This window comes from Mercurialis annua, linkage group LG1-X, assembly GCF_937616625.2.
Source record: "Mercurialis annua linkage group LG1-X, ddMerAnnu1.2, whole genome shotgun sequence".
Taxonomy (NCBI): domain Eukaryota; kingdom Viridiplantae; phylum Streptophyta; class Magnoliopsida; order Malpighiales; family Euphorbiaceae; genus Mercurialis; species Mercurialis annua.
Window position 1 is genome coordinate 53555633 of NC_065570.1, and position 72089 is coordinate 53627721.

The 72089-nt window shown below is 29.7% G+C and overlaps 6 protein-coding genes and 1 pseudogene across 6 annotated transcripts; 3 read left to right on the forward strand and 4 right to left on the reverse strand.

Annotated features, from left to right (window-relative positions):
• The first annotated feature begins 2580 nt into the window (after window positions 1–2580).
• On the forward strand, window positions 2581–6227 carry LOC126665343 (uncharacterized; annotated as a pseudogene).
• A 6753-nt stretch (window positions 6228–12980) lies between these two features.
• On the reverse strand, window positions 12981–15499 carry LOC126665471 (uncharacterized). Its single transcript, XM_050358289.1, has 7 exons — window positions 14770–15499; window positions 14607–14645; window positions 14427–14497; window positions 14253–14317; window positions 13995–14084; window positions 13818–13910; window positions 12981–13576 (listed from the first exon to the last, which is right to left on the reverse strand). Exons 1-7 carry the CDS (start codon window positions 15141–15143, stop codon window positions 13151–13153), a joined length of 1158 nt encoding a protein of 385 aa, XP_050214246.1. The 5' UTR covers window positions 15144–15499; the 3' UTR covers window positions 12981–13150.
• Window positions 15500–30710: 15211 nt separating this feature from the next.
• On the forward strand, window positions 30711–31609 carry LOC126664788 (uncharacterized). Its single transcript, XM_050357339.2, has one exon. The coding sequence runs from the start codon at window positions 30853–30855 to the stop codon at window positions 31471–31473; it is 621 nt and encodes a 206-aa protein (XP_050213296.1). The 5' UTR covers window positions 30711–30852; the 3' UTR covers window positions 31474–31609.
• Window positions 31610–34315: 2706 nt separating this feature from the next.
• Window positions 34316–35683, reverse strand: LOC126677115 (protein PHOSPHATE-INDUCED 1-like). The gene has a single exon (XM_050371576.2). The coding sequence runs from the start codon at window positions 35440–35442 to the stop codon at window positions 34483–34485; it is 960 nt and encodes a 319-aa protein (XP_050227533.1). The 5' UTR covers window positions 35443–35683; the 3' UTR covers window positions 34316–34482.
• A 2081-nt stretch (window positions 35684–37764) lies between these two features.
• Window positions 37765–38960, reverse strand: LOC126668391 (protein PHOSPHATE-INDUCED 1-like). Its single transcript, XM_050361620.2, has one exon. It carries the CDS (start codon window positions 38854–38856, stop codon window positions 37903–37905), a length of 954 nt encoding a protein of 317 aa, XP_050217577.1. The 5' UTR covers window positions 38857–38960; the 3' UTR covers window positions 37765–37902.
• A 3265-nt stretch (window positions 38961–42225) lies between these two features.
• Window positions 42226–43533, forward strand: LOC126673095 (uncharacterized). Its single transcript, XM_050367078.1, has 3 exons — window positions 42226–42875; window positions 42929–42992; window positions 43132–43533. Exons 1-3 carry the CDS (start codon window positions 42226–42228, stop codon window positions 43531–43533), a joined length of 1116 nt encoding a protein of 371 aa, XP_050223035.1.
• A 1855-nt stretch (window positions 43534–45388) lies between these two features.
• Window positions 45389–46626, reverse strand: LOC126666023 (protein PHOSPHATE-INDUCED 1). Its single transcript, XM_050358966.2, has one exon. The coding sequence runs from the start codon at window positions 46523–46525 to the stop codon at window positions 45575–45577; it is 951 nt and encodes a 316-aa protein (XP_050214923.1). The 5' UTR covers window positions 46526–46626; the 3' UTR covers window positions 45389–45574.
• Window positions 46627–72089: the final 25463 nt, after the last annotated feature.

Consider the following 72089-nt stretch of genomic DNA (forward strand, 5'->3'; position numbering starts at 1 on the left):
TGCACCCATACGACCTATCACTTAGTTTAATTGTTTTAATATCTGTTATTATTAAATGATATTTGATAGTACAATTAAAATCTAATTTAATTATTAAACTAAGCCAAACTCACTGAAAATATTAAGTACCAAACTTTAACATGAAACTTCAACTTAAAATATTAAATTGCTAATTTTTTTCAACTCTTTGTACTGAAGAGACTTTTATATTCTCAGTTTATCATTAATATTATCAAAAATAAATTACATATTTATAGTGTCTTTATTATCTGTATGTATTTTCATAGACATATTCAACAAATTTTTAGTTATCATTATAATTTTTATTATATATATTTAATGAGTATGATTTAAAAATTAAAATACATATAATACAATATTTTCATTGACTAAATTTATTAAATAAATTATTAAATATAACCGTTTTTCTGATAATTGGAAAGGAGGAGTGTTTGTGGCAAGAGTTGGACCCATCATTTAGCATTTGCTGCGCGCTTATACCATTTAAACTACAACTCACACTTAAATTTTAAATTTAAATTACATTGATCAGATCTTAAAAATAACCACTTAATTTTAGTTTTATTAAATACTATCAAGGTTTGAGTTTAATATATTTATTAAAAAAATATTTTTATTGTTTTGGATTTGATCAAATAATAATTAGTAAGCAATTCGACTTCTCACTATTTTATACACGGTCCATCCTGATGAAATACATTGTAAAACTCACATCGCCAAGGAAAGAAGAATCTCGTTAGATTACCTATAAAAAGATAACAATATCATTTAATTCCACATGTTATGCTATAATCTTTATTTTTACTTGTTTAATTATGTTATTACTCTTACTAATTTAAGCATCTGAGTGGACTTTTAACCTAAAAACTCAAGCCTATAAATTTGTTGTTATTGCAGATCTGCACTCGTCTCTTGGACTAACAGCATCTGTAGTTCAACATTCACCAGACTACCCACCTCGTATCGAGATCCATCTTAGATTTTTCTTATTTACACATACTAGGAATACACAAAATTGTAAAAATCTACTTCATTTCATGAAATTAGCCAAAAATATCAAAAAATATATTCATAAAATTTTGTTAGCATTTATATCAACCTAACCATCCATAAAAGTATAAATTGAAAGATATTAGTGGAATGTAGAAAATTTAATTAATTTATTTTCCCAATAGATATAAAATATTTTTCTTTTTAGCTTTTGTTGTCATTGATCAGTTCCCTAGCTTCTTCAACAATTTATTTATGGAAGGCAATATCTGAAAGTACTATAGTTTGGGCTAGGCCTTCTTTGTCACATTACGGGCAGTTGTTAGTGCAAGTTTTCGAATCACCTTCACCCTTCAGACCCACTTTACAAAGCCCATCATTTAAAACCCACTATATCGTACTCTTTCCATTTTTATCAATACTAGTTTCGCATTACGTGCTATGCACGTGACTCGTAACGTAATTTCTCAATGAACATATTAATAAATTTATTATAATTATATCAAATTTTTATTTATAATTAATAGTAAATATAATATAATATATTCGATTATTAATTTTTTTTCCATACTGAATTTATTCTTCTTTTGATTTTATAATAACCAAAATTAAATAATTAACTTAATTTATTAATAATATCTTTAAAAATATAAGATAGAAATTTAAATAATAATATATTGACCAAATACAGTATTTTAATTTTGTAGTTCAATCAAACTGAAAGATAGATATTCCTACTAATTTGGAGACAATTTAGTTATTATTTACATATTAAAAACTAAATTGGAGATAATTTAACTACCTATTCTAATTAGGACTTTAATTACAATAGTGATTAATTAAATAACTAATTAGTTAATAACTATAAAACCTTTATTTAGTAGTAAACTGAAAAGGATTGTTCAGTAAATTTGCCTGTCCCCCCCTCCCCCATCCGTACTTTTATATATAGTATAGATAGATATGTCATTTTAGAAGTCATTCAAATAAGAAGGTTAATTTGGAATATAATTGTAAAAACTACATACAAATAAAATGACATGTTGATAGATAAGTATATTTGCCTAAAGCGACAACTAAAGAAATAGAGGGAGTATCTCTTACAGCATATAGCTAAAAAAGTTATTAAAAAAAATTAAAAACAATAACATAGTTGATCTTTTTAAAAATGCCAAGTCTCTAAAATCTTTACAATCACTATCTTTTTTCCTTTATATTTTCTACCCTTCCAAAAGAAAAAATAGCATGCATCACATTAGTGTTAAACACGCTAGCAAGTCACCGAGTCAAAATGCATTAGTGTCAATGCCTATGAGATACATTTCAAATATATAATTAATACATATTAGAAACAATTCAAATATAATAATTTTTTTAAATATATATTAATTTTTATGAGACATATATGAGATGTTTTTGATAGATACATTTTTAATATATAATTTGTGATAGATATTTTCTTAATATATATTACATGATAGATACGTTAGTGATACATATTTTTAGAGCATGTTGCGCATATGTTTTTTTGATATGAGATAATGTTCTTTTTTTATTATTATTAATTAAAAAAAGATAGTATTGTTCTGTTACCAAAAAAGCAAAAACAAACATAGAGCAGCAAGCTGTAATTAATATTCGATCACTCAAAAAAACATATCCTATGGCTATCACTGAAACTTCAATGCACCAACAATGGCGAATAAAAGCCAGAGCAACATCAACAAAAGCCAAGCCGCACCAGCTATGGCCTCTTTTCACCGACTTTTTTAACCTCAACAAATGGCTCCCTACTTTACCCACCTGTTACGGCGTCCACGGCATCAACGGCGAGCCCGGTTGCATACGCTACTGCTCCGGCTCCTCCACGTTGAGCCGTGTTTCTGATGTTAGCTGGTCCAAGGAGAGATTAACAGCCGTCGATCATGTCCAACGATGTCACTTATGAGATTCTTGATTGTAATATCGGGTTTAAGTCGTATGTTTCGACGGTCAAGATTGATCCTGTCGAACAAAGTGGGTCTTTGATTGAATGGTCAGTTTTGGTGGACCCTGTTGATGGGTGGATCATAGGTGATTTGGCTGATAAGTATGAGGTGGCTTTACAGGTTATTGCTAAGACTATGGAGGATTTTATTGCTGCTAATAAGACAGGTTAGTGACACTGAATCTGCAATTTGTTTTTATTTTATTTTATTTAAGATTTCTCTAAATTTAATAAATATTTTAGAAATCTTCCTAAATAAGAAATATATCCGCTAAATAGGAAACAAATCCTCATCTAAATGCATGTTTTTATTATTGGTAATTTTTTATAGTATAAAAAGGTTATCTATAATTTTTTTTTATAAAATAAATTGATTATTATAATGAATGTACATTTTTTTTATTTAATTGGGTTATAATGGTCAATGTGAGTCTAATTTGGATAGATAATACACCTCTAAATGCATTAAGAGGTTGTGATTTCAGACTCTAAAAAATCAATTACTATCTTTGATTATAAAAATAAAATAATGAATATACAAATTTAATTTTTCTAAATTATTATAAGTCTAATCAACTTTTTTAAATTTGGATAATTTTATTTTAGTTTTAAAGTTATCAATAATTTATCCTAAATTTTATTTTTTAAAAAAAAATTGGTATGTATATAAGTTAATATTAGTGTTAATTTTTTAAACTGGATTACAATATTCAAAATTAAATTTTTTAATTGAGATTTAAAAAATAGTTAAATTCAGTGACGGATTCAGGAGTCTGGTATGGTGGTGTCCTTTTATATATTAAAAATTTTAAATATTTTAACAAAATAATGAAACATTTTTTGTATATTATTTTCGACATTTTTCAATTTCTATTTTTTTTGAATAATTAGTCATACTATTAAAAATATTAGTTTTCTTTTTCAAAATAAACTTCTTAATAATATCTCATCCACTCATTATTTATTTATTTTTTATTAATCTTGTTGCATGCTGTAATTTGTTCAAATGTGGAGCCAGATAATTAAAAAATATGTATTTTAATAATTTATTTTATTAATTTGAAACTATTATTTTGCATGATTTCATTTTTAAAATTAAAATTTATAAAGTATATTATTGATGTATAATACACATTCGTTTTGAGAACACGCGGCACTTTAGAATTTTAAGAGATTTTTCTTTGTTTGAACTAAAAAATAGGTATATTGGAATTTTTTATTGAATAAATAGAATTAATAATACTCCCTCCGTTTCAATAGAGTTGTCCACTTTGAGAAATTTTTGTCCCAAAACTCTTGTTCACTTTCAAAAAATAACTAATTTTTACATTTAATTGTCCTATATTATCCTTATTTAAAATACACTAATGAATAAATTAAAAGTAAATTGCAAGTGGATCCTATATTAAATAGGGGTATGACAAAAAAAGTAAGAAAAATTTTACAAAACCCAAAAACAATAATTGTTTTTTTTAAACTGTATAATAAAGGCAAAATGGACAACTGGACAGAGAGAGTAATATTTTTATTAATTAAATGTGATAAAAGAATTTATAAAACTTGTATAATTAATATTTATGAACAATTAATAGGCCTATGTAATTTGCTGGTTTGGAAGACTTATATATATAAAAATAGATTTCTATTTTTTTTGAAAAGGGTGGGGTCCCTTCTACACCTACATTTAAGATAGGCAAAAAAACCGGTTAAACTGATTAACCGAACCGAAATCATAAAATTAAACTGAAAAATATAGTTAATCGATCCAAAAGTTTAAATTCAGATTTTAAATTTAATTTTTATGATTAATGGTTAAAGTTTAGGTTTTGGAGTTTTAAAAACCGCGGTTAACCAGTTAACCGCTTTATAAATAATTTATAGTATTATAATTATAATTATATATATATTCTTTTAAAATAAAAATATATTTTTAAATAAAATATTTTTTAAATATTTTTTTGTGTTTAGAATTTTTATGTGTCTAGATTATAAAATGTATTTTATTTTAATCATTGAAAACGTATGTGTGTGTGTGTGTGTATATATATAAAAGAATTTTTTTTAATAAAATATTTATCTAATTGATTTAAAAATATATAAAATTAGTATTTTTATAATTAAATAGAATAAAAATTAAAGTTTAATTATTAAACTATATTTAAAACTTTATCTATTAATTTTATTTTTTTATATCTAATTGTTTAATGGTTACATGATTAAAAACCGCAAAACCGAAAAATCAAACTGTTTCAAATAATTAACTGATTTAATGGTTAACTATTTAAAATTTTAAGTTTATATTTTTAATTTTAAAAATTATACTACTATATTCCAATTTACAAATTACTTTATTGAACCTGTTAACCGGTCGGTGCCTACCTCTACCTACATCCGCCTCTGGTTAAATTAGACTTTTAATTGTATGTGCGCACTAAGCATTTTTGTTTGACCTTAAGTAGTTCAAAAGATTACGCAAACTGTAGTATTTAACACAATCCACACTTACGCAAACAGACCACCCAAAAAATCTCTAATGACTCACGTGGCAGAAAAATCGGAGCCGAAATGGGAGGGCAAGGCCACCGTGGAGCTCAAAAGCCTCACCGCCGACCAAGTGTGGCCTGCGATAGCTGACTTCTGCAATTTACAAAAGTGGTTTCCGAATCTCGAAACTTGTCGCCAAGTCGACGGTGAACTCGGCAAGCCTGGCCTGGTCCGCTACTGCGCTTCCATGCCTTTACCATCTGCTGACGGGTCCGGCGACACCGTGGTCAACTGGGCGAAAGAGAAGGTTGTGATGATGGATCCTGTTGAACGGTGTTTGAGGTATGAAGTTGCTGAAAATAATATGGGATTGAAGTCTTATTTGGCTACTTTTAGGGTTTGTGAACTTGGGGAAGGAGGGTGTAAGATTGAATGGTCGTTTATTTGTGATCCGGTTGACGGAACAAGATTAGAAGATTTTCAGGCTTATCTTCAGTCTGTTCTCCACTTCATGGCTAACAGAATTGAACAACATCACTCTGTCTGAAGCTCGAGGATTGTGTCCGCTACAAATTTACCGAAGCTATTCTGTATGCCAGGGCTATACTATCATTTATAGACCCAATCAATTAGAAAATGAAATAAAAGAATAAAGACGCTTTTATTTTGAGATAAAAATGATCGAGACACTTGTCTTTTAAACTTGTTTTGAATGTCTAATATAAACTTCAAATTTCTACCCAAATTAACTTTTTATTTTTACATTTGGATCTTCACCTCCTTCAAGCATCTCCTGTGACTTCTGCCAACGTAGGCCCATATCTGACTACATTTTCATGTGCCTTATTTCTTTTAAGTAAATTTAGTTTTGCTAAACATGCCCTGTGTTAGCAGAAGTCCTTGTGAAAAAAAATCAGAAAATTAAGCTTAATTGATTGCAGACAAAGCTTAAAATTTGAGATCTGATATGAGCAAAACTTTTATTGAGTTTTTTTTAATTAAAAACCTAAATGCTTGATCATTTGACAGATTGACCTTCAATGTACATATTACTTCCCAAACACATTTTGGATTACAAGTACAGATAAGACATAATCTTAGACTCATCAACTCATTCCAAAGGATTTTTAAATGTGTAAATACTTAGTATAAATTTTATGTCGAAGAGAGTAAATTTTCTCTTGTATCACCAATTTTATAACTGTCACCTTGAGAAATTCTATCTTTTAAATCATTCAAAATATTTAAAGTATTATCTAAACATGAAATACTTTCAACAATAATAGGTGTAACAAATCTATAGATTCAAGACTTTATCACAATGTTGCACTTATCCCATATTTCAAACGATCCTTTGCTAAAGCTGGAGCTGATCCATTCACGAACCTGTACTTATTCTTTAATAACAAAGCCATCTTTATTGATTGATAATTTCCTCTATTAAGAAGAACAAATACTAACACTAGTGAAGGATATTCTCTTGGATGTAAAAAGGAGGGACTTGGCATAGGTTCATCACCTTTATAAATAGAAAAAGAAACTAACAATAAGAAGATGGTTCAATCAATTACTGATTATTTGTTAAGAAGAATATTGATCTTTCATCATAAACAAATACTGTTTGATAGCTGACAAAAGAAAGTGAGCAAAATAACCGTTCTGATTGAAAAAAAAAAACAGAGAGAATTTTCTGATACCATAAAAGAAACCATAAAATTAAGCTTTATTGATATTGGAAAAAAAAACATGTTACAAGAGTCTCTCACTTTCTATTTAGTGAAAACTTAGCTAGAAATTAATCACCTATTTCTAACTAACTATTCTAACAAACTAAGATTTCAAATAGCTGCTCCGTCACATAAAGCTTGAGACCTCGCTGGTGGCGAACACGAGAAAAACATGAGTTGAGCCAAACCTTTGCGACTGGGCTGAGAAGCAAGAAACTCTAGGAGCTAGCAATTGCATAATGTTGCAAATGCACAATGTTGCATATACAAGACAATAATAAAAGCAAGTCAAAACAATCTAGCAACATTTGTTAAAATGTTATATATTGTGAGACCTGGAATCAGTTATCAATTATTAAAATTAAGGGAAAAAGTGAAAAAATAACTTGTGTATATTTGTATATCTTGCTAACAGTTTTAATAATTTTCAGATTTTAAAAGTAATCCTAACAGATTCAAAAACTATTAAATAAATTCAATCTCTCAAATTCTCTTTTTCTCTTCCTCTCTCTTTTAAAGAAACCTTAAACGCACTCCTATGTTGGGGGATGGTTTTAGGCCAATCGTACTCGTTGTTTGGAGGTGCTTTGTTTGGCTATTTTAAAAATTACCTACCCACCTCTAATTTTTTTTATTTTTACAATAAATTAATATTTCTCACCTTATATTATTAATTTTTGTGTCATTTTCCTATTGATTTTTTAGTTTATCTCAAATATGTGTTATGTTTTTTCTCTAAATATGAAGCTTTTACAAGATATTCTGTGTTGTAGATCACTTGATGATGTCCGCAACAAGTGGATCGTCCATTTCAGATTTCCTGTTTTTGCATTTTTGTATACAAAATTAATTTACTAATTTTGTTGCAATTTTTTTTGGACTTGCAAAGTTGTATACCCATTGGACTAGATCCGTATATGGCTTTAGTTTGTTTTTTTGGATTAATGTAGTAGATCGTATTTTTGTTATATGTTATTTGCTAGAAACCCCCAAAATTAGGTAATTGTCTAAACTTACATGTTTTGTACTTGTCATGATCAATCAGATAGAGTTATATTTCAGTCAATATATTATAACATTTATATTATTTCAAGTTATTTTTATCATATTTCCAGTTTTGCCATTGTTTTCCAATTTTGATATACTAGTTTCGCATTACGTGCTATGCACGTGGCTCGTAACGTAACTCGTCAATGTACATATTTGTAAATTTATTATAATTATATTAATATTTTATTTATAATTAATATTAAATTAGTTAAAAAAATTTGTAAAAGTAAATATAATATATCCGGTTATTAATTTTTTTTTCCATACTGAATTTATTCTTCTTTTGGTTTTATAATAAGCATAATTAAATAATTAACTTAATTTTATTAATAATATCTTTAAAAATAATAAGATTGAAATTTAAATATAATATATTGACCAAATACAGTGTTTTAATTTTGTAGTTCAATTAAACTAAAAGATAGATATTCCTACTAATTTGGAGACAATTTAGTTATTTTTTACATACTAAAAATTAAATTGGAGATAATTTAGCTACCTATTCTAATTAGGACTTTAATTATAATAGTGATTAATTAAATAACTAATTAGTTAATGACTATAAAACCTTTATTTAGTAATAAACTGAAAAGGATTATTCAGTAAATTTGCCTGTCCCCCCTCCCCCCCATCCGTGCTTTTATATATAGTATAGATGTATGGGAGCGGACAATTATATCTGTTATTATATGCATAACTTGATATATCAGGCTAAACCCATACTAAGACCCATGTACTATACGACTTTTATTCAGGAGGCCCTTATTTCGAAAAACTTATTTCCCCGATCCTTGTACTTGTCATTTTCGAAATTTTGATGCCCTTTTCTGGACATAACTCGGCAAGTGTATCTCACTTGCCGTTAACTAATAAAAATTGCCGTTGACTAATAAAAATCACCGTTAACTATAACTTTTTCATATATAATTTTACATATGCCACTTCACGGTTTTATTTAAAAGTTTGAGGGAGCAAACTTGCCATTTTACCATCTTCTCCAAAACTTCATTATTTTCTCCGAAACTCAATTTTGAACGGCACCACTGCCCCTCATGCCTCAGCTCCCAATCTCCATTTACTATTCCCTGTCATAACTATGATCTTCCTTTTCTTCTTCGTTAACTTCTTTACCGACCCTGATTCTCATCACAACAACAACAATAGCAACTCTGATCATCGCCGCTGCCGGTAAAGAATACTTGGCCGGAATCTCTCATTCTTGTATTGTTTGCTATCCTCTGTGGGATATTTGCTAAAAGAAACACCAACGATTCTACAACTTCCAACGACGACTGTATCACATGCGCTGCAACTCTTCCAATTCTAACTCATGCAGGACTCTTTTTCATCCATTGAAAAAGTTATTGTTAGTAACTGACAATAAATTCACTCACTCGTTATCACAAACCACGCATTCCTCGCTACAGTTCTCATAGAAAAATCTTAATTTGTCTTTAATCGATTATGCTCGCCAAGTGTTTGATTAAATTCCTCAACCAGGTCAAGTTCTTTATAACTCTCTTATTTCTAAATACTTTAAACTTTCTTTATATAAGGGAGTACTAAAATTATTTTGTTCAACCAATGCATCATAGTTATACTTCAGATTTGTTTTACGGCTCCGCTTGTTATCAAAGCTTGCTCTTCACCCCTTGCTATTGATGTAGGAAAACATGTTTATTCTTTGGCTGTAACTTATGGTGTCGATTGCAATGTTTATGTTCCAACTTTTTTCATGGAATTTTATGCAAAAATTGGTGAGTTGGGTTATGCAAAACAAGTTTCTGATGGAATTTTGGTTAAGGATCTTATTAGTTATAACTATTTGATTACTCGGTATTCAAAAGGTGAGACGTTGTGACTGCGGGGAAGTTTACCCGAGTCTAAGTTTTTATCAAACCTTTTACGTTTAATGCATAGTTCATATAGAAAAACAATTAAAGGCGATGAACATAGGCTAGTGACTTCCATGGAACTTTTTTTTAACCATGCTAATTGTCTTCCTCTAATGTTTGATGTGGAAATTGTGTTAATAAAAAATAAATTGACTCACATGTAGGAAAAACTATTTATAAGCATGAATTCCCTTTTTGCTTATAGTTCATCCATGAATGCATTGATGTTATTACTGGAAAAATCAAAGAGTTATAATTTTTGTTAAAGGGCTTAAAAGACCACTTTAATTTTACTAATCCAGTTTGTTTTTACCTTTTTAAACATTAAGGGCTAGTTTATTCCCCCTGTATACATTAAGGGCATATCTGCCCTTTTTTCCTTGATTAACAACTTCATGACACGTGGATTTAAAATTTTCATGTGATACTCGTTTGCTTTCCCACTCTCGCTAACGGCAAGTGAGATACACTTGCCGAGTTCTGTCCAGAAAAGGGCATCAAAATTTCGAAAATGACAAGTACAAGGATCGGGGAAATAAGTTTTTCGAGATAAGGGCCTCCTGAACAAAAATCATATTGTATAGGGGCCTCAGTATGGGTTTGGCCTATATTTAAATAGGATAATAACAATAAATTGAAGAAATTAATAAAATGGAAATTCTCTCGAGTTGGTTGTGCTACAAACCCTTATTTTTCATCCAAATTCAATCAATTACTGATTATTTTCGTCCCAGTATACTAAAAGATCTTGCAACAAGGCAGCTCATTGTTTGGCTCAACAAGTTAAATTTTTCTCTAGTCTTCCTATGGTTTAGCTGGTTTTGTCTATTTTATTGTAATTCTTTTACACTTAACATTAGTCTACCTGTTAAACAAATGTTTTTTTTTTGAAATCACCTGTTAAACAAATGTTAAACTTGCCATATTAATATTTATTTTCTAGTATATTTGTTTAATGAAATATATTTATATATATAGATAGATAGATAGATAGATAGATAGATAAATAGATAGATAATACTCTAATAGATGTTGGATATTAACAAATAGAAATCTTTCTCGTACCTTATTAAAAAATTAGATATCAACTCCCTAAATGCTAACATGGTCGATTAAATTATTAAAACAAATTTTCAATAGGTAAAATGCATTTTTTAGAAATTGTATTGAAAGAGTCTTTAAACATTAAAAAATAGGGTTAATGTCATAAAAATTCACCAACTTTACACGTTTTCTCATTTTAATCATGTAGTTTAAATTTTCTCATTTTTATACACGAACTAACACTTTTTCTCAAATTCATGCATGTTGCTGAGCTGTTATGATTCTATTGGTGCAATTCAGTGAGGTAGAGAGCATTATACACTAATGAATGAGTGTCACCTCAGCACCGTGCATGAATTTGAAAAAAAGTGGTAGTTCGTGTATGAAAATGAGAAAATTTAAACTGCGTGATTAAAATGAGAAAACATGTAAAGTTCATGATTTCTTTTGACATTAACCCTAAAAAATAAGATGGACCAATGAATTATAACTCAAATGATATAAGCATTCTCTAAAAATCGGAAATTCAATTTCTCCTACGTGCATTTTTCCTTCCTAATGATAAAAAAAATACGGTACGATTGAGAATGTCATATCCATTTTATATACAAAGAGCTATTATTGTTATATCAATGGACTTGCAAAATTATATTCCAAAGAAAACTTTGGAGGATTCAACAATCTCACATCTAGATCAAAATCCTAATTTATACTTCAAAGTGCTCATAATTTATTGAGCAGTAAGTGATTTATAAGCTAACTAATAATTAATTTTTGAATATCTAATAATTTTAATGAAACTTTTTAAATGTAAATATCCATTGATAAATATTTTACTACTTTGATTATATATTGATTAATTTATCTCATAATTTTTTTATATATAAAAAGAATAAGTAACAATTATATATAAAAATTATATATATATTAGTCATTTTACTAACAAATAACAACAATTCCATTAAAGAGAATAACCGAATCAAACAACGCCAATTTAGTTTTTTGAATTTTTTTTATCTCATATTTATTAATTAGGGTAATATCATAAAAATTCACTAATTCTCAATTTAATCACGTCTTTTAAATCATGTCATAAAAATATATCAATTTCAGTTTTTTCTCAAATTCATATATAATTTTGACATGTTACTCATTCAATGGTTAAAAATGACATTCACCTCCATTTTTTTTTTCAAATTCATACATATGGCGTTGACGTGCCACGCATTTATTGGTTAAAAATGACCTCCACCTCAGCAAATTACACCAATGAATGAGTGTCAACTCAGCATCATGTATAGATTTGAAAAAAAATAAAAATTAATATATTTTTATAATAATTTTTAAAAAGCATGATTAAATTGAGAAAACGTGTAAAGTTAGTGAACTTTTATTACATTAACCCATATTAATTATAGGAAACAACCGCTCTTTTTGTCTTAAATCTGTTTGTAAATTATAAAATGAATCCATATAATCATAAACCCTTAACTATTTTTCATAAAAAAAAAACATGAAGATAGATAAAATGATCATATTCCTTTTAAAATTACTATTTATCTAATTTTTTTTATTTTAATTCATATAACTTTTTTTTGAGAATATTTTAATTCATATAACTGAACCCTAACAAAATCAGATATTTAATATTTAAATATCTACAGAAATAATAAGTTTTTGCAAGGATCACAACATAAGTAGCAGTCGTAATTCTCACGCCTCAATTCTATGCATTCTTAGGCTCATTTTTGTGATGCATTCAATAAATACGAACCAAACGTTTCAAAAGGAAAACCTGTAGTATAAGCAAAGCATATAGCATAATTACAAGTTCCATATATGCAATGCCGAATTTGGGCGAAAAATTGAACCCTTGAAATTTCTTTATAATCTACCTGTAGCTATCAACATTTCAAACTTGGGACTAATCACCTCCAGATCAAGCAGATAATCTACCAAGCAATTTCAGATTTGGTTCCCAGTTTCTTCTCCATCCAGCTCACGATTTCCTGCCCAATCTCCTCGCGTTCGGGCTCAAAGAGGAGATCATGCAAGAATCCGTCGTAAAGCCTTATGTCTTTGAACTTAGAGGCTGCCTGATTGTATAAATCCTGAGATGCTAGTGGATCTGTCACTTTATCAGCCGTTCCATGGAGAACAAAGAACGGTACTGTAACTGACTTGAAGTTACGCAACAAGTAAGCGGATATACGCAGTATCTCATGGCCAGTTCGAACCCTAATAGGCCCTGTATAAACCAATGGATCAGAGTATTTGGCCAGAAGTGCGGCCGGATCTCTGGAAACTGGAATGCCCCTTTTGTTGGCTCCTTTAAATTGGAACCTTGGAGCAAGCAGAGAAAAAATAGGAGCCACAGCCTGCAATATGAAACCAGCATATTAGTTTCGTAAATAGCACTAGAACCACATCAATAGTGAATACAAAATTACCATTAAAAGATGCTAAACATGAGCTTTTATATATATATATATATATATATATATATATATATATATATATATATATATATATATGTTCAGATTTCAATAAAGAACAGGGACGGCTAATTTGACTAAGAAGTAGGAATACATTGTGCCAGATCGATGAGAGAACACTTACCCCAACAATAGGATGTGCTGGCTTAACACGTAAAGCTGGTGAGGTCAGTACAATTCCCTCCAGCATGTCCTCTATGCGAGGATATGTTGCAGCCTACATCAGCATTTCAGAATCTCAATTTATATAAAACACCAAACAACCAAAACAACCTATCATTTGCATCTAGGTGTATCTCACCTTTAGAACCACAGCTCCTCCGGTTGAGTGACCGAAAAGGAAGCAGGGTACCTCAGGGTGCTCTGACTTTATCTTTTCCAAGAATGCCCCCTGTTTAAACAGAGACAAATCATCAGAATACTATACACAATAAACAAACTACATATTCAACACTGAAATAAAATGGTGTATTGGTTTACAAGAGCAAGACATGCCTAAACGAAATCAACACATTGTAATTAAGTGGCAAGGCAAATGATGAAAAAGGCGAATACTTACAGTGTCTGCAACAACATGGTCTAGAGAAGGAACATATCCATGCAACCCATCACTCCCACCATGACCTATGTCAATCCCATATAGATCAAACAATCAAGCTCATCAACAAGAATAAAACAATCAATAAGTAAAGAGGACATGCAAAACTACAAATCTTCCCCATTCTTTAGGTACCTATCCAATCCATTGCATAGACTCCAAAGTTGCAAGATGTTAGTTGCTTAGCAAACTGAGCATATCTTCCACTTCAAAATCAACACAACAAACGAAGGGAATGTCAAAAACACTTCTCAAACAATAAATTAAGATAGACTTACATAAATACAAAAGAAATGAAAGTATTGATTTTATTACCTGTGTTCATTCAGCCCATGAATAATTATCAAAATGCCCCTGTAATCGCAAAGAAAACATTCTCAACGTTTCAATCTTAAACAAATGTCGTCACAGAACGGGACATGATTTTGCAATAATTCAATTCAATTGTTCAACTTATGCACATAATTAAAAAGCTTACTTCAAATGACCGTTGACGGGCAACCATGACCTGCAAAAGAGAGAATTCCGTCTAACACCGAAAAAGAAAAAAGTATTCCATTCGCACCGGTAGTCCAAGTCACCGGTCAACATATCAATATCCTCAGCAAGTGCTCTTCTTCTCAAAGTATCCTCCTCTTCAAGCCTCCACAACGACCGCCGCTTCATCGAAGATGAACCCGCCGGAATCCCCGATTCCGCGGTCTGAGGAAGGCGGCGGCGAGGGAGAATAATTAAAATTAGAGAAAGAAAAATCGTTTGGAGAAAAACAAGAAATGTCCTTAGGGTTTTAAGAATCGGAATGATGCGATTGCTCGCTCCTGATGTTAACGGCTCCATCTCCGCCGTTGACATAATCCGCCGGCCGAGATGGATACGAAACTGGACTCCGGTAAGCAAATTTGGGAGAGAGAAATGGAGGTGAGAGAATGGGTACTAAAATGGTGTAGAGAGAGAGATTTAGGGCGTTATGCAAGGGAAAGTATTTATAGGATAAAATGAAACATAACAGACAAAGAAAAATGGTAAGAAATAGTATCAGATATGGTTAGCTGAGATGCAAGTATGGTACGAGTAGGTTGACGGAATGGCGGTTGATGACGTTGACGTATTTTGATTGGTGAATGGCGTTGCTAGGGATTTATGGAGAGTCAGGTGGAGGATTATGGTTGGGGGTATGTAGGTTGGAACTCTAGGCTTGATTATATGGAATTATGATTGGGAATGTTTATTAATTTGGTGGCTGAGAAAGGAAGGTGTTCGAAGGTGAGGGCTGTGTATAGACAGCTTGGAGTGGCAAAAGTACACATTCACTAGCAAAAGAATTTATTTTTTCCTAAATGGGAAGCAAAATGAAATTTTCATCATAATTTTTGAATTGATTTTTTATATAACGGGTGAGAGGTTAAACTTTTTCCTTTTGATAATTGGAGAGGGGGAGCGTTTGTAGAAAAAATCGAACGCACTGCCTATTAGTTTGTTGCCATTGTTTATAGCATTTGAATTATAACTCATTGGTAAGGCCATCTCCAATGTATGTCACTTGTTTTAAAACAAGTGACATTTCATCTCCAATGTATCACTTGTTTTAAAACAAGTGACACCAAAATCCTCTCTCTCATCAAATTAGATGATTTACTATTTAGAGTCACCTATTTACTATTCATTATTTTATTATTTGGCAAAAATACAATTCAATACTTTTAATTTGTTTTTTTATTTAATTCAACACATTTATAAATAAAGACTTAAATATATATGAATATATATAAATATTATTTATTTATAATATTATAAAATAATTTTACACATAAAAATATTTAATATAATCATTTATTTTTCATAAATTATTAAAATTAACATAAAATTATTATATAAATAATTTAATGGGAAAATAATTTACAAATATTATTACATTAATAATTTAACGAGACGAGAACACAAAAACATTACGTAATACGATACGGTAATATAAAAAATTACATAAATTAGACAATAATCTAGAAACGAGACATATTACGACATTACATGATAACGAAATATGTAACAAAAATAAGTTTCTGGGTGTTATTGATAAAAGTGTATAAATGTTAAAGTAAAAGAATGACTAAAATATTAAAATGAAAAGGAATATTCTTTTTAGTGTAGAAAAAAGTGATTGTGGTTGGAGTATATTTGGTGATAAATCACCTAATTAATATTAAGTGATGCCTTAGGATTGGAGATGCCCTAAGGGGTTAAACTTAAATATTTCAAACTAAAGTAAATCTATCTATTTAACTATAGGCACTATTTCAACATAATATTTTTTAAAATTTCCAAATTATAAATATTAAATTATTATTTTATTAAATAATTGTCAAATATACTTTTATAAATAGAACACGATAGAAACAAAAATTATTAATAAAAATATGGACATACGTAATTTTTTATATATATAATTTAACTATAAAATTTAAAACGGACATTTATCCTAAAGTGTCATCAATATGGAATCAAAAGAGTATGTCATAGCCAGTGAGACCTAGCCCAAGTGGTTAAGACGCTCCAATGCATTTCTGAAATTTCGTTTTCGAGTCTCAGTAGGGCCAGTGTTTAAAGCCGAATTAAAAATGGAAGTTTAACTACTAACCACTAACTACTAACGTAATTAGATTCTACCATAGTCAAAAAAAAAAGAAAAAAAAAGTATGTCATAAACAAATTTGATAATGACTTAAAAACTTTATTTTATTAAAAATTGAAGTTTAGAAAAAACAAAAGAGATGATTGTGTATTAATTAAAGAAAAAATAGTTATCTTGATCTTCTAGAGATTTTTCCCTAAATTGTGCTTATAATAAATGATAATCAATTAACGGCAAAAATGAAAAAGATTTTTATCTCGTTTGATTTCGCACACACATTAGAAAAGATTTATTATCTTTATCTTTTTATGTTTTTTATGTTTTGTCCTTAATAATGATAGTGAATTTTTTTATAAAATCTCTTTGAAATAAATAATGAAAGGTAAAGAAAAAATATTTTAAAAATAAAAATAGAACTTCTTAACTGTAACACCATAAAATGGAATATAATTTTTTTAAAATAGAATAGAAGAAGTAATATAAAAATAATTAAAATATAAAAATAAACTGTTAAAATAAACTTTTAAGATAAAACGGCGAGATGGAAGAATATTAAATTGAACAAAAGATCACTTTACCCCCTCAACTTGGCACAAAGTATCAAAAACGTCAAAAATAGAAAAACCGGATCACTTTTACCCTTGGCAAAACCGGTCAAAAAAACTCCTATGTTGATATGACACCTTAATTGGAGAGTGGGTTTCTTAAATACTCATTAATCCTAATTAAAAACTCATTAATCATACTTAAATACTCATTAATCTTAATTATATCTTAATTAAATCAGGGGCTTTTATGAACTTTTTTTCAAAAAAATTAATTTTTTTTTACAATTTCCGGCGAGGAGGAGCTCCTCCTCGCCGGAGACCTACTACTGCTCGTCTCAGACGAGCAGGTCGGTGCTCGTCTCAGACGAGCAGCACCTTAATAATATCTATATAAATAAAAAAATATTTTTTTTGTAAAAAGTATTAAAATTGGAGGGCTAATTTGTTATTTTATGTTTATTATTAAAGGGATGAAATTATTTTTTTATAATTATTAAGTATTAATTTAAAATGTTTAAAAAAATGTAGGACCATTTTAAACCTTTTTCTATCAAAAACTATCATGGTAAAATGAAACTACCATTAAAACTAGAGAGTGTATCTCACTCTCTTAGGTGAGAGTGGGGAGGAGAGTTTTTGTACCAAATTTATAAAGTTCAGGATAAAAACGATCCTATTTTATTAATTTAGACATTTTTGATATTTTGTACTAACTTCAGTAGGTAAAGTGATCCTTTGTTCATATTAAATTTGTATTGACATTAGAAAATGTAAGCAAAACTAGAATAAAATAAAAGAAGGTGCACAAGAGAAACTTTGATGTTATCGCAAAGCGCGTCCATATCCAGTAAGAGGCTATATAATAATAGTGAAATGGGGGCTGATGCCACCCTTTCCCGATGGCTGTATCGCTTAAGATCGACGCAAACACTAAGTGTTACGTAACTAGTTTTGAGCATAACGTAAAAACTGTTTTGAATTAAACTTTGAACTAAGATTTTAATGAGTTTAAGGTGGTGATAATGACATGATTAATGGCTGTAGTAATTGGTGTAATGTTGAGTATATAGGCTGTTTTAGTCGACCGAAACGTTAAAGAGATAACTTGAGAATTTGACGATGTTGCTGGAAATTTTACGCTGCGAAACAGCCATGTTGCAAGGGCAATATCTCGAGCTATTTAGCTCCGAATTAAGTTCCGCTTGTTGGTACGGAAACTTAAAGATGTTTTCTATAAATGTCTAAGTATAAGTTTCTGCTAGATCGACCTCTAAATGGCTCAAATAAATCAGAATATTATGTCACGCATAACAGTTCTGAAATTTAGGACAGCACTAAGTTATTAACTTCAGGGCCAAATTCCGACACCTTTGAGTGCGAATCTCAGTCTGAGACCTAAACGAAATTTGTAGGCGACGTTCTGAACTTTAGGAATGTCAATTTTGTTTAGGGGTCGGACTGTTTTAAGTAAACGGTTTCAATAGCCGAAGTTGGCTAGAAACCTAGTTTTGGATTAATTAATTATAGTTAGATTGTAATTAATTCGAGATATTATCGAATTTGTGTAGACTTGGCGAGGCGTACCAATGGAACCCGGAACTTAAAGAACACGACATCGTTTAGCTATTATCGAAGATTATGAATAGCAAGCGGTGAGTATATTTTACTCACTCGTATTATCCTATAACAATTAATTTATATATACACTATATGTTAGTATTAAATGCATCGCATTAGTTATTTGGATTGAATTATTTGATTTGGATTGTTGGTATATGATTGAGTTATATTCAACTTGTTTGTTTATTGATTGAACTATATTGTATTAGATTGACTTGTTTGATATATAAATTGCATTACTTTGCTTATGACTTGTCGATTATTTGTGAATGTGAATTTGTATACGATCCGAAGAAACGAGCTACCTATTGGGCGTCAATAGGCCGTGTGATCACCGGTGTTTATAAGAGTCTAGATATTCGTACATTGAAACGTTTGATATGAGCTCATTAAATGTTGATCATATTTATGATTATGAAATGGAATATGTTTGGGTATCGGAAAGGAGGATTATAATTTTGGCAGATACGAGGTAACTCGGTCGAACTATCTCGGGACCCGTATCTGGTGGGTAACTCAGTCGAACTATCTCGGGACCCACAACTTGGGATTAAGCAGTGGCATGAGTAACTCGGTCGAACTATCTCGGGACTATGCCACGTGGTAGCGGTAACTCGGTCGAACTATCTCGGGACCGTACCACTTGGATTGAAATAATTTGATTCGAATATGATACCGATTAGGAGAGGTTAAGTAGTTTAAGATTAAGGTTTCGTTCGGATCAAATACTTGTATTTAGTGAATTGTTTGTAATTGTTGTGTTTGTATATGTTGGAATTGCTTATAAACATAATTGTATATATATATTTTTTAAATGCGATGCTTATTTTGATAATATGGTAAGTAAAGTATAACTCACTCAGCTTAATAGCTGACCCCCCAATAGTGTTATGTTTCAGGTGTATAGTATCAGGTGTAACAGACTTCTATCCTTGTTCCAGAAGTCCGCGAGTACAAAAAGAAGGAATAAATCAGTAGTGCTGCAGTAGTCGAGTCCTAGAGTGTAATTATGTTTTATCAAACGGTTTTAAATATCTTGCTTATACTCTGATATGTATAAAGGTTTTAGACTGCGCTTTTAACCGTTTATATATATATGTGAGAAACAGAACAGTGCTTGATATGGATATCGCTTTGTAAGACCCTGATTTCTAAAGATCGTTTTGTATCGTTTAAAGAAGTTTTATAAAAACGTTTTGTGAATGTTTCGCGAAAAAAATTTATAGTGATTTTTAGGCTTACTACGGGTTTCGGAGCTACCACTCCCATTCCCTAGCGCCGGTCGCGGCCCTCAATTTTAGGTCGTGACAGACGAGCAGGTCGGTGCTCGTCTGAGACGAGCAGCACCTTAATAATATCTATATAAATAAAAAAATATTTTTTTTTGTAAAAAGTATTAAAATTGGAGGGCTAATTTGTTATTTTATGTTTATTATTAAAGGGATGAAATTATTTTTTTATAATTATTAAATATTAATTTAAAATGTTTAAAAAAATGTAGGACCATTTTAAACCTTTTTCTATCAAAAACTATCATGGTAAAACGAAACTACTATTAAAATTAGAGAGTGTATCTCACTCTCTTAGATGAGAGTGGGGAGGAGAGTTTTTGTACCAAATTTATAAAGTTCAGGATAAAAACGATCCTATTTTATTAATTTAGACATTTTTGATATTTTGTACTAACTTCAGCAGGTAAAGTGATCCTTTGTTCATATTAAATTTGTATTGACATTAGAAAATGTAAGCAAAATTAGAATAAAATAAAAGAAGGTGCACAAGATAAACTTTGATGTTATCGCAAAGCGCGTCCATATCCAGTAATAGGCTATATAATAATAGTCGCGTAGATTTGGTTGACGTCTACATCTTCTAAATTCATTTAAGCTAAATTCCACAGTCACTTCCCTTTCAGTCACCACTCACCACCATCGCCCAAACCATATCGGTTATTTCGTCCATAAATCGTCGCCTAATTTCTTTATTGTTGCCCACTATTTTTGACTTTTCATTCTCCATTCCAACTTACTCATTCTATTTCTTCTCAAAAATTAATACTAATAGATGGAGTTGATCTATGTTTACATTATGAATGAAATATGATTATATTTTTTATAAAATTATCATTTTTCCATTGACTAGTCTCGCTTTGCGTGCTACGCACGTGGCTCGTAACGTGACTCGTCAATTCATATGTTATTATTTTAAAACAATATTAAAAAAATCAAATTAATTTTTTTTTGTAAATTTACACATAACTAATAAAGATTTGGATAGCATTTTTTTTTTGGTACAAGGGAAAGAGGCAAAGCCTAGAAAAAATTAGAAACTAACATTCCTATTATAAGAGGTACCATGGAGATCATGAATAATCCAAGATTTAAGGCTCGGAGGAGGACTGTCATGGTACGTACACCCAATAACATGATCGTTGCTAATCGTCGCTAGATGATCCGCTGCAAAATTAGCTTCCCTATAGATATGATGCACCTTAACAATCCAATTCCTTTTAATCAAGTTCCGAATGGCAGTAACAATGTTTGACAAATGAGCCGCATCATTTTGACTAAGAACTTTGTCCACAGCAGCCTTACTATCCACCTCGAGAATTATCTTCCTCATCCCCAGCTTCCAAGCCAGCTGCAACCCTAAGAACATTCCTCGAAATTCCGCCTCCAACACTGACCCATTACCCAGCGTAGAGGAGAAGCTTGCGAGCCAAGATCCCAGACTATCTCTGATAATACCCCCCGCCTTAGCCACACCTTTAACTGAACTGAAAGCTCCATCCGTGTTGACCTTAACCCATAACTCCGGAGGGCATTTCCACCCAACCTGAATGTCTTGCTTCTTACTGCCAATGTTAGAATGAAGATGGCGATTAGCACGAGCAAGCTGAATATACTCAAACCGACGGTAGATATCCTCAACCACTTGACTGACATTCGTGTTTTCTTTCCCTAGCACTGTGTTATTCCTCCATTGCCATAACCTCCACACCGTAATCCCGAAAAGACAGTTCCAATTACCTGTAGAATGTAAGTTTCTCGTTCCTGACAGGTTATGTAGCAACCAATCTTTAAAATTCAGATCAAAAAATCTCTGTTTCATAGAAGGATCAATAATCCTCAGCCAAACTTGTTTCGGGTAGATACAAGCTCTAAGAATATGCTCTAAATCCTCATCGTTCCCATAACAGCGAGTACAAGAACTGCTATTGGAAATATGACGGCGGCACCGTTCAGTATTGCTTAGGAGTTTACCATGTAAAGCTAGCCACAACATATGACGAATACGTTCGGGACCTGGCCAATCCCAAACTAATTTCCAAGCAGAATCTTCTTCGCCCCAATCATTATCCTCCAAAGCTTTGTAAGCAGTGGTGGTAGAAAAAAGACCCGAAGGAGAGTGACCCCAGAAGATGAAATCCTCACCATAACCGTTCTTCGGAGGAATATATTTGTCAATCTTTAACAACAAGTCATTTGGAAAGAAATTAGAGAGCTTATCCCAATTCCAGTCACCATTCTCATCAACATAGCAATTGACAGTAAGCTCCAAATCAGAATCAGGAACTGGGTTAATGGCCAACTGGGCAAGACTGCTGAAATTTTCTAACCACGGATCAATCCAAAAACGGATTTTGGCCCCATCACCAAGAGCCCATCTCACCCCTCCACAAACCATAGGCCAGATTCTATTAATGGCTTTCCAGAGATGTGAAGCCCCAGAGATTCTCGTTAAATTTTGGAAATTATCAACGTCAAAGGAGTATTTAGAGCGAAGAATCTTAACCCAGAATTTATCCGGACACGTAATCATATGCCATCCAAGCTTCATGAGGAGAGCATGGTTCATAGATGTCATATTTGGATAACATTAATTGTGTTGCTAGTGTAGTCAAACTAAAAGATTGATATTCCTATTAATTTGGAAAAGATTAGCTATTTTTTCTATACTCAATTAGTATTCCTCTATCATGATACAATTTTATTTTAACTAAAACTCTAATTATAATAATTTTTAGTAATTAATTAAATAATTAATTTGTTAATGACTATAAAACCGTTATTTAATATAGATTAAAAAGGGTTATTCCGTAAATTTGCCTGTCCCCCCCATCCGTGCTTTTATATATAGTATAGATAAAAGAGCACATTACTACATATCATAATTAGAGTTTGCCCTTACTTAAAATTTTTTTAATGATCCTTCAATTTTAATTTTATTAACTACCAGATTCCTTTATTAATTTGAGATACCAAATCATTAATGAAATTAAAAATAAGATACCAAATTATTTTAAAAAAATTAAAAATAAGGGACCAAACCAGAGATGAAGTCAAACCCTAACTTGAAATAGGGCACAATATAAAAAATAAATAAATTATATACTATAAAAAATATACTTAAAATTTTAATTTTTTAAGTTTTAAGAAAGGAGATTATAATTTAGAAAAACAAATATTATAGTCTCTTTAAAAAACGATTTTATTAAAAAAAAAGATTTGAGGTAGGACTCAGACACTTCCTGACCCTATCTTAGATCCGTTTTTGGACCAAACAATTAGCAAAATTCAAAGTGATGTACTAAATTTTTTGAAAGTAAATGTTGAAATTAATGGAGGGATCAAATAGTTAACAAAATTGAGCGCGAGGAACAGTTAAGTAGGATTTTAAAATAAAGGATATTAAATAGTTAGTTGTAATACAATTGGAGGGTATGAGAGTAATTTGTAATAGATAAAATAATAAAAATCAAATATACAAATGACCAAAAATTTTTATAAAAATTTCACAAAAGTTCAAATATTTTAATTTTATTCAATTTGCCATGAAACATATGATTTCTTTTCAATAATATCCAATTATGTAATTTTACTTATGTGGTGCTGATGTGGTATTATGCCACACATTAGCGCCACATAAGGAAAATTGTGTAGTTGGATATAATTAATACAAAATTATACATTTTAATACAAATTGAATAAAATTTAAAAGTTTGAACTTTAGTGAATTTTTTATAAAATATTCTTTTTTTAGTCATTTGGCCAATATAATGTATTCTATTTAAACTGTCTATTATAATAATAAAAGAAAAAAGAAAAAAGAAAAACCAAAACACCTACATATTTGGAAATCTTGGATTGGTAAAATGGAGACTTCTTTTTGTTGCTAAGGTTATATATTTGACCACAATCAGTGACAGACCCATAAATTTTATATAAAATGAGCAAGATTGTACTGAAAATTTATAAAATAGATAATATAAAGAAATTAAGGTGGTAAGTACGTGCTATAAATTTTAAGGTCGAAAAATTATACTACTAACGTATATATGTATATTGTTTATGAAATTTAAAAAATAAGGTGATCAACTGCCCACCATAAGCTCTATCTAAGTCATGATAAATGATGTTTTTGTATTCTGAATTTCAAATTACTGTGGCAACAAATATTATCTTGAGATTGTGTATAGGCTGTATCTTGTGCTATAAATAGGCTTGTACGCTGGAACACAAAGTAATGAGAAAGTCCGGCCCTGACCACAATATCGAATAAATACTTCAATGTACTATATAAAATATTTTTCTCACATTGAAATTATTTGATAGATATACCCTTTAATAACCAAGTGGTAGTCTCGTGGTTTAAAATGTGGATGGTAATTTTTAAAAAAAATTATGAAAGTAGAAGATATTGGCAAATAAAACACATGGAAAGGAGAGAGTGCATAATTAGAAGGTGCTTCAAACAAATGATATGCAAATGATTCTTCTTCTCCATGGCCTCTTAAGCCTTCTTCTCCATCATGAACTGGAGTAGAAGCCGATGTGGTGACTAATACTTGTCCGTTTTGGTCCCTTTGATTTTGAACACATCTTCTACCAAAACCATTATTCTACCCATCATTTACACATTTTGTCTTCATATCGCCTCAATTCAAAATAAACTCATGATACACAGAACATAAACTAATAAACATTTTTACTGAAATTAAATTAAATCCAAACTTTTGCATAGATACATGTTCATAAAGGGAAGGAAAAGAAATAAAATGGAAAGAAAAGTTAAACTATCAATTTATTTGTGTTTGAATATATATAGTATGACTAGAAGATACATGAACATAATATGTCTTATTTTTTATTTATACAAATAGAATAAAAGGGAAGGGAAATTGTAACTTTATAAGATTTATATATATATATATATATATATATATATATATATAATATATATATATATATATATTGGCCCTTTTTAACAATTTTATATATATATACAAATAGCATGTCTTATCTTATAGTATGACTAGATGATATATATATCTATACTATATATAAAAGCACGGATGGAGGGGGGACATGCAAATTTACTGAATAATTCTTTTCAGTTTACTACTAAATAAAGGTTTTATAGTCATTAACTAATTAGTTATTTAATTAATCACTATTGTAATTAAAGTGATAATTAGAATAGGTAGCTAAATAATCTCCAATTTAGTTTTAGTATGTAAAATATAATTACATTGCCTCAAAATTAGTAGGAATACCTATCTTTTAGTTTGATTGAACTACAAAATTAAAATATTGTATTTGGTCAATATATTATTATTTAAATTTCTATCTTATTATTTTTAAAAATATTATTAATAAAATTAAGTTAATTATTTAATTATGGTTATTATAAAACCAAAAGAAGAATAAATTCAGTATGGAAAAAAAATTTAATAACCGAATATATTATATTTACTTTTACAAAAATTCTTAACTAATTTAATATTAATTATAAATAAAAAAACTAATATAATTATAATAAATTTACTAATATGTTAATTGACGAGTTACGTTACGAGCCACGTGCATAGCACGTAATGCGAAACTAGTATATATATATATATATATATATATATTGGCTATTTTTAACAATTTTATAGCTGTTAATTGACTATTATTAAATTTAATTAAGTTGTATTTTCTAATTAATAAGATGTCTATATTTTAATATTTAGAAAGAAATACAGCAACTATTTTAATTAATAAAAGAATATCTTATCAAAAAATAATTTTAACGATCAATAAAAACTAATTAGAACAAAGAGCTATCATTTTTATTCATGTTTGTAAAATATTATTATAAATTTATAAATACAATTGGTGAATTTGGTTTGTCTACACACTGACAACCTGACTCGATTAAAAGGGTGAAATTTTTAGTATCATGACTAGCTCAACTTACCAAAGGATTAAATTAGCTAGGTTTAAATTTGCTCTCTAATTTAACTCCAAGCTACAACATACATACATAAATTTATATATATATAAGTAATAAACTGAGATAAAAAAAACTTATCTATAAAAAAATATAATTAAATTAAATGACTAAATATTTGAAATTATATAAAACAAATTTAAAAAATATACACACCAATTGTTAGGTTAAAAAAAACTCAACATAATAAAAAGAATATGTATGAGTATATACCAGGGGTAAAGTCATAAATTATTTTTAAGGGCATCAAATTTTATAATTTAATATAAAACAAATATAAAAAGGGTCAATTTCTATTATAAATGAGTATAATTATATAACTTGAACAAATTAATGCATAATGTTAGTGCAATTTTTTGTACAAAAGGCGGTTAATTGACCATCTATTACTTCATGTGGCTTCGCATTGGAGTATACTAATCTTCATTAAAAACTGATAAGAATAAAGAAGATGTTTAGTGGATAAATTATTTTCGAAAAGAGTTCAATTTTTTTACATCCCAAATTGGGGTGAAATAAATTTCTACTTGTATAAAAGGACACCGTGAATAAGTTGTATTTGCTTTTCTTTCCCATTAATTATTATATCCAAACAAAAAAAAATCGCTTTCTATTCTCTTCCCTTCCCTTTTTATTAAACATAATCCATACAAAGAGTAAAGTAAACTAATTATAAACCGAATGTAAATAAAATATCAATGACTTTATTTTATTTAGTTTTAGGTACTGATTTTTTTTTTTAAAACGTTAGTTAGTATGACATACTATTGTGAATTTATCGTGAAGGACTATTTATATTTTAATTATTAATTTTTTTATTTAAAGTCCTCACACTAAATTGCTATTCCCCTAAATTGATCACTATATTGTGGATGTGGTTTTGCTCTCAATCGAAATATATATTAGATTTTAGTTTATTGTTTTAAATACTGAATATTTGTTTTATCTTTTCATAAAATAGTCACATATCAGAATTCGTTCTAAAATTAGTGATGAAAACATACGAAATGAAGTATTATTCAATTCTTCAAAAAACATAAACTATTCAAAATATTCGCTAGTTAAACATACATCGCATGTCACCTCAAAATCAAATCATAAAAGATTTGAAATTGATGTTCCATGCTAAGAAATAAACAAATAAAAACAGGTTACTCAATTTGATACATACATTCATAATTTAATGATCTCTAAATTATGTTACCCCTTGGGAGACTATATATATAATAACTACAATTTCAGTTTGTAAATTAACATAAGAAAAGTTTCATTTATATAATTAGTTAGTTTTTATGATTAATTTGTGTACTTTACGACTAACCTTTCGGTGGTAAATGCTCGATGCATGCATCAATCTGAAGAAATATGCATAAACAGATTAAAAATATTTCTAGAGTAGTGGATTAGAGAGAAATAAATTAAAATTATTAAATTTGAAATCTGCTTTTATTATTTGTGGCATCTAAAACTTAGCTAACTAAACCAAAAGTATTTAAAGGATAAATTAAGAGTGGCACCAAATCATTCAAAGGATTTTAATTAGGATTAACATATAAGATTTCTGTATTTTCATTTTTTTGGTTGTCCTCAGATGTTTTTATTTTTTTATTTGATCTTTATATTTTTAAAAATAATTTTATAAACTCTTTTTTTTACTTGATCTTTATACTTTCAGGTATAAGTTTACTTGGTCCCTAAGTGCACCCACTACAACAAAAACAATCTTTAGCGACATTTTTATAGTAACATTTTTAACAAACATCAGTTAGGATAATAAATCAATGTTAGAGTGATATTTAATTAATGACACTGTAAATATGTATTTTTAATTATTAAAGTAAAAATAATTATCACTTTTCAACTTTAATTTGAAATTCAATTTTTCATCTAACCACTTTTTATCTCTAACTACATTTCAATTTTAACTACAGTTACTTTATAGAAAAATTAGTTTATTTAATTAACATCGTGCTTGGATTAAAATTGTGCTTAGAGTAACATCGTGCTTGAATTAATCCAGAAACTGCTGCTCATTCTCACAGTCTCTCCCTTTCTTCCTTGGTTGCCGCCGTCATGCTACCTTTCGAATGCTTCCGTACGACTCCTTCGCGCCGGCTTCCGAAAGTTCAAATCAGGTTTCTATATATATAACTTTTTATTTTATTTTAAACATATCGAGCATGCACCGGCGGATCTTCTTCTGACAAGTTTCAAGTTTCATTTTAGGTCAGTTATCATTTTTGTTTTTTTGAAATCCTTTAGATTTTGATGTGGTTTGATTTCTATATTAATGGTTCCTAGATCTCTCTCGGAAAATAAATTTGTTGCTCTTCCTTTTTCCAGTGAAAATTATGTGGCAGGAACAGTACACAGTCTCTTCTAAGTCCTTGGTGAGAAGATGCTATTCAAGGAGAATAGAAAATCCAAACTCTCCTTTGAAAATTACAACTAAAAAGGTTAGCTCCTTATAACTAAAAAGAATTGGCATGCTTGTGACGATCTTCTGATTCAGGTAGGTTGTTGTATAAATCCTAATTTTATATTTGTTAAATGATAATCTTTCTACTTCACATTTTATTTGTTTGCAGCATTGTGCTAGTGGTGACTGGTGAGCCTTGACACCCCATAGCACTCTTAACAGCAAGAAAGTGGATAAATCAAATTTCAGAATTTGGTTCTCTCCGGAGCTTGTCGTTGGAAAAGAGGATATATCTATCATTTTACCATTCTGATAAACTAGCTAAAAGAGTCCAATGTAAATTAAAGGAAAAAAAAAACAGATGTTATATAACTTAATCTTTTATTCTTTTTGTTTTTACTAGTTTGTGTAAAGAATCAAAATATCAATGAATAAAAAATGCTAGTTTTTTTTAAATATATTTATCTTGCTAATTTATGTATTTTGTTTTTTTTAATATTTATGATTGAATTGTGTTAACCATAATCAATATAATAATGAATGAAGAAAAAAAATAAGAATTAAACATTATTGTAATTCATAATATTATAGAAAAATATTTTCTCATAGCCGAATTATTGGAAAAATATTAAATAATTATTGTAACACTTTATAAATGTTATTATATAATATAATATAATAATGTTTAATATATGTCACAATAAATACAAAAAAATGTTACTATAAATGGCTACAAACATTTAGTTTAAATGTCACTTAAACGCATAACGACACCGACTAATGTAACACTTTAGTGACATTTGTGAAAAATATTGGTATAAACTTTAAGTGACGTTTTTTAAGCATTAAGTGACATTTTTTCAATGTCACAATAGATCATTTTTGTTGTAGTGACCACACTTCCGCACTTTTGTTTACAAAAGGATTTCACAAAACTGTTTTAAAAATATAATGACCAAATAAAAAAAATTAGGGATGAAATCAAAAAATGAAAAATATAAAAACTTTAAAATAGGTTTTGCCTTTTAATTAAAAGAAAAAAGATAGGATAGAAAAATAATTGCTTATAATTTTTCTCTTTAAACGAGTTCCACATAATTTTGCTCTTTAAAAAAAGGAGTATAAAGTATTTTAATTTTTCCTCTTTAAACAAGTTCCACATAATCAAACTCAAAAGCCATTTAATTAATCAGTTAGCTAGAAAAAATGAAAGCGTTTCTTAGAAAAAGTTTGCTTTTTGTTCCAGGACGCATGTGAACTATACCAGCTTTTATCATCTTTCTTGTGATATTGAAGCATCATTTCTGAGATACTTAATTAAAAAAAATCCTTAGTGTTCTAACATTTTATGGATGGAATAAATCGTCTCGTGAAAGACCAATAAAGCTACTGGCTACATATTAGTTTTTCCTTGTAAATGAATTTCATATAGGAATAATTACTATCAATCTCACGAGTTTAGGTCAAAATTAATATCATTTTCTTTATATCATTAAAGAAAATAAAAAGGGCAAACATTGTTTTTTTTCTTCTAAAAACAACAATGAAAAGGGAAAATTTATCATTTTAAAAAGGGAAAACATTGTTTTTTTTCTTCTAAAAACAACAATGAAAAGGGAAAATTTATCATTTTAAACTAAAAAAATTATTGTTTTAAAATTCAATCCAGATCGCCAGTCGGATGAGTTTAACAGTAAATCAATGATTAATTCAGATCAGATAGAAATTAAGAATTTAATAAACTGATTGATTGTAAACTATTTATTCTCACCTGTATATAAATCATCAATAAACTTTTTCAAAAGAACAAATAAAAAAAATACTTTTTTAGGAACCTTTTAATTATGAATTTCCTAATTCCTCAGGTATTATATATATATATATATATTTTCATGAAAATCCCAGGTGTTTCGTGAATCCCATTTTGTGGCTATTAACAGTTTCAACAATCCAAACACTGTTCATGAAACAATTATATAAATTGAACCCACATATGCATCTGTTTATTCACATACTTAAAAATTAATCTCTTTATCACAAACCCTACTTCATTGCTCTTAATCAATTCCAGTCATGGCACAGACATTGATGAGTTCATACGGTAATACAAAAGACAACATGAATATTCACAAACCTAGTAGACTTTCAATGGAAGGTCTACAAAGAACGATTTCCGACATTTCATTTGACCTAATAACCAAAGAAACCGCGACGACGATGACGACAACAACAACGGAATCAAATTCTTCATCAAATCTTCTTCCATCGATTTCGGAAACAGAAGACGGAAAATGCGAGTGCTGCGGAATGAGTGAGGAGTGTACTATTGAGTATATGAAACGAGTTCGTGGCAAATTCTTAGGGAAATTTGTTTGTGGATTATGTGCCGAAGCTGTGCAGCAAGAAATGGAGAAAAATGGAGGGAAGAAAGAGGAAGCCATTGATGAACATGTGAGTGCTTGTGTTAAGTTTAATAGGGTTTGCAGAGTAAACCCTATTTTGTATCAAGCTGAAGCAATGAGAGAGATGTTGAAGAGGAGTTCGAGTATTAGTAGAGCCAAGTCTATTAGTCCTAGAGATAGGGATATTAGTGGTAATGTTCAAAAGAAAGGCGGTATTGCGAGGAGCTCGAGCTGTATTCCGGCGTTAACAAGGGAGATTACTGATCAGAAATTGGTTAATAAATTGATTTAATTAACTATATTCGTTGATGATGATTATATACATATTAATAATCAAAATAATAATGTTAGTTGTTTTACATATGCAATCACTGTTAGTTTTTCTTTGATTTTGACATAATAAAACTTGTTTATTAGTTGGTTATCTAGTCCTCTTGCAGTCTTGCTTGTGTATAATTTAACTGTATTTTTATCAGTAATTTAATCTAATGATTAAAACTCAATTTATAATATTAATTTAAAAAGAAAATTATCTGCATCGATCTTTTTATGATTCATACAATCATACTCACACAAAATTCTCTTACAATAATAGTACTCAGTCTAAATACTACTCAATTATATTCTTATTTTTAAGTAAAATAATTACTAAGACAAAGTGAATCTATCTACCACAACCTTAACATTTTTTTTATCAAATATACCATGATTTTTAAATTTGTTAGTTCGATCCATAAGTTTTTAAATTTTTAACTAACATCACGACTCATTTGGAGTTGACATGTCGTGAGATTATATACGACACGTAGAATAAATTTTGTACATAAAGACGAACAACATACTACACCACATTAGCTCAAAACTCAAAAAAAAATGGATAAAGGCATCAAACTGATTAGATTTGTGATATATTTGATAAAAACATTAAAATTGTTCGAAAGAAAAATTCATTTTGCCCATTATTAATTACTTATCTAAAATTTTCATAGTAAGAGAAGAAAATGGGATGAAAAAATTAAGTCCAATATTCAAGACAGATCTTCACGTAAACTAATTGCTCCTGCTTCTTTTACTTCACATAAGTCAATACAAACATAGAGAGCAGCATTAGACAAACCTTTCTTAGTCATCTATAATCACCATACCAATTCTAAATTTGTACACATCAAGAAAAACAACACCACTATTTAACAGAGGTCACAAAAACAGTCAGGTTCCAGCTATTGATCGTGAATTTCCGGCAGACCAAGGAGATCCTGCAGCTCGCTGTAGTTGATTGAAGCTTTCTATAGGGTTATGATAGTTATATTTGTTTGTAGCATAGTTTTCAGCTGAATCCACACACAATGTATTCTTGCATACATGAAACCTCTAATTTGTTACGCACGCATGCTCTCCGACTTTATGGTAATGCAGCCAACTTCTTTGTATGAGCTCGTTCATTTGGTGTCTCAGATGCAACCTAATGGGTTCTGAGGTATCGATGAGCTATGAGCTATGAGCTGGTCGTGTGTTCTGATTTCAAAGTTACCCGCATCTTATCTCGGCTATGCCGGTTATCATTTGACTTGGTGATACTATATTTCGGGTACCGAAATATTGTATCACCAAGTCAAACGATACCCGGCATAGCGTTCCAAGATAGGATACGGGTACCTTGAAAATCAGAACACAAGATCAGTTCGGAGCTCATACAAGGGAGCTGGCCGCATTACTATAATTCGGAGAGCATGTATGCGTAACAAACTAGAGAGGACCACAGGAGATCCTCTGACTTACAGGAATGCTCCCGGCATCGCATATGCATCTGATACTTAAGGCAACAGAAAGTGGGACCTAGAGAGAGGAGAAGAAATTTTGCACAAGTCGACCTTTATAACTATCTTATGTGCAAATTTTAAGGTATTCTCTTTTTCACACTCAAGCAATACTTCTTTCTCTTTCCTCTTTTTTACTTCACTAAACTAACTTGAGTGTTAGAGCGAACAGCCAGTAAATTTCATCGGCGTTCCTTCTGACCTCTGTTTTCTCCTTGTCCCCGGGTTGATTGGGAGACAGCTCAGACCTAATTTATCAGGTATTTCATATCAACATATAAACCAAAAATGACCAGCGGTGTAATGCAAAACATAGCTTAATATGAAACTTAGATTAGGCACACAATTTTGAGGTTCTCTAAAATTTTAAACTGAACTGAAATACTATTAATTGATTTGTTATTTTAAATATCAAATTAAACTGAATTAGTCGGTTTGACTTTTTAGTTTGGTGTGGTTTATACTTAAATTTTATAAGCTTTTTTATATTTCAAAATCAAAGTGAGAGAATCAAATTTGTCGATTCATTTTCATTGTTCAATTTGGTTTGATTCTCGCACAACCCCAGCTCGCATACAGCTTCAATTAGTATTGAATTTGATTGTACTGTCTTTCAGCGTATAATATTTGCATTTGACATAAACATAAAAATAAAAAATAATTATGATTGCTTGTTTTATTTATATTATTATATTTTTTTAATATGGAAAACAAACTTGAAAAATAGCAATAAATGCTCTTTTAATATACTCAATTGACAAATATTATGTAACAAAAAAAAATTCAATCGCGATATATTATAAACTGGAGCTTAGAGTAAGACCTATTCATGGGCCGGGTTTGGGCGGGCTCGGGCCGGGATTAGGCAGACTTGACTTTTTTAAAGGCAAGCCCAAACCCGCCCAAGCTCGGTTCAGGCTTTAAATATACTATCTAAACCCGGACCTAATGCATTAATTTAACGGGCTCGTGCCGAATTTGGGTGGGCTTATCTTGTTTTTTTACAATATTAAAATCTGAGCATGCCCATAAAAAGTCGAGCTTTTTCGGGCTCGGGCAGAGTTTAGGACCAGAAATTGGTGTCCAAACCCAGCCTTAAGAGGGCGGGCCTGGGCAAGCGGGTCGGATATCCAAGCCCATGAACAAGTCTACTTGGAGGGAATAGCATTCTCATTCGCCAATTCCTTGTACAAGAGAAGGGTTTAGCATAAAGATACTCTATTTGATTCTCTTAAAATAAAAGAATTAACACTTGAAAAAATTAAAAAAACAATTAATTCTTAAAATATCATTTTAATTTTTAGTTTGAATAATTAATTTATGGAATGCATAAAGTAGCAATATTCTTTATGTTAAGAAACAGAGAGAGTAAATATAATTAAAAAAAATACTACTATATGTTTTTATTAGTACTCCATGAGAATAAAAGAATGTCTATCTACTAATTTTATACATAAACAAAACATGTAAAGCACGTCCCTCTCTCAAACCAACGTAGAACAAGCTGAAGTTGAAGGATCAAAGAGAGCAGGAACCAAATATTTCCTGCCATTAACACCATGTGCATTATAGCTAGCACCACTTGTTGAATCCACCAGCAAATCCCCGGCATAACCCGGATAAGCTCCTTTACCGTACACCCCATTACAAGCTGAACCAGCTTCTAAAGGAGCTTCCTTTGGACCTTGAAAATACCCATTTCCAAATGGGTTGGTCGCAGTCCCAGCCAAAAGGCTTGCCAAATTGATCACCATACCGTCAATACCCACATCATTGTTTGGCGCAACCAGAGGCGAGCCTTGTGGTCCATAGATGGGCTGGTGGAATGGCCAGGCACATTGACCTGGGCATTGCGTCTCTGAATTACCAACCCAAATGTAAGCAAATCTAGAGTCTTTGGCATTCATCATTTTTTGAGCAGAAACAGAAGACCCATGAGTCCCACATCGGCTGGAGCAAAACCCATCAACAGCTACATCAGCTGAAGTCAAAACCACATTAATAGCATCTTTTTGGCCACCCTTTGATGCTAATTCAACAATTTGCTTATTCGAAAGCGATTTACCTAATGAGTAACTCTCATCCGAAATCTGGGTACCCAAAAAGAGTTCAAGATCAGAACTTTTCTTAGAATGGGTAAGATGGTAGTATTTTTCAGTGGCTTTCCACCACTTAGAAACAGAAGGTTGGTTTTTAGCAACCGATTCTGCAGAAGGAGACAGAGAGGTAATAAAATCAGAGACAATGGCCCGTTGAGAAGGTTTGAAATTCCCATACCAAATCAAATTAATAGAAATTTTGCCAGTAAGAAGATGGCCATTATGGTACTTAAACAACAAGGGTTGATCTTGCTCTGTTAATCTCCGTGCTGCAGAAGTAAAATGAACAATAGAGACTAACAAAAGGAAGGTCATCACAAAATGTGTAAAATTAAAAGAGGCCATAACGGTTTAATTTGAAAACTTAGTGTTGAAAACAGAGGATTGAGGTGTTGGAGTGAAGAGAGCAGAGGGAGGAGAAGGGGTTATATAGTGTGGAGATAGATGGGTTACGAAGTTACGGGAAAGAGTTGATGAAGTGGTGCCAGTTAAGCAACGCGTCGTCGTATTCATTGGGCTAATAGTAATGGGTTGTTTTGAGTGCGAAATGGGAGTGGAGTGCTAAGATAACAGTAGTTGGCCAGCTAAGTTGACAAAAAGACATGCCAAAGAGTAAGTGGTAGACCACAAAATGTTGTGGTTTTTGGTAAGAAATTGAGACAACATTTGGGAAAATCAAATGCAACCAAAAGCTCATATGCCATACTCTGAAAATGTCGACACACTGCTTCTTCTTGTGCATTCTGCAATTGCACTTTAAGTTCAACTTATCGAAATCAGTTTTCCTAAACTAAATATTAAAACTAAAATATACTTAATTTTTCTTAAAATAAATCATTTAAATGTAATTAAATCCTAATTCATAATAAAAAATCACTTGTATATGAATTTCATAACTATAATTAAAATTAAAATGATTTAAATAGTAATTTGCCTCACTCAACTTGTAAGCAATAAGCAATTAACACATATATTAATTTTATAGTCAAACTAGTCATGAACTTGCTGATTATGGTAATTAGCCTCATTTTAATAATTTGGTCTTTCAACTTGCGAGCTAATTGACCCTTAATTGACAATTTGCCACTTCAACATGCAATCTAATTTGCCAAAATGAGACTATTGCTCATAATCAACAAGTTTATAACTTATTTGTGTATAATGTTAATTTATATGTTAATTGCACATTGCTAACAAGTCGATAGGGCAAATTGTTGCTTCAGTCAAATTAAAATATTAAAATTTCATAGTTATAATTAAAAATATATAATATAATCCAATAATATAAATAATTTAAGAAACAAATTTTATGTTACGGAAATAATATTAAATATTTATTATTTATAAGAACGACTCCTAAATAATACTTTTTAAGAGTTTTTGGGAGTTTTACAATAAATATGTTTTTGAAACTAAAAAAAACACATTCCTCAAACTTTAAGTATATCATAAGGACTGATATTATGTGGGAACTAATGACTTAAACAGCGGTTTGCATTTTCATATTATACATTTTTTTGTTATTAGAAAAAGACGCTAAGGTCTAAATCTGAACTAGCTCCTCATAAAAGTCAAACCGTGCACCTCTTGATTCATTGCTTAAAGGCCTTGTCCCCTAATCTTTGCCCTTCAAATTCTGAAAAAAAATCTCCTTGTATATTTGTTTTTGATCCCCTGATACAATAACTCTGGCTCCGTCACTGCGCTTAAGCAAGATAGTTAATTGAAAATTTGGATTTTTTATAAACGTGCTAAATATGAACTTGCTAATCTTTGTTAACTCGAGTCCAATATTCCTAATCAAAGTTAGAAAGAGGATTACTTTCTGTTTATGCTGGCCGAATAATGAAGCATTATATTATATATACACATTAGTCTTCTCTTTCTTGGTTGGTGGTAGTAATATATCACTGTTTTAAAAACTCAACCGCACTGGCTGGTTCAACCCGTTAGAATGAGAACCGATGGCGAGTCTGATGCTGCTTAAGAAACTAAAAAAGAGGTGTAACCTGAATGAATAATAAAAAAAGACCTTCCAAACCGATGAACCGCTATAAAAATAAAACCCGCAATTTTGAAAAATTTGATTAATATTTTTAAAAGAAAACATATAGAAGTTTATATAGAATATCTATTTGTATTTATTTTATTATTATAAAAGAGTTATATATATTATAGAAAATTATAAATATATTTATTTTTATCAATATAGTTCAACCACCGGCTGAGCCAGGTTTTAAGACACTGGTAGTAGTTTGAATTAAGCATCCCCATTCTTTCGTTCAAGCCAAAATAAATTCTAATTAAGATGGTTCAATGGGGTATCTAGTGCTCTTATAACACAGTGGTAATAGCTACAGACATCTTGGTAAGAGGTCTCGTGTTTGAGTCTCACTCCCGCTCCCTAATTATAAAAAAATAATTAGTTAAAACTGTCAGTGCTCTTATAGCACAGTGGTAATAGCCATAGGCCTCTTGGTAAGAGATCTCATATTTGAGCCTCACTCCCTCCTCCCTAATTATAAAAAATAATTAGTTAAGACTAGAAAATCTCATTTTCTTTAATTTGTGTTGCTCAGTTTCTAATAGCTGTTGCCTACTGCATGACATTGGCTATGCCACTTTGGAATATATAACTTCTTCAGGGGAAAAAAAAAGATGTATATATAGTGTGATAACAATTATTTTCTCAAATTTGCTATTACCGTCAAATGATAAATAATACTATATCAAAAGAATTAAAGAATTTCTTCTAAATATCTTAACAATAAACACTATAAATATCTAAGCTATAATAATCCTTGTTTAAACTAATGTAGAACAAGTAGAGGTCGATGGGTCAAACAAAGCAGGAAGCAGGTATTTTCTGCCATCAATACCATGCGCATTATAGCTGGCACCAGTTCCTGAGTCCACCAAGAGATCACCTGCATAACCAGGATAGGCTCCTTTGCCATAAACACCAGGACAAGCTGAGGCAGCCTCTAAAGGAGCTTCCTTTGGACCTTGATAATATCCATTACCAAATGGGTTAGTCACAGTCCCAGCCAAAAGGCTAGCCAAATTGATCACCATACCGTCAACACCCACGTCATTATTTGGCGCAACCAGAGGTGAGCCCTGTGGTCCATAGATTGGCTGGTGGAATGGCCAGGCACATTGACCTGGGCATTGGGTCTCTGAATTACCAACCCAAATGTAAGCAAATTTAGAGTTTTTGCGATTCATCATCTTTTGAGTAGAAACAGAAGACCCATGAGTTCCACATCGGCTAGAGCAAAACCCATCAACAGCTACATCTCCCGATGTCAAAACCACATTGATCGCATCTTTTTGGCCACCCATTGATGCTAATTCAATAATTTGCTTATTAGAAAGCGATTTACCCAGCGAGTAACTCTCATCTACAATCTGGGTACCCAAAGAGAGTCCAAGATCAGAAGTTTTCTTAGATTTGATGAGATGGTAGTATTTTTCAGTTGCTTTCCACCATGTAGAAACAGAAGGCTGGGCTATTGTAGGCTTAACAGAGGAAAGGGAAGTAATAAAATCAGAGACAATTGCACGCTGTGAGGGTTTGAAATTACCGTACCAAATCAAATTGATGGAAATTTTACCCGTAAGAAGAGGGCCATTGTGGTATTTGAACAAAAGGGTTTGTTGGGTATCAGCAAGTAACCTGGCTGCGGAATTGAAGTTTGTCAAAGAGAGAACAACAAGAAGCACGAATAAAGAACGAGCTGAAAAATTTGAGGCCATTGATAATAACTTTGATGAGACTGTCGAGCAATCCTGAAAAATAAGAGAAGCTATGAGTGTAGAAGTTAGGATTGAATTGTGGAGAAAGTGAAAGAGAATTAATTGATTTATATAGAGGCAGAAGAATTGACGATGGAGAAGCTACGCGGTAGAGGCGAGAATACAGCTGGAAGTTTGGTAGAAATGAATTTTGCCGTGTTGTTTAATTTAATCATATGGGCATGGTGCTGACTGCTGAGTACTCTATCGCTTTCAACCGATTCTATTTAACCATTACAGGCGTTAGCCAGCTAAGGTCAACGTACGCTGCTTTATTTATCATGAACTTCATAGCTTCACCCAATTAATCTACTTTATACATAATATGAAAATGGTAACTAAAATTTTTGATTCAAAATTTATATTTTATAATTGAAAGTTTTTAGCTTTTACTTTTTTGAATTCACCAGATCTCATTAAATTGAATATGAAACTATTACATTTGTAAGAAACTCGGGATAATTTGAAAACTAAACCCGATAACCTGACATGGAACAGACAACATGCTGTCTGATTCGCAGACCTTACTTACGAAAATAAAAATAAATTACTAACTATTTCGCGAATTAAGTGCCGTCTTCAATCACTCTTCGTTCAAACTTCTCCAAACACCCGCAAACTCACTGCATCCGATTCAATCAACACTTGATATAACTCCTTCTAAAAAAGAGACAACAACTCCTTCTAAAAAGGAGACAGCAAACCTTTCACAGAGAAAGGACAACAAACCTTTCATAAAAAAAGGACAAAGTAAAACATTTATATAAAAGACAAAAAATAAAAAATAAATAAAACTAGTATAGCTCATAGACGAATCTATTTTGTTACTGAAAGATCTTCAATCTATCGTCCTTCTTGATAATTGAATTGCGCTTCGTGATAAATTTTAATCCGTCAGAAAAATGAAAAAGAATTGGCTATTTATTATATTCTATGAAATTAAAATAACATAAATAAAAGGGGTGGCTACCGTCAATAGAAAAATTAAGCCATTGACGGCTGCCGAAGAAAAAAATAAGAAAAAAGTTTTAGGTGGCTAGGGTTTGTTAGAGAGAAAAGCTTTAGATTTGTGCTTATTATGAACAGAAAATATCCACTTCCAATAAAGATAATTTAAATTATTTGTTGACTTCTTCTCAATATATCTTTAATTTAATTGCTTAAATATTTTAAATATTAGTATTATTTGTTCTTCTATATCCTTAATTTAAAATCTAGATACTCTAATTATTATTAACTAAATATTAAATTTTAGAAAAGTAAGTTTATTACTAATTTTTGTATTGAATAAAATGATTGGTGCCAGGGAATTCTTCACACTGGAATTCATCCTGTTTTTAGTCGCCTGTTAAATTTGTATCTTTAAATTTCTATTTTTGTTTCGTCTCTTTCTGTAGATCGATATAGGGTTTCAGTTGTTTTTTATTTTTAATATTTTGATCTATGATGTACTTCGACGGTAAGATGTAATCTGCTAATCTATCAATATTACTACCTTTTGACAAAAAAAATAATTATAATAGAAGTGTTGAAATTAATGAATAATGCAAACTAAATTAAAATTTAACCTATATTGTGAATTTATCTATTTTTATAGGATGGGGAGAGTATTTTGAAAACATCAATTATTTTTTATGTTTAAAGATAAATGTTGAAAAAATACAATTGTTGTCAAATTTTGTATTGGATAAAATTATAATTAATACTAATAATAATAATTAAGAGAATATTAAAAAAAACAGTTAAAATTAATATTGGGTAATATTGATGTTTCAAATTAATTATTCAAATTAAAACAATAATTTTGCTTATACTTTGGAAGAGCTATAATTAAAATTGTCAAATTATTTTAAAAGAGAGTATGTGCATTTTTTTAAGCTGCGTGATCTTTTTCTCCAATTTATTAGGTGGAAAAATTGTTCTGCCAAAAGGGTTGGATACGTGAAAAAGTTGTTCATAACGTTATTTGCATTTGCGACCAAATAAGCATTGCTTAAAGGGTTAAATGCAAATTCATACACCAACTTTAACCTAATTTGCAATTACAACATAAACTTTTAAATTTGACAATGTCGGTAACCAACTTTTATTTCTTGGCAAATTGGTATACCGACCAATCATAAAACGACAAATGGCGGTTTATTACAATGTCCACGTTAGTGTTTTTTGAGTTTGGTGTATCGATTTGCCAAAAGTGTAAAGTTGGTTACTGACATTGCCAAGTTTCAAAGTTTATGTTGTAATTGCAAATTAGGTCAAAGTTGGTGTATGAATTTGCATTTAACCCTTGCTTAAACTAAAGTAAGTTGCGTTCCCAAGAAGTTTGAAGGGATGGGTTTCAGAAGGATTGAGAAAACTTATTTCACGCAACCGTTGCATCATGTCATCCGTGCAACAAACTAACGGTGTATTAGACATGTGGAAAAAAAATTAATAAAAAAAATTTCTATTATAAATGCTCATTGGCTTTTTGTAAACAGTGGCGGATCCAAAAAATTTTTACGGCCCGAGCTATTTGACATGCAATTTTGAAAGAGAATATTTAGAAGTAAAAAATTAGAGGTTAGAAAATTAATATACAAGCTTATAAACTAAATTAATTTTTTATAGATAAACTATATAAAAAGAATTACTCAAAATTAAAAAGAATTTGATTTTGACAGAAAAAAAATTAAGAAATTATTAGAATCACTAATTATTAATTAAAGATTTTACTTTAAATTTAAAAAATTAGAAATATAAATATTTAGATTATAAAATTTAACAAGTTGTGAAAATTATGAATAAATTATGGAATTTTTAAAAAAAATTGAACACCTAAAAATCTGGAACTAAAGTAAAAATTTGCTAACAAATGAGAATTAGAAAAATTCTGAAAATTGAGAAAACGTTGAAAAAACAATTATCAAATAAACGATAATTGATTTTAAGAAATAAGCATAAGCCATTTTCTTTGATGAAATGAGAGACTGAATTTATTTTAACAAAAGTTCAGCCCTTAATACTTTAAAAGAGGACAGTTGAACGACGTCGTTCCTTCAAACATTAAAAGTTAAAACAGGTTGGTTTCTATCCTTCTCAGCCCAGGCTAATATGGAGAGATGAATTCACAGTGCAGTAGCAGTTAACCATGGCTTCCCGACGGAACGTCATTTAATCTTCCATTCTCCAGCGGCACCTGGCTGAAGCCTACCCTAGCCTAAGGGTCCCTGGTTGTAAATATGACATGACACAACCAATGCATATGATAAACACTCGAATTATGGAGTTTAATTTGGCAATGTTAATGAGACAAGTTTGGAGGCTAATAAATATGGAAATAACTTGATGATGAGGGTATTTAAAGCAAAATATTTTCCTTCATTGTCTTTTCTTAAGGCTAAGTTAGGTGCTAATCCTAACTATGTTCGGAAGAGTATTTATGAAACTCAATCGGCTATTGCTAGATGTGCTAGGATTCATATTGGCAATGGGGAGAATACTTCGGTTTGGAGGAGTCCATGGTTAGATAAAGAGAACGGAGGGCTGCCTTATACTCCTAATCCGGTAAATTTGATAAATGCTAGAGTAACTAGTCTTTTTGAGGTGGGCGGTAGAGTGTGGGATGTGGGGCTTGTAAGAGACGTGTCTGAGGGTAGAGATGCGGTTAGAATTCTTAATATTCATTTGAGTAATATGAATGTTGAGTACGGTTGGAAGTGGATATTGAACTCAAAAGAGAAATTTTCAATTCGTAATGTCTATCGAGCTGTTTGTGGGGAGTATTTGGTGCAACCGAATCCTTTGTGGAATCAGATATGGAGTTTCAATATTCCATTGCATGTCCGTAATTTTTTATGGCGAGTTTATCTTCTGACTTTGGACGTACTTGCTACGAGAAAAGTGTTCATAAAGGGGCAATGTGTGGTGTGTGATAATGGTAATGAAACAGCAATGCACTTGTTCTATCATTGCCTATTGCCAAAACTTGTTGGTCGAAGGTGTCAGTTCCAGTTGTAACTTGTGATGTTGGTTTTGTTGAATGTGTCTGCAGCTGGTCACTGGTCTTAAAAGATGAAAAGTGTTCGCTGATTTCGAGCATCTGTTCGTTCATTTGGGTAAATATGAATGAGATTATTTGAAAGCATAAATCAGGCAGTCCGGATTCCATTATGTCGGCTGCTTATAACCTGCCGGCGACGTGAAAACTTGCAAAAATTATAAAAGGTGAGCTGCGATTTGCTGGTTTTGATGAAGGGGGATGGTCGACAACAATGGATTCCTTCGGGCAGTGCATGGGTGAAGGCAAATGTAGATACGACTATGTTTGCAAATTCTGGAGGAGTGGGTTTAGGCATTGTAGTGCGAGACGAGGAAGGGAGAGTCATTCGAGCTCGGCAAGTTCGGTTGAATGGAAACTATTCCCCGAGGACAGCTGAAGCGCTTGGGATTCGAGAAGTGTTGAGCTGGGTAAAGGATGTCGATAAGCTTATTGTTGAATCAGACGCGATGGAGGTGGTAGTAGAGATTCGGAATCAGAGTCTTGTTGCATCAAAGTTCATTGTTGAGGACTGTGCTAATTTAACAAATCAGTTTAGTAATATTTTATTTTTGTTTGTGAGGCGATATGTGAATCAGGCTGCCCATGTTTTAGCGTAAAATGCTCGTTTCATTACAGGTCATCAGGAGTGGTTCAGTCACTTTCCCGAATTTCTCACATCTGCAACTGTTTTGAATTATTAATCAGATTCCGCATTTATTCGGAAAATTTTTTTGCACCCACTTAACTTTTTCTTAGCAAGAAAGGTTTCATCTCTCTTATATTTTGTCATATTTAATCACAATTCTTTAGTTGCCTTGTATATTAACTACCTTGTTTTACCTTTAAAATAGACTCTTCAATTATAATTAATCTAATACTCCAGTTATATAGAATTGAAATTTGTTTATTTATTTGGTAAATTTTCTAATATTATCATTAGATTAAGAACTAGAATAACGGAATTTATGGAAAGACAGGGCAATTTAAAAATTTCTAGAAATTAGAAGATGAAAGTATGGAACGAGTTGTCGTTTGATAGGCAAATGATGATGAGTGGACAGCTAAATTGGACAACAAGACATGAAAATGATGAGATGGAATTTATTAGAACGTACATAGTGGAATGTCATTCGGTCGGGCATAGCCAACCAGCTCTCCTCTTGTCTGTCTTCATGTACAGTTTAGACTGATTTTTTTAAAAAATATACAATTCACAAATTTAAAACTTTTATTGTTTATTAAACATAAAAATTAGTCAATTTATAAAAATAATTTTAAAATAATTAAACATTAGTACAAATTGATTACTCGTAAAAACTTAGTTTTTGATAGTAAAATTTTGAATGAATTTTTTTAAAGGATAATAAATTTTTAAATTTATTAAAGGATTAAATTCATTTAATTACGTTGTGATTTCAACTTTTAACACAAATATTGGGTAATGTGGTACGATTTTTTATAAGCAAAAAAATATTCAATTCTATTAGTAAAAATTCGTTAAATGATTTATCTGATATAAATAAAGCATAGTTCAGTAGTTTAACTTATTTTCGCTTCAAAATAGTCTAAATATAAATATGAAAACATATTAATAAATCATGTTTTTAATATTCCAATAAACAACAATATATTTTTTATATTTTAGTTTATATTTGGACGGCAATAAGTTGAACAACTAAATTTTATTTTATTTATATTAATTAAATATATTATTAGAAGATAGCATATAATTTACTACAAATTGAACATTGTTAAAAAAGATTTTGGCCCCAAATTTTAAACGGCTGAATACATGAGTAAGGTTCGAACTCGTGACCTCACTTAAGTTAGAAGAGCACCTTATCAACTCATCTACGCCTTGGGGATTACTCCTTTCATTTTTTTTAGTTGTCACTTTATACTAATATATTTATCTATTAATAGTTGTCACTTTATAATTTTTATGCGACTTTTACAATAATCTTTCAAGTTTAACCTTCTTATTAAATCACTTCATTAAATTTTAATTCAATTTTTAAAGTTAAATCATCTAATAGTATTATTAAGAATTTTATTTTCAAAATTAAATTTTTTAATTGTGGAGTTCATAAATCGAGTTAAACTAGTCTTTATGCTTGTAATTTAAGACAAAAGAACCACTTTCTAAATCCTAGTAATTTATTCAAAAGTGACAACTAAAAAGATGGAGAGAGTAACATTTATAATCCGTTTAAAATAAATTCTAACTATCTTTGTCTCTGAAATATTTTTTTTTAAAATATGCATTTAAACGTTTTCAACCCAATATATTACTATGATGAATTTTTCATTTGCCTATAATCGAGTAAAATTAACTTTATGAACCAAAGAAGTTGAAAGATGTCCAAAATAATCTTTATGTTTGCCAATGTTAAAAAAGATACAATGCGCTATTATGATTTAGCAATGAACATAAGTAAAGCAACAGAAGAATTTAAAAAAAAAAAAGCAAACTAAAATAATTTGCTTTACTATTATTAATCCGAATAAGCCAAAATTAATTAACAAATCAAAAAATGACAACGTGTCTTTCTGCTCTCGTTTATAATAGGACCACTATATAGAGTATACATTCATTCCATTCCACTAATTAATTTATATCTAAAGATTAAACTTAATCCTAATCCATCCCTAATAATTTTAGACCAAAGTTGAACAAGCAGATGTAGAAGGATCGTACAAAGCAGGAAGTAAATATTTGCGGCCATTATCTCCATGAGCATTGTAGCTAGCACCGGTTGTTGAATCCACTAACAAGTCGCCGGCGTAACCAGGATAAGCCCCTTTCCCATAAACTCCGGGACAAGCCGATGCAGCTTCCAGTGGAGCTTCTTTCGGACCCTGAAAGTATCCATTTCCAAATGGGTTCGTTGCTGTTCCGGCCAAAAGGGTAGCCAAATTGATGACCATACCGTCAAGACCCACATTGTTGTTGGGTGCCACCAATGGCTGGCTTTGAGGTCCGTAAATTGGCTGGTGAAATGGCCAGGCACAGTAACCAGGACATTGAGTTTCAGAGTTACCAACCCAAATGTAAGCAAATTTGTAATTCTTACCCTTAATGTGACCCGCTTTGGATCCGGAAGCAGACCCATGTGTCCCACATCGGTTTAAGCAAAACCCATCAACAGAGACATCAGAAGATGTCAAAACGACATTAATGGCATTCATTTGATCACCCTTTGAAGCCAATTCAACAATATGTTTGTTTGTAAGTGATTTTCCAAGTGGGTACGTTTCATCCACTATTTGTTTGCCTAATGTAACAGAAAGTCTGGCTCTTTTAGAGTTTAGATTATAGTACTCCTCTGTTTTTTTCCACCATGAAGCTACAGAGGGTTGGCTATTTTGAGACGATGATGATAGTGAAGTGATGAAATCAGAAATTATAGCTCTCTGGGATGGCTTGAATTTGCCATACCAGATAAGATTAACAGAGATTTTACCAGAAAGAAGAGGGCCATTATGGTAACTCAAGAGTTGAGGTTGATCTTGAACTAGCTCATTCAGCTTCCTAGCAGCTAAAGAAATTTGAACGATTGAGATAATTATGAATAGTTTCAAAACAGATTGAGAAGAAAAGGATGCCATTTTTTTAAGTTTCAGAAAAATAAAAAAAGAAAAGAGAATAGAATAGAATAGAAATTGAAGCTGAGATGAGTAAGGTGGGCTGAGGTTTTTGAGTGTGAGATAGAGAAACGGTAGAATAGTGGTATATATAGGTCCAAGAAATGGGATTTAATTAGTTATAAGTACTCTTTAATTAAATAAAGTGGTTTAATGAAGTGAAAAAAGAGTAGAGAACTTGCCTAGAAAAGGACAAAAAGGAAAAGGTAAAGCAAGCCAGAAGATGGGTTTCTCCACTTTCGAGTTACTACTACTTGAGCACAAAAAAAGAAAGGAAAAGGTTAACAATAATTTTCACTCCTGGTCCCTTAACTTTCATATATTTCCACTAATATCTTTTATTTTTGTTTATAACTATAAAATTTCTAATTTTGGATAACATAATAAAAAAACTATTACTGTTCTTTTTTTTTTGAAATATATTGGTTAAAAAGATATTGACATATTGGATCAGATAATGAATACATGAATATAGGGACTGGAATATTTAAACACGAACACGATAAAGTAATACTATGTTAAGATTTTTTTTTTTGTAAAATTTTATCTTCAAAATACCAAATTTTTGACACATTTTGAAATTAAAAAAGATGATTAAATAGATTGTCTATGTTACTTAGATCAAAGTACCTACAATATAGCTTATATAATAAATAAAAATCACAAATCTAAAATATGCATATTAGTGGAACGCCAATAATATCTACAATGATAATTATTTTGTCAAAATGTGTTTTTTTTTCTATATTTGTGATTTAATTTACTATATAAAATGCATTATAAGGGTTCTCGTAAGTTTCAAAATCGACGGTAAAGAGTTTTTACATTATACAATAACATTTTGAAGAAAGAAAATTTACAATTATAAATTTACATTAAAGGATTTTCATGGAAAAAAGGTAAAAGTTGAGGGACTGAGAGTGATAACTATCCAAAAAGGTAACCCAATTATACCAACTCGCATGTGGCAACGGGTATATTACACTTGGCTATTATTAGGCAATCCTGATTCCTGAGAGTTGGACGCGTGAGAAGTAAACATATGTGAACACGTAATGTTCCAAACGAAAAGGAGCGTACTATAACAGCTTAGTCACAGTTGGCAGTTCCATTAAATTGACGAAAACAACCTCAGTCTCATGTGAAGATTCTAGCTGTTATAAGGATAGGGATAGTAAAGAAAGTAATATGTGAAGACTTAAGAGACAGGCTGGAAGTTAATATTTGGCAAAAATAAATGTTGTTTTTATTGGGAAGTGGACACTGCTCCAGCTGGGATTCAGCCTATGCAATTGCATTTGGTATCCTAGGTGACTCATCCTCGTGACAGCACGCGCCCAACTTATTTATTTTCTATCCATTTTTTTTACCTTTACTACCTTTATAAATGAAGTAAATTAATTAAAAATTAAAATAAATATAATACCCATTTATGTATTCCAATATTTTTTTCTCCATATATATTTACAAATTAATTTTTTTATAAAAAAATTGAAATTGAAAGAAGTGCATATATTTGAAATTGGAAAATTGCACGCCAAGTCACAAATGTGAAGAGGTGGCATTTGATGAATAAGCAGGGAGTCCAGCTGTAAGAGTGCACTGTAGAAAGCTGTATCAAAGCTAATCTTGAAGAATGGTACAGAAAGAGACAGGTGGTGCAGGATGCATGGGTTTAATCCTGTGTTCTTAATTACACTGTAAATGGAGCTCATAACTTTTCTCTTTTTCTGGAAATGAACGTTGGATTCATTTTTCAACTTCACCTGCAACTCTCTTTTTTTAAAGTTGAGAGAAATTGTTTAATTATCATTATTACAAAACTTATATTCCCTCCAATCTATTTACAAAATCTTATTTCTTTCATATCATCATATTGTTGATATATCACAGCTCCTTTAAAAATTTGTTTAAAGACAAAAATTGAAGAATAAACGGAAGTTTAGAGTTAAATATTGTTCTACTTCTACATATAAAAGTATCACAGGCAAATTAAAAAAATAACCTCAACATTTAGGGATTATAGCGAATTAAACCCTGTCAAATTGTTTTCGAATAATATCAGTTCGCCATGGCATACTATATGTACTGTCCATTAAAACAATAACATGTCTTTTTTATTTTAGTTTTGCTACTATTATCATAAAAGAGTACGTATAATATAAATTTTTTTAGGTAGACTCAGTCCACCACGTCATCCGTAGAATAAGCCTATTTATGACACGTCATTAAAATGATTGACAATTTTATAATATTTCTATTCAAAAGTGTAAATAAGTAACAAACGAATTTACAAGATTGTCATCATTTTAATGACATATCATAATGTCATAGGCTTAGTCCACGGATGACGTGATAGACTGAGTCTACATAAGAATTTCTCCGTGTAATAATGCTTAAATGATCAACTTATGTAGTTTAAAAAAATTAATAAATTTTAACAGAAAACGGTAAATCATTTGCACCAATAACTAATTGAACAGAAACATTAATCTTTTTTAAATTAAAACAAAAAAAATCATAAATAGTATTTAATTAAGTTGTTTTCTATCAAAATTACCATATAATGTTCAAATCTAAAATTATTTATATAATAATCAAATTGTTTCTCTTGTGTCATAAAAATTATAATTTTTTCATGAAAACTATAATTTTTTTCATCAAAATTATAACTTTTTCGTTTTAGTAAATTAATGAAGTTAAAATAAAATAAAAACATTGCATATAAACAAGTGTATATAAAATAAATATTATTCAACATCCTATATTTAAAATGGATGCAGATAAAGAAATTATTTCTCAACATCAATAATATACTCTCTTACAAACAAATATTACATAAAAATTTATGCTTACATAAAGTAGAAATTTTAAAAGCAATTAAGTTTAATAGATAAGTATAAAAAGAGATTTTTAGGTAGACTCCGTCCGCCACATCATTTGTGAACTAAGCATATCACATTATGACACATCATTAAAATGATGGCAATTTTGTAAATTCGTTTGTTACTTATTTACATATTTGAATAGTTATATTAAAAGATTGTCATCATTTTAATGCCGTGTCATAATGTGATAAGTTTAGTCTACAGATAACGTGATAGACTGGGTTTTTTTAAGAATTTCTCTAAGTATATATTAGATGCACAATTTATTATGCTTAAAAAAGTAAAAATTGAAATTTGGAGTATAAAATTGAAAATAAATAATACTTTATTAAGCATAACAATTAAGAATAATTTTTTATATATTTTTCTTATTAGATAATAAATTTTAAATAAAAATTTTATTTTATTTTATTTTATTAAAATTATGGATTGTAACCGTTGAAATAATTTAATTTTAATCAATTTTATCCTATATTATAAATTGAGGGAGTCAATGTAATTTTTTCATGATACTATTTCTGGCCAAATGTCATTTTTGAAGTGTTTTTAGACGGTATGTTTATTTATTTATGAAAATTTAATGGAGTTTGATTTGTTATAATTCCTAAATGTTAGAGTTATTTTTATTAAATACATTACATCCCTATAAAAATCTTTCAAATAAACGATATTAATTGAAGGTGATAAACAAAATTAAATCAACAATATTTTACAAATTCAAGGTTTCAATTAAAATAAAAACGCTCAAAAAAATTATATCTAGTTAGATTGAGACAAAAAATAAAATTTAAATTTATTTTACTAAATATGAAGTTGTTATCATTGTAATTTATGGACTAAAATCATCATTATCTTCTTCTTGAAAAATTATTACACGCGATTATTGCGTTATGTCATTCGTGTAACAAACTAATGGCGCGTTAGTTATGTGGGAAACTTAATAATAAAAAAAATAAAGTAATTATTAAAAAATTTCTTATCGCAAATGCTCATTGGTTTGTTGTAAATATGACATGGCACAACCAATACATGGAATAAACACTCCTTTTTATTTACATAAGTATGCTGGTTTCTCATCTAAAACATAAATTTACGAGCTTGCCCTATTCTATATAGAGTTGATCCGAATAAAACAGCAGCCGTTTATCATTTTTAATAGTTATAGTTAAATATTTGAAAATTAACAGAATTAGCCAATTTTTTGCATATTCATTATCTTTTTTAGCTATTTTTTGAATCGAACCGGATTTTTGCAAAACTTATGTACCACATCAATACCAACTCAGCGCATTGTTGACGTGGCAACACCTTACACCCCTCTCATCTCATCAAATAAAATCCGTGATAACCAAACCAAATTAACTGATTTTATTATTATAAAATTTATATATATTAAAAAAATTACTAATATGCTAATTAACTAATTATGAATTCCAATTAATTAAACCGGATGAAACAAAATTCATTCAGAAAATTTCGATACTGTCATCATTCACTCCCACTGCCGGCTTTTCGCACTTTGACCATCATTCCGGCCACCAGCCATCGTCGTTCGTCTTCTCCAAGACAAATCCACATGCGTTTGGCGGCGAGAATGAATAAGGCGATGCTAAAAATTTCGAAATGAATTTTGTTTCTGGATAAAATATAGTTTAATTAAATTAATTGGAATTTGTAATTAGTTAATTAGAAAATATTGTTAAGTTTTTAATATATATAAATTTTATAATAAATAAAATTAATTAATTTGGTTTGAAAATTTGGTTGAGTTTGGTTTCACTATCATGAGTTTGGTTTGAGTTGGCAGTGATGTGGCGGACAATTGACGGTTTATTTTTATTGTTGGTAGCTGTTTTTTTTATATTGCTTTAATTTTGTTAAATATAATAATAGCAACCTTTTTTATTTTGATGAATTAAAGTTTATCGATAAATGCATATCAGATTTAGTTTATCGTGAATTAAGAACCGAAGATAAAATGAATGCCTTTCAACAATATTGCATTTTATCATTTATTTTTTTTAAATATATTGTATTCTTTATTTGTGAGAATTTTTTTAGTTTTTCTTATGAAGAGTTTGTCGGGTGGAAGTTAAATCATATGTTATGGTGTAATGTTTTATATCAAAAATAAGTTAACGACTGATAACAAATTTTTGATCGAGATTGCATGTGTTAACGAAACAATTTAATAATTTATTTTATTTTCATAAATAGACACGCGAATCAGGCAGTGCACATGATAGCACAAAATGTTTGTTTCAAATTTGAATTTAATTTTTGTTTTTTTGCAAATTTTTGATAAATAGAATGTTTGGATCCGATCTAATTATATTTTATAAATTTAAAAAGAAAAAACAATTACATCATTCACTATCTTTTAAAATTTAATTACAAAAATATTACCTGACCAATTGAACATTTTTTATTTTTCTTAAAAGTTTTATTTACAAAATTTATAACAGACCAAGAACACCATATAAACATAAAAAATAAAGCCCTGGAAACTGGTGACCGGTCGCCGAAATTTGATTGGAATTTTTTTTGGTCAACAGGCGGTCAATACATAGTATGCTTATTGTTGACCAATAGACAATTGACTTTGTTGACTGTATTATTTGGATGTTTTACATGTGCTTTTTTTTATGTGTATTCTGTATTTTTTGATATTTTTTGGTGTATTTTTAGTGTTCTTCTTTGTATATTTAATTTTATTGACTGATATGTATGAATTTTTTAAATGTGTAAGTATATTGTAAGTATTTTTTTGGTGTTTTTCGGTGTTTTTGGTGTATTTTCACTTATTTTCCATAACATTAAAAAATAATTTGAAAGTAAATTAAAAGTAAGTTAAAAATAAAAAGGTTTAGTTTTGATTTAGTTTTGGTTTATTTTTTTATATTTTTCATACATTATTTTTAGAAATATTTTTCTGCCAGCTCTTCGCGCAATAATTTAGTTTTGGAGTAATATTTTTCCGGATAATTTTGAATAAATTACTACTCCAAAACTAAATTATTGCGCAATGTGTCCGCTTACAATGCCCTACGTTCGCGCTAAAATCAAATCTACTAATACTATCCAAATTAAAAAATTCCGTTCCGTGTTAGATTCCCTCGTTCATAATAGGTAGATTTATGTGTTTACATAAATAAACATGTTTATTTTTTAATTAAAAATATGATAAATTTTTAGATAAACCGAGTTTGCCACGTCATCCATAGACTAAACCAATTACGTTATAACATCTCATTAAAATGATGGCAAAATTATAATATATATATAATAAATGTGTTCAGATTTTAATGATAATATTACAATTTTTCCATCATTTTGATGAGGTTTATGAATGACGTGGTAAACTCGGTCTACCTAATTTTTTTTCTGAAAATATATACACTCTCCGTTTTTTTAGTGGTACATTTAGCAAAATATATTTATCTATATTTGCTTGTCCATTTAAATATTCAATATGATTTTAATCCTTATTTTTCAAGTTTATCAATTCTTAATAAATGACTCTATGTTTTAATTTAAAAAAATATTTATTAAATAATAAGACTATATTAATATTTCTCCTTATAAGTTAAGATAAAAAGAACACTATTTTGTTATGTACAATTTTGGCTAAATGGATTAAAAAAATCAGAGGGAGTATTAAATAATTATTCGTTCGTCATTTTAAAGCACTATTATTATATATTAATTCAAAATGAATTACAAAATCCATATAAAATTGATTTTAATTTTATTCTTGAACTATCAAATTTCATTGATTAATTTTGTAAAAGCTGTAATTATTTAATTAATTTAAATAAAATTAATTTTATAAAAGATATCTAAATATTTATCTAATTAATTACTCCTTCCATTTTTATTGAGCTGTCGCTCTAATATAAATTGCTAATATTGCAAATTTATAAAGTAGGCTAAATGTACAGATTGGACCTCGTGTTTGGTTTTGTTTTAAATTTGTATCCCTAATGAACTTTTTTCGATGGAGGTTCTTAATGTTATAAAAAAATTTCACTAAAAAACAACTAGAGTTATAGACAGAAAAAATAATCGAAAAGAAAAAAAATTAAGGACATGAATCTCGTTAAAGGTGTCTTCTTAAATATAAAGTCCGACCAATCACTAAAGGTCATTAAACGACATGCAAACTAAATTTAGCATTATAAAAATTTATTCAAAGACAAAATAACGGAGAGATTCATTGAATAAAAAAATCACATAAGGATAAATAATAATTTTAGGCAGAAAGAAGGTGATTTGCCGATTTATTAGATCGGGAATTGCCCTTTTTTACCTCCAAAAGATAGATGAAAAAAAATTCAAAAAAAGAGGAGAACAAAAATTTAGAGAGAAGAAGACATGATTGAAGTTTTAGATTTCTCTTGTCTGGTAATGTTTTTATTCTTAGTTGCTATTTCTCATTCATTTTGTTCTTCAGAATCTAATACTCCATGTTCTATCACGTGAGAAAGTCATCCTAAGTTTCTAAACTATTTATCTCCAATTTGCTTATGCAAATTAAATAGATGAAATGACTAGAACGAAATTCTTAAATTAGAAATATAGAAATTTCAATAAACATTTTAGCAGTTCAAATAAACAATATTCATTTTAATTTTAATAATTAACTGTTGAATTTAATTGTACAATACAATGTAAATTCTTCATTTTTTTGTACCATAAGACACAGCTCAAATGTTATAAGTGCTAAGCAAACATTATGTTAAGTCGTGGATTGAATTTTTTCCATAAACATTTTCGCATTTCTAACTATACATATAAAAAGGTTCTTTATTTTTGAAATTTTCTTTTTGTTTAGGATAGGAGAAATTTTTAGGTAGACTCGGTCTACCACGTCATCCGTAGACCAAACTTATCACATTATGGCACATTATTAAAATGATGACAATTTTATAATATTACTATTCAAAGGTGTAAATAAGTAAAAAAACAAATTTATAAGATTGTCATCATTTTAATGACGTGTCATAATGTGATAGGTTAGTCTACGGATGACGTGGTAAACCGAGTCTACATAAGAATTTCTCGAAGAATAGTGTGTGGGGTGAGAATCAATAAGCTATAACTAGAGGTAATTTAATATCACTTTTTAATTAAGGGAAAACTTCTTCTCTCTCTAAAATTTTTTCTCTCCCTTCTCTCTAGAAAAACTCTCATCTTATTCACTTCTTTAAAGGTGGGAGAAGATGATTTTTTTTAGCCGGAAAATCATCTTCTCTCCACCCATAATACTTATTATTATAGATCTACTATTTCTTTCAATAAATCTTTGTTAAAATTTTAGTTTTAGTTTGGGTTTTTATTTTGTTCATCTTTAAAGAAATAATAAGGTCTTTTATATCCTCATTTGTTTATATTTTTTAGATCTTCAAAAACATTTAGTGTTTGTTTGAACTTTAGATTTAAATTCTTATAGATCTAAAAAATGGTGAGGTTGTGGATCTATCTTTTTAAGATCTAAATGAAGATGGAGATCCGAAATAATAGGCTTCAACGGATCAAGCGGATCGACGGGCAAATCGGAATAAGGAATCATCTAACACCCGCTCAACGAAATCGTTGTGTTTAAGTTTCGGGACTCGTGTTTAGATTTTTCTCTATTTTTTTGATTTTTTATAGCTTGTATTTGAATTGTTGCTTATTATTTATTATCTCAAAATTAGAAAGATCATATATATGATTTTTGTTAGATGACTTTCACTTATTGTAATTTAATCTTCATCAATGATTCTAACTTTGAAAAAAAAAAGCTATAACTCAAATGATATAAGTGTTGGACAGTAAAATTTAATCATAAAATATAAAGATATAATATTAAATATAGATTTTAGTATAGGATATAATTATATAAATTAATATTAATGAGTTAAATACATAATTTATAAAATAGGAAAAGTTTAAGATTTTTTTATATGGATGTGAATAGTGAAATTCTATTTACAAAGTAAAAAAATTTAAATTGTATTATTTTAAAATTGTGTTGGAGTTGATTTACTTTATATGCCCAACATATTTTATATTGGATTTGATCGAAAATGTTAATTTTATCCAGTTTAAATGATCAATTTATTATGGAAATGATACAAGGTTAATGCAATATTATGGAATAAAAAAATTCAAAACAGGAATGCACAATTAAAATTTAAAATAATCATTGGAAAACTAAAATTGTCTACGATCAATATTCAGCTTAATTTTTTGAAAACTATTTTAAAAAAAAAAATTACCAGGCTAATGTAGATAATGAAACTCTCAAAATATATCTGATATACAGATAAAATTTAAAATTGAAAGCGAGTCAGTTCATGCATATGAATGCATTTAGATATAAAAAAATAATATTAATGTAGAATAAAGTGTATGTGCAACTAAACATCCACTGAGTAAGCTTATTTTAATTGTAGTTAGATTATACTAATTTATATTCCGATGAGCTCGAGCAGAGCAACCAGCCTGTCTCTACGCTTTCAGTCATGCATTGTTTCCATACCTAATAACAACATCTGCCATGTCCTTCTTAAGCAAGTTGGAGCTAGGGTTACACAATATGTGGAATATTTTTTTATATCTACTATTTTGACTATTTTATTAAATACATCTCTAAAATTTAATTTGAATATTCTAATTTGTTTACAATAAATATATCCAGCCATCAATTTAAACACATTTTTGAACACATAATCTTCATTTTAAACCAAAATAACACTTACTAAATTGAAATTAAAAATTAATTGTGTAAAATAATTATTAATGGAATCAAAAACATATAAAATAAATCCTAAAATTAGGCTAAATTTGAGATTTGAATATATTTATCTTGATTCGTAAAATTGGCGGATTATAATATTCAAATTATATTTTAAGAATATATTTAAAATAATCAAAACTGTGTGCCGATGCAATATTTGAATATAAAAAATGATTAATTTAAGTTGAATTTTCTTTTTTAATACTAATAAATTCAAAATATCTTAATCGAAATAATTTTTTTTAGATATAATATGCCATAGTTGAGACAAATTTCCAACTATATTTTTTTGTTAGTAAAATATTTTTGTTATGTCAGGAAAATTATTTCAATTGCAGTTGACAAAAGTTAATTCAAATGTGATCGGAAATTTAATTTAACTATGCAACATATCATAATTAAAATAAAAAATTAATAATCTTACTTGTGGTTTGAATACATTGAAAACATTTATATATATCAAATAAAATAAATAAAATATTTAATGGTGCCAAAAAGCTAAGTTTTTTTATTTTTTCAAATTTATCAAAACATTCAAAGTTTGCAAATCTATTTCAATTTGATAACTTTGTTGCAATTCAAACTAATGTTTTTTTAATCAATCTAGCTAGCTAATTGTTCCGATATTCAATTGAATTTTTATACTAATTCCTCAATTAGCAAACAAAATTGCAACATTAAACTACTAAGTCAAAAAAATTCAGATACAAATAAAATATAATTTTAAATTCTTCTAACTTTAGTGGTAGAAGCAAAAAAAAAATATAAAGCTAAAAATAAACATAAAATATAAATAAGGCAAATCAGTATTGTACCGAGGTGAAAGATTGATACTGATAAAATAATTGAAAAATATTACAACAGAATTGTCAAATTAAGATAAATTTGTTACTTTAAAAATCGGCACAGTTAGGCCTTTATATAAGGTGTTCGAGTGGGAAAGGCAGTTGATAGTTTCGTCCTTTAATACTTAAAAAACACAAAATTCTTATTTTTTTTAAATTTATCATGATATATACAAAAATATTACATTTTTACCCTTTTTAGTTTTTTTTATTTTATTTTTATGGCTACGCCATTACCACTGAATGTTTCTATAGTTGCATATATTGAGATCCTTATGAAAAGGTAATACAATCATGGTTGGAATTAAAATTAAATTCCATTCTTGAATAATCAAGCTCATGTGAGCCCAAAAGTATGGTGCCTGTTCTCTATTCTAAGAAGAAAGAGAGAGATTTGGAATCCCATCAAGTGCAAAATTCACTGCATGTTTGTATTGTAGCAGATCAATGCAAGTTCATTGTACTGTTTCTCTTCATAAACTACTAAACAGATGTATCAGACCACCTTATGCTCTCCCCATTCCCATTTTTCTATACGTTTTAATTTAATTAACTGATTAACTTGCAGGTTTATTTGGATAATAAACCATCGAGATAACTCTACTATGTACTACCCCACTTGTTTTTCTTTCTTTTTTAATTACTACACCTTAATATTATAAGAATCGAACATGACCCGTTAATTCAACCAATTTGGCTGCTAGTTCAGTTCGGCTCGATCCTTTTCTTTAGATTTAAAATTATCGTACGAATCAATGAACCATCGAACTGATTGAACCATACTCCACCAAATACTGCTATGCCTCCATGAACTTTTGCAATGTCGTTGCTTAATTTCATAATAAGCACTGTTATACCCGCTCCAGTTCCTCCGAATAACCCGATTTTTCCACCACGGCGATAAGAGGTCAACATACGAAAGATTGAAATGACCGGATAACTACCCAAAATACTACTAAAATAGGAGTCAAACTCACATTTCAACTTATTTTAATTATATAAATCATCCAAAATTTAAACTTAACTAATTTTTATTAATAATGAAATAATAAACAATTAAACAATTATTTTTTTACTATATAAACATAAAATAACTAAATCTTACTTAATCTAAATATTCATGTTTTAATATATACATTAAAAATTATATTTAAATAAATACACACTAAAGTAAACATTAGGTAAAAAATATTGATATTTCTTTAATATATTTAGTATTCAGTGTTATTAATTTAGTAGATATTAAATATTTATTTATTTAATTAATTATTTAATTTATTATAAATTATATATATATATATGTGTGTGCGCGCGCGTGCTTGTGTTTTCCATTATAGAATGTAACTGTTAATGTGTTTAACAAATAAATTGCAAAGTTGAAAAATATAAACTAATCATTACAGAGATGCGAATAGTGAATCTCAATATTTATAGTAAAACGACTAAAACTGTAAAATATAGCATTCTATTAAATCGGGTTGAAATTGATTTATAAGACCACACTCTACTATAGAATTGAGTTGGAGATATCTTTTTTTTTTTTTTTGAGAAGCAATGTAGGATTTTATTGCAGCACTAGAAAATGTATTACAATTCAAGCATATAGCTTTTTGCGAATACATTAAAAGACAAATAAATAATAAAAGTTGCATCCCTCTTGCGCAAATCAATAAGATAAGAATTCCCGATGATAGCAATATGAAATCGAAAATTGCAAATTGTTGATAGAGCATCACAATGTCTTCTGGACGCAACTGATCTGGATTTCGTCAATTGGGCATTAGATTCAAAGTGCACTTTATCAAAATCCACAGCTCTGACAGTTTCAATCTGAATTGTTCAACTGGATTATATATTTGAATGAATTCAATTGAAAACCTAAAAATAAAAATTCCATCATAAACGATTCAAATCTGCACCGCAATAAAAGATCCACAAAGGGAACATCAAATCCCATAAAGGGCAATATAAAATTTCCACGGAGGAAAATATAAACTCCATAAAAGGAGAGATAAGAACAACCATAAATAAAAACATAAAGTAGCAAAAAACAACGATCATATATAAAATATATAAATAAAAACTAAACTAAAGGAAAACGAGACCACCGCCGATCAAAATATTGATCGGCGGTGGCCTTGAAGGAAGCCAAGCTTAGAGTTTGTTTTTTGTTGGGAGAGGATGTGTGCGGCTAGGGTTTTTTTTGAAAAGAGAATAATAGTTGGAGATATCTTAATAAAATCACATTTCTAACAAAAAAATCATGGGTCATAAAGTTTAATATTAAAAATAAATATTCTTGTTTGTTAAAAAAATATAATTTTTTTTAATACATGATTTATGAAATTTTCTAAACAGGTCTTAACTTTTAAATGACAATTTTAAACCTTTCACATTCAGACTAATCTCTACTCAAGTAGTGTTGGTCCTTTGCGGAAAGCAGACTCTCACCTTATATTTTAAAGGGTCAATTTCATTTTTATGATCTTTACACGAAATTTCATTTTTATGATCTTTACACAAAATTTTATTTTAATTACAACCTTTTAAAATTTGCTATATAAAACCATGACATTTCATTTTTTTTTTCAAATCTATCATTTTAGTGTATTTTTTTTACTAAGTTTTTCATTAAACCATTAATTAAAGACCTAAATTATAAATCGACATCAAATATTATTATCTTTCGATTAGAGTACGAAGGATTAGTAATTTTCGTTAAGAATTTTACTTTAGTGATATATTTGAAATAAAATGAAAGGTCGTGCATTTAAATGCTAATTTTTAAAAGTTGTGATTAAAATGAAATTTCGTGTAAAGGTCGTGATTTTTATGGAATTAACTCTATTTTAAATGGCTGCATATATACTATCGAACCCGCAACCTCATTTAGATCAGGAGAGCGTTTTGCTAACTTATCTGCAAACTCGTTGAATTTTAGAAACATATGCGAGTTTGGACTATATAATTAATGGATTTAACCCTTCTATTTTTAGTTAATGGTTGATGGGTATAAAAATATTTTACTAATTTCTTGTTCACAATTTTTATTTGTTAGTAACCAAAATAGTAATTTTTTTGCTTAAGAAGAGAAGCTATGCACAGCCGACACAAGAAATAACTTGCTTACAAGAATTAAACACAACTAATTAGAATTTCTACTTCTAACACCAATTGTCTCTAATCTTGAAAAGCAATTTTGAAGGTAATAACACAATCAGAGCGGTCCTATTCTTATTTTCCGATGTAGTGTTTTGGCAAGAAAATAAAATAATAAGGAAGTGATATTTTGAGAAACAAACAAGATCCGTACTAACCCCAAATATGAAGGAAAATTAACACAGCTTCTTATAAAGGAAATAAAAGTAACGGCTCTCAGATAAATTCGAACAGAAAGAAGAAAGGGAAAAATGTGGCTATTGGTCCATCCTCTATGTCTAATGAGGAAATTAGATGCCCTACATCATTTGTTTTAAAGTTTGCAAAGTTACATACCCAAAGTTTTAAGATAAAACCCATACAAAAGTCTATGTACTTTACCGTTTTTGTTGAGAGGCCCCTACCTTAAAGTTGTTTATGTCCGAATTCCTATATTTGGCAAAATTAAATTTTTACGCTCTTACATGGACGGAAATTGTCAAGTGAAACTCACTCTCCGTTAATAGCAATGTAAAAAAAGAATTACTCTGATATTTTTACTTTTAATCCTCATAAATACACATAAAATTTTAAGGACCCTAAATGTATTTTTTCTTTTCTTTTCTTAACTTCATCTTCTTCATCAAATTGCAGTGAAAAATGACATCTTTTTCTTCACTTTCTTACTCTCTTGCATTTGAATGGAGGAGCAGAATCGTCATGAAAGTCCAATTTTTTCATTATAAAATCTCAATTCTTTCATGATAGAATCCAATTTCTATTTCAACACAGTATCATTATTACAACCAAACAAAAATTGCAGAAAAAATTCTGAACATTTCATAAAAAAAAGCCCCGACTGATTGAACAACAATGCATGTCGTCTCTCTCATTCTAAATAACTTTCCATACTTCCCATAGTTTTCAATCCTTGTGGTCTCTGCTGAATTCCATACCCGAAAACAAAATTAAGACTAAAATACCTTCTTATAACTCTTCTTCTTCCTCATTTCATACCTCTCTTGACACATATCAGTCAATCATGCTCTTGGGCTTATCAACTGTCACCCACCAAACCAAAAACAACTTCTCACCAACAATTTCCCAAGAAAGTGACCGAAAATTAGAGAAGTACTCCATCCGTCCTAAATTGATAGGCAGTTTAGGATAAATACAAATATTAAAAAATTTAGGTTTCCAAAATAAAATGAGTTAATACATAAAAAAATATCATATTTGCCCTCATTTAATATTAGTGGTAATTTTTGTCTTTTAGTGACTTTTGTTGTCTATCCAACATATTCTATATACTCCCTCCGTTCTTTTTTAGTTGTCCATTTAGCCAATATTGCACATACCAAGATAATGCTTGTTTTGTCTTAATTTATAAAAAAAAATACTAATATAACCTTATTAGTTAATAAATGCCTTTTAAATTAAAACATAAAGTCATTTATTAGGGATGGGTAAACTTGAAAAATAAATAGCTAATATCACATGAGATTTCTAAATGGACAACTATTTGTAGACAAATAAAATTTACTAAATGGACAACTAAAAAAAAACGGAGGGAGTAATTAATGAAGGTACGTTTGACAATTACTTAGTGAAATAAATATTTAGTGCCTATAATTTGAAATAAAGAAAATTGAAATAGTGTTTATCAATTTGGGACGGAAGGAGTAGTAAAATAAAAATAAAGCATTTAAAGGAGACTTACAAGCAAACTTCTTTAGATTATCTTAGCTCTCTGTTTAGGCCGTGGAGGAAGCTTACACCCTTTCATAGCAATAAAAACTTCCTCTTTTTCTTTGCTTGATAAACTAATATAAAGCTTTGGCCAAACAAAATTTCATATAATATTGAGGGATTAGTACATCTACTGTGGATTTGGAGAAGAGGAGAGTTTGAGGCACAGGGAAAGATCGAGAAAGCAAGAGAGGCTTTTGGTTTTCTTGAAACACTGAGCCGTGACCTTGTCGGAGTCTAAAGATTTCACTTCTGTCGGTATAGAAAATATTTTTCTCGGCGGAAATATTGGTATTCTGAGACTTTGAAAATTATTTTTATTTCTTGACTGGGTATTTTTTTCATTTGGAGATTGCTGTATAGAAGACAGAGATACATTGTAAGAAGATGATGGATGAATTATCATTTTACCATCAATGTCTTTTTGTTTTACCAATTGTTTAAGAAATTATAATTTTATATAAGATAATTCTTAAATAGTAATACCACGTGGACTTTAAAAAATATAATGGAATGTCACGTTACATATTTCTGTTAATTGATGAAAATTGAGTTTCACTTGCCAATTTCCGTACATGTAAGGGTGTAAAAATTGGATTCTGCCAAGTACAGAGATCTGGGCATTAGTAATTTTAAGATAGGGGCCTCTCGAATAAAAACGGTAAAATACAGAAATCTCTGTATGAGATTTGCCAAATTTTAACTTCCAAGCGTGCTTCAAACTTTTTTACAATACTAATTGAGTTGGCTTTGGAGAACATTCTGACCCTCAAATCTTAAAGTTGTTGACATCTATCAGTGTAAATGGTCTTCAAATGTATAAGTGACTTTCAAATTTCCATAAATGATACTGTGTGGGTCCCTATTTCACTTGACCCCATTGTTTCTTATGTTAATGTTGATAATGTCTACATCATAATATCCAATTCAAAAATTATTATTATTATTATTATTATTATTATTATTATTATTATTATTGTTATTATTATTATTAGATAATAAGAATTAAAGTAATAATTTTTAAATATATTAAATACAACAATACTTTCGTACTACATAATTTTTAGTATGTTGATATTATGTTTTTTCTTCTTCAGGTTTTACGTTCATGAATATTTTTTTAAAATTAAATACAACAATACTTTCGTACTACATAATTTTTAAATATATTAATAGCTACTAACAAACTACTAATGTAGTACGAAAACCTGAAAGGATATAAAAGCGTAGATTGTGTAATATCTTTAAAAATAAATAGTCAAAGATAAACAAGTGTGTTGGGAATGTAATTAAATTTGTTAAATATTTAATTTAAAATTAAATATTTTCATTCTAATAAACTAATACCAAAAACAATTAAAAAATTAAAAAAAAAATAATTTATTTCTTTATTACTCTATTGTTTTTTATTTTTAAATTGTTATTTTTTAAATTTGAAAATTTAGCAGATGAATTTAGAGCAGTTGGAGTTTTGGAAAAGGAATAAAAATAAAAACTTTAAAAAACAAACTAATAACTTCCGGCAGGTTAGGTATAAAGAAAAAAATATAAAATATAAAAATAATAAATATAAAAATAATTAATTTATTATCATCAACGTTTTAAATGTAAGAAAAAAAATTGTATATATGAAGCTTGAATTCTAGAAATAATTACGCATGTTAATTATTAATGTCTTTTTTTTTTTACCAAAGGCAAATGCTTCATTAATAGAAGTGTCAAAAGTACAGAATATGTGACTCCTCAACATAACTGAGAGAGCCAGTCTAAAAGTAAATGATGATTACTGCAGAAGCAGTCATCGAGAAGGGCTTGTTTGGCCACCATGTGGGCCACCCAATTACAATCACGACGGACATACTGAAATCTAACTTCTGAGAATTGAGAAATTAGGCTAATGATATCAATTAAGACCACTCCAGCATCTCTGTCGTCGGTACAGGAGGAATTAACTGCATTAATAAGAACCTGACAATCACCTTCAAAAATTAAATGATGATAATCTGTTTGCAGCAATTCCTCCATTGATGTTCGTAATCCCAGCGCTTCTACCACATATGGCTTCACTACACTAGGAAAACGCCGAGCCCCAGCCAAGATGACTTTACCTGTAATATCACGAACTACAAAGCCAATAGCCCCTATATGTTTATTCAAATCTATAGCACCATCAAAATTGACTTTGTAAAAGCCAATCGGTGGCGGTAACCAAACAGAATTATTGACACATGTAGAGATGGAAATACTTTGCCTGTTGTGTATTGCAGATGTCTTTTTTGTTGCCAAAATATATTCTTGTTGGTCTGCAGACGCTTTTGTGATAATCAACGATGCTGGCCAATGGCCTTTTCGAAATACCGCTTCATTACGCGCTTTCCAAATTTGCCATATTATAAAAACACATATTACCAAATCTTCTTTAGTTCTTCCCAAATGAAGCAAACTTTGCGTTAACGCGTTCCACCACTCTACAAAAGAGCTATGAGGCAATAATTCTGAATGTAATCCGAAAATCGATTCAAACCAAACATGTATATTAAAAAAACCACATATGAAATTTTAGAAATAAAATCTAATGAAAGAATTATAATCTACTATCTAGTTAAATTATTGCTTGAAATAATTCCAATTATATAAATATTAAGAGTTGATGAGAACATCAACTCTACTCCACCATAATAGCTGTCTCTGCGATTTAAACAATAATCAAATTAGCATAAAAAGAAACGTGTTGTTAATTTAATAAAATAGGAAAGAATAAAAAGCAACATATGCTCCAAAATAAACATGTAATTGAAAGGACTACTCTCCAGGTCTTCTATGTGTTAAAACTGGAGATATAAAAGGAACTCAATGTACATGGCACAGAACAGTAGATAATACACACTTGTCAAATATTATGAACAATTAAGTATATCTATAAATGCAAATCTTGAAACCTATATGATAATATTAATTTACACTCTTGAGCACAAGCAACACGTTATATCTGTCATGTAATTATTCATATGATTGATTGATTATTACTTTAATCCAGTTTTAAATGTCATGTGCAAATTGAAAACTAATAACTTACCCCCCTCTTTCTCTAATTTTATTATTTAGAGTATCTTACCCACCTATCAAAGAGATTAAAATAGTCTTTTGATTTAGCACTACTCAAATTTTAGATCCTGTTAAAACCGACATCTTTATCAGTTGATCTTATTTTCCTTATTTTAATTTTATTTACTACTGTTTGATCATCATCACTAAATTACCTTATTTCATTTTTCTCTCTTTCCATGTGTATGGTTGTGCATCTATTTCCTTTTAATTACCAACTCAATATTGGTTTAAATCCCGTCAGTTATCACTTTAATTCCGTCTTATGGAATGTTTCTTCCGTAATTCCTTTTTAAAGAATAGTTCTTGATTATGTTATTTTGCAATAAAGGTAGACTTTTGTTCATGTTTGATTTTATTTTGGATCTGTTTTCAGATATTTTCTTATTCTCTAATTTTGGTGTCTACTGAATTATTTAAAATAGCAAAGATAATATACATCTGATCAAAAGCATTCATATTTGATATTTAATAAAGATTTGATTTTGGTTTTGGTTTTGTAGCATATGATGGGTTGTAGTGATAGAATTTAAATTATTTAATTTATTTTGGTGAAAATTTAGTGTAAGCATTTCTAAAAGTTGAGATCTTTTTTCTTGTCTTTTTGCATACAGAGAGGACAAATTTTAGGATTTTATATAGTAAACCTAACTTTTTTGGTATTGGAGGGATCTTTTAGTAGCTATTATATCTGTAATGTTTTTTCTTCCTTATTAGTTTAATCAATCAATTTTCATAATTCTTAAACTAGGAACAGACATTTGGATTTTGTTTTTTCCATTGATGTGAGAAGATTTTATTTGTATTTGCATAAGGCAAATTCAAAACCTAAAATAGTTGAGCACAAAGATTTTTTGCATTTCTTGTTTCATTGAGCTGTTCTGGCCATTTATCTTAATACAGTAATGTTATTCATATCTCTCTAGCTTACCAATTGCCTAGTCTCTATAGTTTGGATAAAAATGATAAGATTTGCCTAATTGACATCATAATATTACACATTATTCTTACTAGAAGGGAGCCTGGATAGTTATAGATTTGTACTTGTAGCCCATCTAGCAATGGTATATTGAAATATATATGTGTGACCCAAAAGCATACAGATTTAACGCCACTCATGATTTCTTCTTAATTCCTACAGTAGGCTATTCATATTTGTAACCTAGAAGGACCATATAAATTACAATAATAAAGTATTGAAAAAAGCAATTAATCTTAATGTAAATAACTATAAGTTGAGGTCATACCTGTCTAGCCTTCGAGCATAGTGCAAATAAATGTACTATAGTTTCCTCATCTTGAGTACAGACAGGACAAATCGGATCCACACTTGGCATACGACGAAACAAATTCATTTTGACTGCAAGACAATTCGTCAAAGCTCTCCAAAGGAAGTGTTTTAGTTTTGGAGGACAATTTAGTGTCCACAAAAATTTCCAATCTGGAGAATTAATTGTACTCGAGCCAAAGTTACCCATGTTTCGTAATTCCATGTCCAAACATGTATCATATATTAAATGATAGCATGATTTAACCGAAAAGATCCCGTTACGTGTATAGTGCCAAATTAACTTATCTGCAGTAAAACTCTTTGACACCGGGATAGAGAGGACCACAGCACAATCAGATTCTGAAATTGTTTTTTTAACTAATTCCACATTCCACTCTCCTCGAGCCGATAATATCAATGTTGAAACTCGTTGAACCTCTGCTGGGGCATTCTGCAATATACAAGGCTTAAATGGAAATTCTGTTGGTAACCAAGGATCGTCACGAATCGAAATCATTCCTCCGGTACCAACCCGCCACCGTAGTCCTAAAACAATGGCATCACGACCCACTAATAATCCACGCCATGCCCATGATGGTCTTCCTCCTATAGAAGCGTGTATGAAATCAGTAGATCGAAAGTACTTGCCGCGATAAATTTGATACAATAATGTATTCTTCTCATTTATAAGACGCCAACCTTGCTTTGCTAATAATGCAATATTAAAAGCCTGAAAATCTCTAAACCCAAGTCCACCTCTGTACTTACTCCTACAAACTTTTTGCCACTTAAGCCAATGAATTTTCCGTTCTGAATTATGGTGTAGAGTATAAATGCAACCAACTGCAAAAAAAGGGCTTTTTTTAGGAATAACCAACATTCTATCTGGGATTTCTTTTATACGATGTCCACTTTTAGTTTTCTAAACTATCGTACACGCGTCCAATTATTTCTTTTATACCATTCTTTGTGATGCCTCGTGATTTCATCTTCTCTCTTTCTGAGACTCACACAACAATCTATGTCGATCTTCTTCTTCGTTTCCTTCTTCTCTGTAAATCTTTACCATCATCAGACCTTTTCTATCGTTATCATGCCGCCGTTGTTCCACTTCCGCTGCCGCCGTCGTTCCACTTTCGCTGCCGCCGTCGTTCCACTTCTGTTCCATTCTGCCGCCGCCGTCGTTCCGTTTCTATTCCATTCCGCCGCCGACGCCGTTCAAACTTATAAGAAACTGCAGGTTTAGGACTTTGGAGCCGCTGTATATCGAATTGAAAGCGGAAGATAAACTCACAGCTATCATTTTATGTTGTATGTTATCCGATTCTCATAAAAAAAAACCAAGAAATCCTAAACTGTGAAAAGAAGAAGAAGTAAAGCAGACTAACAATGGCCGACAATCATTTACTTGCAAAGCTAATCATTTAATTAATTAATCTAATTTATTGTAAATTTTTTTTAATTAATGATCTCTCTTACTTCTTTGAATGAGTAATTTTGTCCCTTAATTTTTGTTTACAGGTAGCATATTAGGGAGTTCAATCTTCTTTTTTGTGGAATTTAAAGCCAATTTTGATATTGAGTGCCAACATTTTAGTAATTACAATAGCTTATGTTAATTAATCTATGTTTTAAAGTAGCTTAAATTGGAGTCTACTGGTTTTGGCAGTTGGTTTCTTTAATTACTTTAGGACTTAGGATTTTGTATACTTATGAGTTATAAATTGGTGTAAAGTAGTCTTTTAAGTTTATACCTATTCATTTTGTTTGAAATTCTCAAATTTAAAATTGTCTGATTAAATTTTGTACAGTTATGTGGCTGTTAGTTTTTTTATATACTTGTATAATAGGTGATTGACTATTATGTAACTAATATATAACTTCTATTTATAAATTAATTAACAATGGTTGATATTTTGTTGATTTTAGTATTGGTGAAAAATATAAATAATGACGCTAAATTATTATAATGTTATATTGTTGATTTTTTGTTGATTTTCGGTTGATATTTTGTTGATTTTAGCATTTGTGAAAAAGATAATAATAATATTAAATTATTCTAATATTACAGTGTTGATATCGTGTTGACATTTTGTTGATATTGTGTTGATCTTCGGTCGCTATTTAAGATATTTTAACATTAGCAACAAAAATGATATTGTATGTAAAATAAAATAAAAAACTAAAAATTAAATTAAACAAATATTGAAAAAATAAAAATTAGTGTAAAAAAGATTTAAAGATTTAAATTATTTAGTTTATTGCATGTTGATTATTGGTTGATTTTGTGTTGATTTTATGTTGATATATGAAAAAAAAATTAAATATGTGGTAAATAACAAATAGTGTAAAAAATAAGCAAAAAGTAAAGATTAAAAATTATTTAAAAGTAAAAATCAATAAAAAAAGATTTAAAAATTAATATTAATCAGTTTATTAAATTTTGTTGATATTGTGTTGATAAAAACTGACGAAAAATGTAAACAGTAAAAAAAAGTCAAAATCCAAAAAAAAATAAAAAAAATTAAAATTTAAATATTTAATAAATATTAAGTGCAGAAATATAATGATGAAAAAAATAATAAAAAATAATGAAAAAAATGGCGTAAAATGAAAAATAGTATAGAAAGTAAAGTTTTTATAAAAAAACAGTATAAAAAAAAAGAAAGTTGGTATGGAAAGTAAAGATTTAGAAAAGGTGGTATAAAAGTAAATGTCATAGAAAAAAGAGAAAATTACAAAAGTGAGCTAAACACGCTCAATTATTACAACAGTGCTAACCCTTCTAATTATTTAGATCAATGGTAATTTTAACTTTACAATTAATGTACATGTCAGTTTTCATATTTATTTCACCTAATACTAACTCTCCTTCAAACTAACATGTGTCCTTCTCTATTCCAACTTTACAATTAACTTTACTATTTCTCTTTTTTTTTTATTGTCCTTCTCTATTTCAAATCCAACGTGGTAATTGATAGGAGTAGAATTACTCCTATTTCTGAGGGTTTTTAGTATTGATTTGCATGTTTTTTATGTCACATTTGATCTCGTTTTGGTGTTTATTTGTGTTGTCTAAGTGTTGTAGGTAATTTGGAGAAATGGAATGTTTTTCGGGTAAATGTGAACAACATTGGACATGGGCGACACACCGAGTATTGTTGGAGCAAATTAATTAAAGTTTAAGGTCAAAAGTAAAGTCTCACGACGTGAGACATTTGGTAGAGATGTCTTCAAAATCGCCGAAGTTCCTCACGATCTTGTCACGATGAAGCTCACGACGTGAGTCTTGGTATTTCAGGTCTCACGACGCGAGACGTATGTCTCACGACGTGAGACCCATGGAAAAATTATGACGAAGGATTCCCACGATATTCTCACGCCAAGCATCACGTCGCTACACCATTGATCAGAGTCTCACGACGTGACAGGGTGGGTCTCGCGTCGCGAGACCCCCGAGTTCGGCCAGAAAAGTGATATTTTTACAAGTTTGCCACTGCGAGAAATCGATGCACTGCTGAAGTCTGAGGGGCATATTTGACATTTAAGAGAGCTACAAATCAGAATTTAACCCTAATTACACATGGGTATAAATAGTTAACAAGGACATCTTGTAAGGAGTTCGCTGGGTTCGCTTAATTCGCCACATTAGACATTAGTTATTACATTAGTTTAGTTTAGCTTTCGATTACCGTTCATCGTTTTAGCTTGTATTCTGGATTTTCTTCATCATTGTTTTGGGATTATTGTCGATTAAGGTACGATAACTATTAAGAGATTAATTATTATTGTTTCTTATTCAGCCATGAATTCTTATTACATTATTGTTGAACTTTCTTGGAATATGTGTAGCTAAACCTTTCATTAGGGATTATTAATGGGATTTATGTCTGTTTAAACGAATTGGATTTGTGGGTTATTGTTATTACTATGTTTTAACTATTGTTCTTAACGCTTGAATTTATTTGGCCAATTTATTCATTGTCCTGTGTTTTGGTTTTAGCTCGAGAGAGTAAAACTGGAATAGACCAACATAATTAAGAACGTATGAGTTAATTGCGCGAGAGTGAATTGACGAGTGCGTGTTCTTAGGGTTTACTTCATAAACATTAATTGATTAGTAATTTAGGTTAATAATTGTGCGAGAGTGAGTAATTAGCCTGTTACTAGTTTGTTATCTGTTTTTGCCTGCAATTGCTCGAGAGAGAATTTTAGGTGCTTACGATTAGCCTGAACCTTAGTAGAACAACCAAATCCATATTCCAATCTGATTAAACAGCATAATGAAAGTTAATAATCCCTGTTCTTCCCATCATTATTAAAACCTTATTTTCATTACAGCTTTGGTAGTTTTATCTATAATTGTTATTTCAGTTTATTTAGTTTAATAACAACATTCAAAATATCTTTTCAACTATCCAAATCGAGTATCCTAACTGGTTGTCTTTAGAAGCTTTCTCTGTGGGTACGATATCCGGACTTTGCAGTCTGTATTACAAGTTGGCATACGTACGCTTGCGTATTTTTACCAACGCTTGAACAATGGTGCAAACCATGTTCGAAAACTTTTATTTCTCAAGGATATGAGCGAGTTGCTCTTTTTGATCCGCCATGATTTGTCTGCCATACGGTCAAGCTAATGACCATAAACAAGCGCGCTTGGGAGGCAATCCCAATGGTATCTTTCCTTTCACCCTTTATATTTTTATGTGTCAGTTATGTTTTTTTTTTATTTCATTGCATTAGGGACAATGCATGAACTAGTGTGAGGGTGGGGAAAACATTATGCTTTTATGTTTTTAGCTTTCTTTTTGTTTATTTATATTTGTTTGGTTTGTAGGATGATATGTAGCGAACTCCTTTATAGATGTTTTTGTACGTCTTTTGCTTAGCATGATCATGCCTTACTTGTTTGGGTTGTCCTCTATATCATGCATATGCCGTGTTTCTTGCCAATGTCAGAATTTTAAAATTTTAGTGTTTTCGTCCCCCCCTATTTAATGAGTTGGCTAATTATTGTCTTTGTGTGTAAACAACATTGTGAGAATGACAGTTAAATAACTTTTGCCTAGTTAGCCAGCATGAATTAATAGGACTGAGGTGAAATTTTACACTTTGAAAAAACATGTTCTTTCTTTTGATTATTGTGAAATTTGGCATGAAAATCTTGACACGAGCACTTGTGTAAATTCTGAAATTTTGAGCAATTAAACATGTTTGTATTTTAAATCACCTTGTGTTTACCCAGTTGTGTGAGATATTTGAGCCTTATCGAGCATACTTTTTATGTCTTATTTTATTGTGGTGTGAGTCGATACATGTTGATTTTCTAGAACTTGCCTTGCGTCCACAGTAAAATTGCATTGTAGGTTGAATAATTTGAAAGTGATAAATGGCATTTAGGATAACACATTCTTTAGACCACTTTAAATAGCCTACCCAATTTCCCTTAGTTCAACCAATTTGAGCCTTAGCCGTATTTTTTGTTGTTTCATACACATTTCACACACTTTACCTTTTCTTATTCTCCTCTTTTCTACCTTATTTTGACTTGACAGATTGATGGATATGCAGAAAACTAGTGTGAGGATGTTTGACATCCTCAGCTCATGATATTAGATTGATTATCTCTTATTTAATATGATTAGTGTTGCCTTTTGAAGTTCAAAAAAAAAGAGCGAAAAACAAAAGAGAGCTTGAAAAAGAAAGCAAAGAAAAAGAAATAAAAAGAGAAAAGCCGAGCTTAAAA

Excerpts from the sequence above, each read along its gene's own strand:
- LOC126677115 (XM_050371576.2), bottom strand. The coding sequence starts at position 35,442 with ATGGCCTCTTTTAATTTTACACATTTTGTGATGACCTTCCTTTTGTTA.
- LOC126673095 (XM_050367078.1), top strand. The coding sequence starts at position 42,226 with ATGAGGGTATTTAAAGCAAAATATTTTCCTTCATTGTCTTTTCTTAAG. Across the intron at positions 42,876-42,928 it reads CCAAAACTTGTTGGTCGAAG|CTGGTCACTGGTCTTAAAAG; the intron begins GTGTCAGTTCCA and ends ATGTGTCTGCAG. Across the intron at positions 42,993-43,131 it reads GCATCTGTTCGTTCATTTGG|GGGGATGGTCGACAACAATG; the intron begins GTAAATATGAAT and ends GTTTTGATGAAG.
- LOC126665471 (XM_050358289.1), bottom strand. The coding sequence starts at position 15,143 with ATGTCAACGGCGGAGATGGAGCCGTTAACATCAGGAGCGAGCAATCGC. Across the intron at positions 14,085-14,252 it reads ACCATGTTGTTGCAGACACT|GGGGCATTCTTGGAAAAGAT; the intron begins GTAAGTATTCGC and ends CTGTTTAAACAG. Across the intron at positions 13,911-13,994 it reads GAGGAGCTGTGGTTCTAAAG|GCTGCAACATATCCTCGCAT; the intron begins GTGAGATACACC and ends ATGCTGATGTAG.
- LOC126666023 (XM_050358966.2), bottom strand. The coding sequence starts at position 46,525 with ATGGCATCCTTTTCTTCTCAATCTGTTTTGAAACTATTCATAATTATC.
- LOC126668391 (XM_050361620.2), bottom strand. The coding sequence starts at position 38,856 with ATGGCCTCAAATTTTTCAGCTCGTTCTTTATTCGTGCTTCTTGTTGTT.
- LOC126664788 (XM_050357339.2), top strand. The coding sequence starts at position 30,853 with ATGGCACAGACATTGATGAGTTCATACGGTAATACAAAAGACAACATG.